This window comes from Pipistrellus hanaki (assembly GCF_964339955.1).
Source record: "Pipistrellus hanaki genome assembly, chromosome: 18".
Lineage (NCBI taxonomy): Eukaryota > Metazoa > Chordata > Mammalia > Chiroptera > Vespertilionidae > Pipistrellus > Pipistrellus hanaki.
In genome coordinates, this window is record NC_140520.1 from 16,516,129 (window position 1) to 16,588,217 (window position 72,089).

The 72,089-nt window shown below is 40.7% G+C and overlaps 1 protein-coding gene across 3 annotated transcripts; it reads right to left on the reverse strand.

Annotated features, from left to right (window-relative positions):
• Positions 1 to 17,053: 17,053 nt before the first annotated feature.
• On the reverse strand, positions 17,054 to 58,090 carry TNFSF4 (TNF superfamily member 4). 3 transcript variants are annotated; one of them, XM_084866033.1, is made up of 5 exons: positions 58,047 to 58,090; positions 56,962 to 57,065; positions 36,446 to 36,670; positions 21,776 to 21,824; positions 17,054 to 20,064 (listed from the first exon to the last, which is right to left on the reverse strand). In XM_084866033.1, exons 3-5 carry the CDS (start codon positions 36,596 to 36,598, stop codon positions 19,712 to 19,714), a joined length of 555 nt encoding a protein of 184 aa, XP_084722159.1. In that variant the 5' UTR covers positions 36,599 to 36,670; positions 56,962 to 57,065; positions 58,047 to 58,090; the 3' UTR covers positions 17,054 to 19,711. The 3 variants fall into 3 exon arrangements, with proteins under 3 accessions (XP_084722159.1, XP_084722160.1, XP_084722161.1); XM_084866034.1 differs by lacking the exon at positions 56,962 to 57,065 and having other exon boundaries at positions 58,047 to 58,071; XM_084866035.1 differs by lacking the exons at positions 56,962 to 57,065; positions 58,047 to 58,090 and adding an exon at positions 52,364 to 52,436.
• Positions 58,091 to 72,089: the final 13,999 nt, after the last annotated feature.

The following is a 72,089-nucleotide window of genomic DNA, read 5'->3' on the forward strand; positions in this document are numbered from 1 at the left end:
CCTGGACCAGCCCTGTGTCTGGATTCATAAGACTCTAACCATCAACCCTGTCAGCCTGCTTCCAGATGATGATGAGAGAACCCTTTCATGACTGCACGGAGGTAACAGATGACAAGGTACTGTTCACGGATGGGAGCAGTTACGTTCAGGATGGGACCTGATATGCAAGGGCAGTGGTAGTCACCTTGGACCACACCATTTGGGCACAGTTCCAGAACTTTTGGCCTTAATCCAGGCCCTTTGATGGAGACACTGTGCCATCCACAGAGGAAAAAGGGTTACCAACTGCAGCCAGAAGGAATTGGCTGAACAGAAGCAAGCCACTGAAGGACCAGATGGTTGATGGACCCTTCAGATGACAAGACTATTGGTCCCAGAGGCTCTAGGTCAGAGTTGCCCGGTGACACCAGATTAAGTGTCACCAACTTCTGAACTTCTGTGAGGCAGAGTTGCTAAAAGTACTGTCTGTGCACAGGTAAATGCTAAGCAAGGTAAGGGGATCCTCCCTGGGAATTCAGGTCCCAGGGAACCTCCCCAGGAGAGCATTGGTAGGTGGATTTCAGAGATTAAACCACCAGCATTAAGGTCTAGTTTTTATAGACACTTCAGATTAGGTTGAGGTGTACCCCACTATCAGATAACAGCCCCACCTTGTTAGCTAAGGTATCTCAGAGTATAGCCCTAGCCTTAGGACAGGTAGATGCGACTCGGGAGGAAAGGGGTTTAACTAAATGTGTCTTAGAATCGGTGAAAATTGGACCAACCCCCTGTCCTTTGCCCTCTTGAGGGCCAGGTGTACCCCTTACTGGGACAAGGTTCCCCTTTTTGGGAGGAGATCATGTATGGTAACCATTTCCTTGCTCAAGTCCTTACAGGCTCTGCAGTTTGCTTGTTCCAGATGCACTGCCAGTGCCCACCGCAGACCCTGTAGCCCCGGAACTCAATATGGGTAAAGAAATTTGCTGCCCAAGGACTCAAAGGAATGCTTCACTGTTATCCTAAGCACGCCCACTGCTGTTGAAGTAGATGGCACCCAGACCTGACTACATGACTCCCAGCTCCTGCATGGCCTGGATCCTGGCAACTACAGGCCAGGAGGAGAACTGATACCTGCAGGAGGGGAACTGGACTTCAGTGAGGACAATACTGATGGGAACTGTGGTACTAAGGGTCTTGATAACTATATTTGTTGTTTATGCTGAAAGGAAGTAGGCTGAGTCAATGATTTGACTAGACACATTAGACAAGGAGGGAATGAGAGGGCAGGGCGGGGCAAGGATGAGCTCCCGACTCCACCCCGCAGGGCGGAGTTATCCCTAGCCCTCAAAACCCCTGGACTGGGAGAAATTCGCTCTCTTCCGCCATGCTGCCGGCGTGGGTGGGAGGAGCACATGCTAGCATGGTGAAGGCTCTTTTGTTTATTGCATCGGACTTGGCTCCCTGGTGGTCCTTGGGGGATCACGAAGTCTGGGCATAACAAGTCAAGGTCAAAGCTAAAAATCAACAGGATGTCTTCGGGCTCACTAGAGATTGGAAACTCTTTTTCTTATTCTGTGCAGTGTCTCTCACACAACTCTGAGGATAAACAGGAATTAACCAGGTCAACAATGTATAAAACTCAATTGGAACTCTCTCTCTCTTCCCTTTCTCAAACTCAAAGTGTTTGGGCCCAGAATTTATTGATTGGGCTTGGGAGATCCAGTGAGTGGTCTGCTATGCCCAGAAATTGGGAACAATGAGTTTTGTTCATAGAAAAACAAATGTTTTGAATAGTTGGAGTGGGGAAATAGCCAGTGGCTAAGATCATGCCTGAACTTCTATAACAATGTTGGGTTTTATCTTAAAGGTAGTAAAAGAGTCATAAATAAACTGCAATGGGGAAGAGAGGCTTCAGTCTGTAACGGGGAGGGGAGGTGGATTGAGTCCGTGTAGCCTTGCATCTGTGCCCATGGACCACTATGTCTTCCTCCAGCACATCTGTGCCCCATGCAGGATACAGGACAGAGTGGCAATGACCTGGCCTTAGCCAGATCAGCCAGGGTACCTTGCCCTTTTCATTGGGAGGGCAGAATCTCTTGGAGCAAACTTACTCCTGATCTAGAGTAAAGGAAAGAATATTCCTGGGTTCTACTCCCATTGAGGCTTTTTTACCACACTCTCTGCCCCTGCCAACTGAGAGAGAATGCATGTTAGGGATTCAGTAATAGGGGCCAGCTTTCATTTCTTGCCCCAGAATCATTGTGGCCTTGGAGTAAGGGGAAAACAATTACTTTTAAATGCATGTTTGGGAACAGCTGCAGGAGTGTCTCTACTTAAGTGTTAGAGAAGGGGAAAGTTTTCCTTAACCGTCTTAGGGTCCATGGCTGGGCCTGAAAATTAAACTTACAAAGATAGATTAACAGAAGAAAAGCATAAAATCTACTGGAGACAATGAAGCCTTTATAAGGAAATGAAAAACCATAGAAATAGTTAAGCCTGAGTATTTCTATACTAGGTTTGATGAAGAGCAGAAAGTTAGGGCTAAACATGATGGAACAAAGGGTGTGAGCTCAGGATAGTGAACTGGGAAACTCAGCAAGACCTGTTTATCCAGATTCTTCTTAGAATCTCTCCCTCTTCAGAGATAAAAATGCTCCTTTCCTCCAGGTATAGGGAGGGCTGCTTCAGATGAGAAGAGAAGGTTATCTGCCAATACTTAATATGCTAAGGTGCCATTTTGGAGTTAACCTGTTCTGAACTCCAGCAAGTGACCACTATCAGAATTAGTCTTGCCTAATTTGGCCTCTGGAAGAATAAAGTCTTGTTGTTTGGTATTATTTCAGTGCCGCAGAGCAGTTTGCTTACTGCTCCCTTCTCCAATGTGTTACTTGTTATTTATGATTAATGGTTCGTGCCTACCAGCTTTAGGAAGAGGACTGAATGGTCACTGCCACTGTTGAACCACACTGATAGAGTAGAAACTGGTGAATGTGCATTCTTTTCTCTCCTATCACTGAGAACTGACATTCCATATCTGCTTGCTACTTTCCTCCTTCATTAGCAATAAACTTTGACATGTGTCCTAGATTAATTTGTCTAAGAATTTTTGTTTAAACGGAAGACTGTCCAAATGCAACCTTGCTGAACCCAATAGTTAACCACATACCAGCAAGTGTGTGTGAGACCACATTAGGTCTGTACCAAAATCATAAATTCAGTCACATAAACCCCATAGTTCCCAGGCTGCTGTTCTTTAGTAAATCCAAATCCTTAAGGGGGAGAAAATTAAGCATGCAGTAAAACCCAGCTTCAACTTTTCCTCAGGACAGTCTTTTTTATAGTGTTTTCTCTTTTTTTTTTCTTTCTTGATAAAAATCTGCAGTCTTTTAAGTGCAATTATAATGCACTAGAGACCTGATTCATGGATTCCTGCACATTGAAAGGAAATTAATTAGAAGGTGGCAGGGGGGTGGGAGGGTGGGACTGAGAGAGACAGGCTGGACATGCCCTGGAGCCAACCTCCCATGGGCCCTTCCTGGCCAGCTGCATGTGGGGCAGCGCTGGGGCTCAAAGGGCATCTTCAGCGTGAGTGAGGTCCCTCCGGCAGGTGGGGTCCCTCAGCCTGGCCTGCAGGGATCAGGCCAAAACTGGCTTCCAACATCCCCCAAGTGGTCCCAAATTGTGAGAGGGCAATTCTTAGGTGATCCACCCTGGAATCAGGCTCCCACCTCTCTGGTTCCAGGTGCACCATCTGGGAACCGCAGCTGCCAAGTCACCGCAACTCATCAGCTCCTGCATTGAGCATCTTCCCCTTGGTGGTCAGTGTGTGTCATAGCTACCAGTTGAAGCATCTGCCCCCCTAGTGGTCATTGCGCGTCATAGCTACCAGTCAGACAGTCAGATAGTCACTTAGGCTTTTATATATATATAGGTGGGTTTGTTAGTCCTGCTTTAACATTTTTGCTTACAAATTTTTGTCTTATTTCATTTGTGCCAATTTCCTTAGGACTTTTAATGTGTTGTTTTCCCTCCTACATAATTAAGTTCAATACTTTATTTGTTTATTTCTTCATTGTTATTTTTAACAGTAAAAGCATTGAAAACTATGAATTGACCTCTGAGTATTTCTGTGATTTCACCCCAGAGGTTTTCTGTGTTATGAAAAGTTCTAATTTTTCTTATTTTTTCCAAAGTCTGTTATTTAATCAATTGGCTTATATCTCATTTTTAAAACACTTTTTATATGATCTTTGTTGTAATGTATCTAAATTCTTGCATCAATAATAGTAATAACATAAAGTATAACAATTTCTCATTTCATTGCACTGTGACCAGAGGATATAACATGGAGAATTTCTTCTCTTGCTAATTTTTTAGATCCAAGGAAAATAATTCTATTCATTAAGTAATTCCTACTGCTTGTCTTTTATTTTCCCTGAGGAAATTTTAAAGAAGCAAAAGTCTTGGTGATATTCACTGATGTTCACATGCAACTTATATAGGTTCCTAAAACCAAACCAAGTCCCTAGATATTTGATGCCATGAGTCTCCCAAATGTCACTTGATGTGTATCCAGAAGACAAGGGAACCTCCCTCTCAGTGAGCCAAATTCTTAGCATCATCTTCTGTTGCAGTATAAAAATTTCCCATATTTTTATGTCCATCTCATACATTCAGACATTTTTCACTGAGTTTATGAGGTTTGCTCTCTTATAAAATTATCATTACTCATTGTTTAATTACCTATTCCTCTGGCAAAATCCTTCCAAAATGATTGATACCACCATTTCTCTTTGACATCCTATTCTGCAATTACTTGTTTACACTTACTCATCTGCTGAATAGAAGATAATTACCATGTTTTATTCATTTCTGCAATCCCAGGGCCTCAGTACTCATTGCAGAGATGTTAGTTGAATTCCACTTACTGAAATCTGAAAGGATTTTTTCTTCAACAAAACTCATACCTGCTTTCCATTTCTTTAACCAGATATTAAAAAGAGTTGCCTGCTCCCTCATCTCACTCATGGGAAAGGTATGGGCTTTCCTGGGGGCTACTTAGAAAGCTTAATATGTGACCACTATAGGCCAGAGGGGCTGAGGTCTGACATCCACTTAGAGAATCTCAACTCAGAATATGAACTAAGTGTTCTGGTGGCAAAAACAGGGAAACGGCTGTTATATTGAGACTGGCCACACTCCCACAGTTTGTTAGGGCAAGGGATGCTGATGGGAACCAGGTGTGTGAAGTCACCTTGGGGGTTTATCCTATGCATCCATCTATAGAGACAGCAGAACCCCAGTACCAAAAAGCTGGAGATGAATGCCATATTATCAGAAACTACGAAGGCACAAGTAATCATCTGACTTTAGGCCCTGTTCATTACTAAAAGTGACCATACCTCCTGGATAGAAAATCCTTGGGATCCACCAAAGTTTTCCTCCAGGAGTAAGAAGAGCTTATGTTGTCTGAATAAGCATTAAAGGGATGGGGGGAGACAATGAAACTGCCTGTCTCTATAGACTTTAGGTTTGGAGCCCCCACTCCTTGGTCAAGTTCTGCCTCGACCTCTCCTACCCCCACCACTATTTTCTCTTGTTTGCAATTTTGCAGGATTAATTACTCTGTGGATTAGCTCTAGTATGATTTTTACCCTTCCAATAGTCTTAAATTTTACCTCCACTATTATAATAACTATCTAGGTCTGTCTGGCCTAGCATTTATTACAAACCAGTAGTCCCTTAATCCTAGGTTTTCATAACACTTTATAATTTACAAACTCTTTGGGTTATCTCACCTACTTCTCACAACAACTTTGTCCTGAAATTGCACAAATGCAGATAGAGCAATTCAGAGAAGTTTGGTGGCCTGTGCAAAGTTGCATGGCCATTAGTGAAGGAGATAGAATGGCACTTCATGCCATTCAATAGGCAGGATACTCAGCCTTTCTGTACAGGCTCAAAATCCCTCTCTACATCTTCTCTCCCCATTGGAACAATTATCTCACCTAAAAGACCTACATCCCAACTCAAGTATGTTGATTTTCACTAAGTTTTAAGTACCTCCATTTTGTACCTCTTTAATACTTTAGTTACAAAAAACTTTTTATTCTTACTAATGCAATAAATTTAAGCGTCTACCTGGACACTGGGTAAACCAGCATCATAAAGCTAAATTGAGAATAGCATAAGAGAATGTCTAAATCGATTAGTAATGTCTGCTATGCAGGAAAGAAGACAGTGACAGCCTCAGACACTGAAACTGATCGTTTCTCCACACATTCTGCCTCCATCTCTCCTCTCCATTACCTCTTCTGCCAGCCAACTTTCCACTAGTGAGTGTACCACTCAAATGTATTAGTTATTTCTGATTTTTTAAAAGCCTTTTTTTTTCAGCATGGCATTTCAAGAGTATCTACCTTTTAGTTCACAATAACTTTTAAAAGATTTGGCTGACTGTGACCAAATTTGTTCCAGCTCCAAAAAGATCTCAGGTACACTGTGGATTTTATTTTTATTTCAGTCTATCCTAGCATTAGATTGATCAGGGAGGCAGGAGGAGGTGACAGGTGATTAAAAAGTTATCTCTATATATCTATATACCTATATATCTATATAGAGAGAGATATAGAGATATAGAGATATAGAGATATAGAGATATAGAGAGATCTTAAGTAATTTAAAACAAAAGTTGATCTATAAGTCTCAGAAATGCAGCTTCTTGGATCCTCCTTTTATACACCACCTTTTATAATTTCAGAATTCCATCTGCCTTCCAAGAAGGAAGTTTAGAAAGGACTCCTTGTTTCTATGACAGAACATAAAGGCAGGGATTAAAAGAACTGGTTTTTCAAACCGTTGAAATGTACCTACTTTATCTGTTCAGTTTTTAAAGGTGGACATTTCATCCCTTGGCCACACTGCAAGAATTATTGGCAATCCCAAACAAGTCCTCTATTTTAAGTAACAATTTTGTGTTAGGTATCTTAGACTCATAAAGTAAACCATATGCAGTAGAATTTACTCCTGGCCAACAAGTAAACCCAGCTAGGTTTTAGATCTCCATATACACAGAACCCAAGATGGGTCAGCAAATTCATCCAAATGGGAACAAAGGACACGGAAGTGTGAGTAACATTAAAAACTGGGAAAACAGAGTCAAACTTGCGCAAAGAGTTGATGGTATCAGTGCATCATCTGGCACATGGAGAACTCTCCAAACTCATTACTCAACCTCCAAAGAGCCAAACTGATCCTTTGGTTGGTGTGTGGTTTAAATTAGAGACAATGTTTTCTCTGAAGAAATGTCATACTCTTGATTTTCCCTCATCTAAGCCATGGTTTGTGGGAAGTGAGAGGAGAATTGACCTCCCTGGTCAATCTAATTGTGTACAGATAAAGACAGATCATAGACAAAAGTGGAAATGTTCCATCTTTTCTTGCTTCCTAGAAACAGAAGGTGTGATATCAGGAGAACCAAAGGACCTCTCTCATCTCTGGTCTCTTTTTATAGTGAAAATAGCCGTCAGAAGCAGTTCATTCAGATAAATGCATAATTTTCACCTTGTTATGTATTTAGTCACCCATTCATTCATTCATTCATTCATTTGTCAGCACACGTGCACTGACTCTAATCCTGGCTCTAAGGTACCAGGATTGTTATGAGATGTTAGAGATATAAATTGTAGACATGACCCAGCTCTTGTCTTCACTGAACCTAAGGCCTAGTGAAGGAAGCACTAGTCAATTACAATTGATACCAGACAAGATAAAAAGAAGAGATTTAATAAAAGTACACAGGAAGGATAATTATCCAGACTTAGAATAAAAGAGAAGCCTACTTGGAAGAAGTGACAATTAAGACTAGAAAGAAGAACAGACATTAAACTAGTCAAAGGAAGGGAAGAAATATAGTTAAGGCCAAGATATCAGAGAAACAAGTGTAGGGAACTAAAAGTAACACATTCTGCTGGAGGTGTCAATTTTTGAGGATTGAGGATCAAAGTGGGTAGACATGGTAGAAGATGAGGCTGAAGAGATAGTGACACACCAGGCCTCAAAGCTGCAGGTATTATTTAGACATTGTATACAGGTCTGAGGAATGAAAGTCATCCAAACAAGGGTTTAAATAAGATAGATGGATTATTTTTCTCTCGTGTGAAACGAGCCTAGGAGTAGGTCAGTCTGAACTATCTCCATGATGGAGGAACCATCAAAGATCTCAGCCCATTCTTGCTTTCAGTTCTGCCATCTTTAATGTCGAACCTTTCTCCATAAGACCATTTTTAAGGTCTCAAGGTGGCCACTTCTGCATCAGCTACTCTGTCTTCCAGTCAAGGAGATGGAAGGAGAAAAAAAGAGCAACAGGTTATATCCCCCTGAGTCAGTTCCCTTTTTGATTGAACTTTTCTGGATGCCACCCTTGAAACTTTGGCTTGTATTTCATTGGCCCAAACTTAGACATACAACTAACTATTCCTAGCTACAAGGAGTACTGGGAAATATAGTATCTTAGCTGAGTGCAAATGCTCTCCCTCACAAAATCATATTTCTGTTAGTAAGAAAAAAGGAAAAAGCATGGAGTGGATGAGTATCTTGCCCACGGTCATGCAGCTCATGAATGGTCAAATTGTATTCCAACAGGTCATCTGGCTGCAGAGTCTGTTCCTAGCCATTACACTAGACAATTACCTATAGAATCAAGATGATGGTGGTGGTAGTGGGGCTAGTTGTACCTTTTTCCCTTAAATACGGCTGCTTCTTTAGTGGAGTGTTACATTCAAGAGAAGTTTTAGAGATTAAATGTATCCATTCCATACATTTAAAACTTCTTGACACTAAAAATTAGGTTGAAAAATTACAGATCTAAGACCCCGTAGTTGTGAGAGGTGTGGCAGACTTGATACTGGGACCCATTCTAGCATGCAGACTGGCTAGGTTTTAAAGAACACCCTAATTGTTGACTTACAGCTAAAGCATATGCAAAGAATTATATATATATAGCACGCAAGTCAATGGCAAAGTTTTCATTTCTTTCTTTGAGCACTACCACATGGCTATTAGAGAGCCTTGTGTTTGTGAAAACTCCAATAAGTCATTTTAAAAATCTCTTTAGAATAGACATGTCAAGTGCCTGATCCATTTGAGGTCGTGGTGAATAAACACTCAAATTTAATAAAACTGTAGTGTAAATCTACATTCTTGAAGGACATTTAAATTGTTCCTTTCTTGGTTTCTTGTCTCCGAGGTTACTTTATTTTGACTCCTCCATGTCTTACAGTTCCCCATTCCTTTTCCTAAGACTCCCGAGGGCCATCTCAGCTCCCCAAGAGGGAAGATTTATTGATATTTAGGACGTGATGGGAGTCCTTCGACTGCCACTTTAACCACGTAAGAATTTTGGCCAGAAGTCTAATGAAGAGCATGACTTATTGAGAAAGGAGTTCCTGTCTTATTTATTTTTATGGGAAAAGTTACTTCCGACCAGACCTTCTTGTGAAATGTGGATCTAGAACTGACTTTTTGCATGTCTAGACTTAGTTTGGGATATTATTATTTCTCCAGTTCCCCTAGCCCATTGGTTCTCAACCTTTCTAATGTCTCAACCTTTTAATACAGTTCCTTCATGTTGTGGTGACCCCCAACCATAAAATTATTTTCGTTGCTACTTCATAACTGTAATTTTGCTACTGTTATGAATGTATATATCTGTGATTTCCGATGGTCTTAGGTGACCCTGCTAGTGACCCACAGGTTGAGAACCACTGCTGTGGAGCCTAAGACCATCGGAAAACACAGATAATTTACATTATGATTCATTAACATTAGCAAAATTACAGTTATGAAGTAGCAACGAAAATAATTTTATGGTTGGGGGTCACCACAACATGATGAACTGTATTAAAGGGTCGAGGCATTAGAAAGGCTGAGAACCACCTAAGCCAGATTTTATTCCTTTTTCCAGTAAGATTCCTGTTAGGTGGAATATAAGTTATGTTTTCAGTTAACACTGATTTAACAGGGCAGTCTGCCAAGCAAGAAGGAAGTCATGCCCCGCCCCCCTTTTATTTCTTTTTTTTCTTTTTCTTTTTTTTGTCTAAGACCAGCTGGCTGAAATCTCCTCTTACAAATGCCTCCTGCTTAGTAAGTACATAGCTGGGTTATAAGCTCAGAGTGACTGCTACAGCTTCCTTACATCCTGTACAAAGTAACTTGTTTTGTATACAAAGAAGTTGTGGGCAGGTAATTAGTAATGGTGTAATTGCTTTTTTTGAGGGTAGCTAGTTATGGTTTCTGAGGCTTGTTTAAAAATTATATTCATTGGCAACTGGCCAGCATGGCTTAGTGGTTGAGCATCAACCCATTAGCCAGGAGGTAAGGGTTCAATTCCCGATTGGAGCACATGCCCCACTTGGGGGCTCAACCCCCAGTAGGGGGCGTGCAGGAAGCAGCTGATCGATGATTCTCTCTTACCATTGATGTTTCTGTCTCTCCCTTTCCTTTTCTCTCTGAAAACAATAAAAAAAATATATTTTTTATAAAAGAAGATTAAAGAATATTATATTCTTAGGCATTAACTACCTTCAGAAAACAGTAGGTCCTTGGGGAGCTATTTCCATACTACTAATCTGGAACAAAAAAAAAAAATCTATCCTTTAGCTATTGCATCACTTAGGAGGGTGAGAAATATGGATCTAGTATGAGAATTTTATAAACAATATTAATGTTTTATCTCTGTACCTGTTATGTTTCTTCTAAATAAATCATTTATTCACCAAAAAAAATTTCTGGCCAACTTTATACACTTAGTTAGCACTGTGCCAAGTATAGAAACTCATCATCATGGTGCTTGAGAAAAATACTTACATATAATCACTATAATAAAAAATAGAAAAAAGTAAATGTCATGAAAGAATTATATAATGTATTAGTACTAGCATGGTAACTCCTGACACATATGTATGTATGTAGATTGTTCACACATACACACACACACACACACACACACACACATATTAGATGCCCTGTGCATGGATTCGTGAACTGGTGGGAGGCGTAACCTGTGGGGATTGGCCAGCTATGGGAACACAGCTCATCCCCATCAGCCAAGCAGCTGTGGAACCACCCACTGTCGGAGCACAGTGAGCACCACAAGGCAGCTCCAGCATTGAGCATCTGTCCCCTAGTGGTCAGTGCACATCATAGCAATTGGTTGACTGGTTGTTCTAATCATTCTGCCATTCGGTCGTTGGGCTTTTATTACGGTATATAGGATAATGGGAAGCCAAAGAAGGAAAAAATTCCTTCCTCTTAGTGAAATTAAAGAAGGGCTTATGGAGTTTTCTTTGAGCTGAGCCTTGAGTGATAATTAGACATTTTATTATACATGATATACAACACACTCAGAATAGTGTGTTATTAATATAACTATCATTAATACAGTTAGAAAGAACAGTGTACCGCCGAAACCGGTTTGGCTCAGTGGATAGAGTGTCGGGCTGCAGACTGAAAGGTCCTGGGTTCGATTCCAGTCAAGGGCATGTACCTTGATTGCGGGCACATCCCCAGTAGAGGGTGTGCAAGAGGCAGCTGATCGATGACTCTCTCTCATCGATGTTTCTAATTCTCTATCCCTCTCTCTCCCTCTCTGTAAAAAATCAATAAAAATATATCTTTAAAAAAAAAAAAAAAAAAAGAACAGTGTACCACACTTATGGGGGGATTATTTATACAAATTTACAATTTATATAAATGTCTAACTACACTATGCTGTACACCTGAAACTAATATAATATTGAATGTCAACTGTAATTGAAAAGATTTTAAAATTTAAAAACATATTTTTAACATACTTGTCCTTTCTCTTCTACCCCTGATCTGTTTGAGGTTAAGGTGAATAAACCCTCAAATTTAATAAACCTCTAGTAGTATATTTTCATTTAAAGCCTTATTTCATCACAAGTTCTTAGGTTGTCTTTATCTTTGTTATCTCATTTTCTAATAGAATCCTCAGGAAGGACTCATAGAAACAATATTTCCTCAGTTCCTAAAAGTTGAAAACAATTTATCTGTGCCCATTATACTTGAATGTCACGTTTGCTAGATATAAAACCCTTGCCTCATTTTTTTTCTTTTTCTTGAATATTTTAAATGTTTTCTATTTTCTTCTGGCTTAGTGGAAAGAAACTATTTGCTGTATATATTTATCTTTATATTTACAGTACCTAGCACAGTAGGCCAACAGTAACACACAGTAAGAGTGGATAAATGGATAAAATATCATTGGTTATATAAGAAATGTTAGATTAGAAATCTGCCAACTCTGTCCTAGCTGGTTTGGCGCAGTGGTTTAGTTTATAGGTTCAATTCCCCATCAAGGGCACATACCTGGGTTGAAAGTTCAATTTCTGGTCCCAAGCCTCAGCACATGCAGGAGGCAACTAATTTATCTTTCTCTCTCTTCCTGTCTTCCCCCCTTTTCCCTTTCTCTCTTTCACCACTCTCTGAAAATCAATAGAAAAAAATATCCTCAGATGAGGATTAAAAAAAAAAAAAAAGTCTGTCAAATCTGTCTCTGGTCTCCTTATCTTATGAATTCAATACTCTAAAAATTTTGGACTTTCAAATGTGGGCTTTATCCAAAACAAATGCCATGTATTTGACCAAGTAGCAAAATGAAATTTAACTGTAAAATGAATGAGAATTGTTTATTGCTCACCTAAAGAGTTTAAAATAGTCTGAATGTGATTAAAAGAAGAGAAATAGTATTTATGAGAAATATAAAAATGTGGTATAATTTACCAGTGCTTTTTATTGAATGACTAGGCTTTTGAAGTGCATCTGGGTAATGTATGCATCTACTTTTGGGGGCTTTGAATCCAAGAAGATCAAGAATAACAGCTCATTTTCATTTCTCACAAGGAAAAAAAATTATCACTAAGTTCCTAGCACAGTGCTTGGAATATAGTAAGAGCAGACCAAATTTATGTCAACTGTCTACTTGATTTACAATCATAAATGAAATTTTTTATAAGTTGAAAGGTATAGAGTGTTACATCTTGAAATTGATTATAAAGGGAGGACATAAATTGTCATATCCTAAAAGATTGTGCATCCTAAATAAAAGTAGAGGGCTGATCTGAAATGGCCTTTAGAGATTACTTTCTGGTTACTTGCTGCTTATGTTTCTACAATATCGAGTCTTCCTGTTGATCACTTTTATTTCATTATCATTCTCTTTTTAGTCTCAAACCTCAAAAACCAAGGAAATTCAAGAGGATGAAATTGGGAGGAAAATGAAAGATCTTTTCTATCCATCAGCAATAAAGAGAATGTATATGTAAGTAAAAGTGCTCAGCCTTGGCATGACTCCAACTAAACCCAAATGCCAAAAATCTATGTTTCAGCTCCTAGCATCCCTCAGTCCCTCCCACAGACAGGCCAGAGGAAGCCAAACAAAGTCATCCAGTTCCATTAACCAAAATGCTGGTCAAGGCCATGTTTGGCCATGCCCCAGACACAGTGGCTCCAGATTCCTCAAGGACAGGGGTAAAATGGTAGAATACCCTGCCTGGACACTTAGCAACCTCTTCCTAAGGCAACTCCCTGACTGCTTCTTAACGCTACCCTAGTTGTCCCCCAGGCATCAGTCAACACTGAAAGCCCTTATATCCCATTCTCTCAAGATTGGAATGAACCATCTGGCCAGCTGTTTTGGAGGGAAGGAGGGGGAGTCAGGAAAGGAGCAGGGAATGGTGGTGGTAAAGCATTAACAGGCTTTATGTGTCAGTTCTCCAAAGTAATATTTTTGTTGAAATTTTAATATATTTCCATGGCTTGAGCCCATGGATCATGCATTGAATGAGTGGCTATAACAACCACCATGGCTGATTAATACGGACATTATTGTGGAAGGTTCCAGGTTCCCCACATACTCTGAGATAAAGGTTACTGCAGGGAAAAGAAGATAATAGGTAGGTAGGTAGGTAGGTAGGTAGGCGATTCCAAAGCATTGACAAAAACTTAATTTTAGAAACAGGATATATTTAAATCCTAAACAAATTAATAAATGTGCAGAGTGATTGAAATTCTCAGGGATTATTTTTTAGTAGTCATAACATCTCAGGTTGATATTTTTAAATATTACTTTTTAAACATATTTAATATTTTAAAAACCACCCAGTACAATCTTTATTAAACATTCATTCTGAATTTAATAAAAAGCTCTCCGTATATCATTTCCCAAAAGCATTAAAAACTTGGCTCTTCTGACATTCCTTTTTTTAATTTTCTTTTTATAAAAGTATTTTTAAGCTTTAGTTCAACTAGCAATAGGTAGGTATTCACATGAATTGAGTCGAAATGAAAAGTATATTGAACTTAGGCTTTTTCCCCAATCATAATAAATTATCCTTTTTCTGAAACCTATATCTTCCTTTGCAGGACATGATCCAACATTCTTAGCCATGTCACTAATGCCCCCAATATTTTATCCTCAAACTACCCATTAATCCTTATCTCCAACCATGAACAAACATAAATTTCTATCTTAAGAAATAGAATGTGCTCAAATAAAGGAAAGAGTGGGAGCTGTAACAGCCGTGGTAGCTCTTTGTCCACAGAAAACACCATGAGAATTCTTACTCCTCAGCCTTTGCATATACTGTTCTTCCCCTGTTATGTTCTCCTTCCTTTTTGAGGTCCAGTCTAAGTCCTGCAAAGCTCTTCCATTATGCTTCAGTATCCTCTCCATCCCTGAACCCCCATAATTTTCGTATTCATTTGATACTTTCTGCCTTTTGGAGTAAATTACTTTTATAAATTAATATGTATTAGGTATTAAGACCAACTATGTTATAGGCAATGCACTAGGTACTCTTGTGTTCATAATAACCCAGAAAGTATACAGGGTGTCCCAAAAACTGTATACACAGTTACACAGTTAATAGCTGATAGCTCAATTGATGTTTCTTTCTTTTCATATTTAACCCATTGGAATTAAAAGTTATTCAATGTATATATTTTTGGGACATACTATATTGATATCTCTGTTTACAGATAAGGAAAGTAAGATTTAGCATTTAGAGTGGTTTGAAAAAAAAAAAAAGGCAAACTTGCCAGGGTCACCCAGCTCATGTATGACAGTCAGGATATAAAACCAGGCTTCACAAACCACAGTCTTTCCACCATGGCACCCAGTGTCATTTTGTTTGTCCATTTTCCTTATTCATTGATAAGGGTGCATCATCTTCTTAATCCAACCAGGACTCACTAAGGCATGTGGGCCTGGTGGGAAGTTACTATAATAGTCTAAAAAAAAGTTAATGGAGAGAAAGCAGAATCCACAAACTCATGGACAGAGATGATGGGAGAGAAGGATGACCCTGATACTTCTGGCTTCTGGAATTATTTTACTTACTCTAACCAACATTATGAAACAGGAGCAGAGATGAGGAAGAGAATAGTCAATGTGAGTATCCTGTGCAGAGATGTTTATTACAGCCACCTGGAGCTTCCCAGAGACTGGGTATCCCAGTTAAGAGCATGGTCTTTGGTGTCAATTATCCCTGGTCTTGAACCTAAGCTCAACCATTTGTCAGCTGCATGCCTTTAGGGATGTTACTTCATCTCAAATTCTCTCATGCAAAATAAGAATAATAATAATATCCACTTCAAAGAGTTTTAGGAAGATAATATTAAATAATACATATAAAATTCTAATATAATGCATGGCATGTCATAAGTACTCAATAAATGGCATGTTATTGCTAACTAGAAGCTCAGTGCAGGGATTCATGCATCAATGGGGTTCCTCAGCCTGGCCTTGGGGAATCCGTGGACCTCTGTGCTACTGCAACCCAGGCTTACTCACCAGCTCCTCAATCCTGCACAGCAGGAAGTAGTGTGCGAAGTGGCAGGTGACTGGGGAGGAGCCTGAGCCCAGGCTGGGTGCTGCACTGCTCCCACTCATCCGGGCCCCCACTCCACCTGCCAATGCTGTTACTTAGGTGCACAGTGGGGAGTGTCTGTGGGAGAGGCTCGCGCCTCCGCAGCCTGGGAGTCTGGTGCCCATCTCTTAGCTGAGCAGTGCTCCCATTGTGGGAGCACATTGACCACCTGGGCTCCTGTGTTGAGCATCTGCCCCCTGGTGGCCAGTGCACATTATAGCTACTGGCTGGTCATCCAGTCATCTGGTCACCCTGTTGTTTAGACTTTTTTTATATATATAGATAACACAGATGATTGCAATAGTGTGACACCAGAGCAGAAGGCATCTGAGCTGAAGATGGTTTTAGATATCATTGATATCACAATGGCTGTTATCCTAAGAGTCAGTGGAATACAGTTCCATTTGTTCCTAGCTCATCCTCAATGCCTCCTTCTTGCTTACAGAACAAAGTCTACTTTATCATAGGCTAACAGTTTCTGATTTCTGTGCTATTGTTCAGAAATTTATTTTTCTGAAAATTTCCCCCATTAGGCTGCTTTGTATATTACATACACTACATATATCTATCTACTTCATCTGCTAAAAATGAAACTATGCATTGTTTCTCTCTATATCTTTAACTTTCTAATCTCTATTTTTCTTTATGTCTTACCTAAGCCTAGAATACTCCTCCAAATGCTATTCCATCCTTCAGGGATGTCACCTCTTCCATGAAGTTCTTTAAAGTCCTCATAAGCACTTAATATTCTTTCTGAAAGTTTATAGAAAATTTTCACATCTCTTTTATAGAACTTATTTTATACCTAAAATACATTTAGGTCAGTGGTTATCCGGCTATTCTCCACAGCACCTTTGGGATTCCACATAGGTGGGAGTGGGAAATGGAGAGGCATTTTGGGGGAAAGAAAACAACCCGAACCCAAGCATTTACTCAAGCACAATAGAGCTCAGTTCACTGAGCCCATGTCCTCGCCTGGCTTGTCCCCGCTCCCCTGTTGGACTGACTGCAGCTGACAAGCCAAGAGAGAACTCCCGGGCTCCCCTCATCAGAAACTTGGTGGATCTAACAAGGAAAGGAAGAGCAGGATAAATAAAAACTCCAACGCTCTAACCAGTAGTGGATTCTGAAATCTTTTATTTGTTTCCACGTAAATATCAATAATATTATTTGGATATATTATTAATATCAATATTAATACTCTCTGAGAATCAGGAAAGCACTAAATACAAAATCAAAGCTTAAAATAGAGGACTTGCCTAGTATGCTTAAGAACAAAATATGACTTAGATCAAGGTTGGATCCCTTATGTCATTCCCTAAGTAGAAAGGCACTAGGTAACAGTTGATGAGGAAAGACTATTAGCATGTCCAAAATAAAATCCATATAGTAAAAGAAGTTACCTAACTCATACCAACCAGTATATGGACATTTAGCATGTACTTTCACAGTTTAGCACTATGGGCATAAGATTCTAAGGGGGTCATTTAACAATGATGGAAACAGGATTGAAAAATGGGTATTTGTCCAAAGTTATTTAGCTAGTTAGTGACTCAGACAAATTAGAATTCCAGTTTCCTGACTTCCATTCGGTTCTGTTTCCACAGAATTCTGTTGTGTCCAGAGAAAACTGAATTATCCTTTTGAAGGAGTGATTTAAAGGGGATATGCATGTGTTGACGGGTGAAAGGTGGGGGAGTGAGGCTGCTGCATGGCAGAAATATCCCCATGTGGCTGATGGAGGGACGCCAGCGTGGGCATTTGCCAAGACAGGCCATGGCACCAAAGACAAACAACCCACAGAACAGTTATGCTTAGGGCTAGAATGTGCACACCCAGGTGAGATATAGTCAGAAATTCCAAACTTAAAAAAGAAAACATACATTTTCTTAAATATTATCTGTAGTCATAAACATTTACTTATTAGATATCACTCATTGAGTAACATCAACTTGCAGACTGTAGTCAGCATACACACACACACACACACACACACACACACACACACACCCTCTGAGAGGTTGGGACAGATTTATAGAATATCTTGCTCAGAACAATTGGCATAGAGCATTTAGCCCCATGCCTAGTCCATAGTAGATCCTCCATAAATGTTCCCTATAGTTATGATTGGCCACCACTAGAGCTTGGTTACTCTTAACTTATATACAATTTCTCTTATTTAGCTTTTTATTATCACTTATTTATGTCTCCATAACAGATTAAAATAGAAGGGTGGGAATATAATTGGAGATAGACACTTAAGAGGAGATGGAAAACTATGTTTAAAAGACAGAAAAAAATTCAAATGTGATGAAAACCATCTAGTGCAGGACCATCTTTCTGGAGCCCAGCATGATTATTGTGATGACACAGAATCATCCAGAAAAGGTCTACATTTCTCATGCTCTACTTAAAATGTTAGGGAAACATTGGAAACTATTAAGACAAATTTTAGCCAAAATTTAAGAGCCTACAAATTATATATAAAATTTTGACTTATGAAAAATTGGATGTGTTCACAATGTTATGAGCCTGACACATCAGAGGAGCATTTAAACTAAACATAAGGGATCTCATTGAAAAGCCTTGGTGTTGCCAAAACCAGTTTGGCTCAGTGTATAGAGCGTCGGCCTGCAGACTGAAAGGTCCCAGGTTCAATTCCGGTCAAGGGCATGTACCTTGGTTGCGGGCACATCCCCAGTAGGGGTGTACAAGAGGCAGCTGATGGGTGACTTTCTCTCATCGATGTTTCTAACTCTATCCCTCTCTCTTCCTCTCTGTAATAAATCAATAAAATATATTTAAAAAAAAAAAAAGAAAAGAAAAGCCTTGGTGTTAGCTGATTCTAGTCTCAATAATTGATATAGGATCATATGTGATATTAGGATCTTTCTAGATAGAGATCATTGTTTTTCATAAAAGACAGTAGGCTCTTGGTGACTTTGACATAAAGTTGTATCTGATAATAGAATTACTTCATTTCTGAAACCAGCAATGTGGTGTGCTTGTACAAGGCATGGGGCTGAGTGTTACCAGCATAAGCTGAAGGGTGCATACATGTTCCACTGACTGTCAGTAACAAAAATGTTTCCCTCCCCAGACTGTTTAAATTCTTACTGAATTTTTGAAGGGAGAATTGCTTTTAAAAACATTTGGAAGGTGGAGAAAGCAATGTGGTAGAGGAAAAAAAGCCTGGACTATCTTAGCCAAATCCTGAAGCAGTTTACAAGCTGATTTTCCTTCTTAATTTCACGCAGTAAGAGGTATTTAGGCAACATGCAGACTGCAACACATTCCATCCTAGAGAGACAGCTGCAGCTGTCAATGGGTCCACGCCACTTCCAACTGATTCGTCGGCCCTCTTCTTGGTCTTCTTCATTTCAACAACACCAGATGCCAGATTTCCAGAAAATGCTCGTCCAGTGTCTTTTTCAATAAAGCAAGTTTATTATGACCATTTCCTGACCAATAGAAACAATGTATCATGAGGAAGAGGCACCTAGTTTCGTTTTGGGCAGAAGTACCTGACAGGCTTGAGGCAATTGTGAAGGATGAGGGCTAGGTGCTTTAGAATATACGAGAATAAATAAAATTAAATGATATGTAAAATAAGTCTTAAATATCCCTGAGTGGGAGTGGGGGAATCGTCTGGTCACATCCTGTGTGGCCAGAGGTGGGGGCTGATCTGGGACGACTCCTCCACTCCCAAGGAAGAACCAGTGTCCTGTCCACCTTGAGTATGGCATTCGAGCTTGGTGCCTGGCTTAGGTGTGGCCATCAGGTCCTCATTCATTAGCACAGTATCCACTAGGATTTTGACTAACGAGAATTAACTCCCCACCATTCACTTGGATGTCTGCACAAGAGGAATTGTGAGTAGTCACATTCAAGCAGACTTTGTCCTTGTAACGCAGAAAGGCCACAGTGATGGAATTGACAGACGTGACCTTGTCATGGGAGAAGAGGGGTTCCGAGTTATTCCTGTAATGAAGGCTGAGGCTGAGCTTCTGGGAGAAGTAGCCCTTCAGGGAGACGAGATAAAACCCATCGCATCTGATGGAGATTGAGTTGTCTTGTACCTTCATGGTTTTCTCTTCATTTGAGGGTTTGAGGATGAAACCTTTTTCATTGTCACACTCTAAGGAGGGTAGGAGAAGAAGAAATAAAGAAGATTCCTTAGTACAACTTTGGGCAACAACATTCTTCTAGAAACATATGAAAAGGCAGTGATAGGAAGAGATTTTGAGAAGAATGAGAGGAAGTGGGCATTGTGCTTTACCCATGGGATGGAAGAGGAGGTAGAGCTAGCACTGGTACCCAAGACAGTTTCTGATGGGGCTGGAATTTAAGAGCTGAGAGATTAAAGCCATTGGCAGTTGTCACAACAGACTTGCGGCAGGATATGGAGCTTGAGTTTGGAGGTTTCCGTGATTTTCAGAATAGGGAAGGACTGGCAACCTCAGGGCTTCCTTGTTCAATAGTTCAATAGACACAAAGGGTGCCTGGAGGGCCATTGCTTTGAGCTCTCCCTTATTCTCTCTCCACCTTACTGTGAAATGCACATTTCCATGCCCTGGGCACTGGACTCCCAGCAGCATTTACTACTGGCTTTTACCAGCAACTGCTGCAGCTTAATGATGCCGCTGTGCACAGAATGTCAGTGGGCTCAAGCTCTGCCCAGAAAGAGGCAGGTGAAAGAGCTCCAGAACACAGACCTGCCTCTCCCTCCTACTTTATCACTAGCTTTTCTGGGAAGGTGCCTTGGGAAGAGCTGCTCCACAGAAGAAGGAAGAGGAGGGGGACGAGGAGGAGAAGGAAGAGGAGAAAGAGAAAGACAGGAACATAGCGTGATGGCTTTGGTACCTTCATGGGGAGCCATTCCAAGTTTAAGCCAAAAAGCCTAAATTTCTTTTCAATCAGCCCCAATATGGCCAAGCAACTACATCTCAGACTCCCCATTCTCGCCCATGTCCCTTGGTAATAGGGAAGAGTAGGTCCCCACTGCTGGGCAAAATTCGGTAATTCTTGCTTTGAACCAGGCCCATGGGGCATGCTTGAACTGGAAATGAAGACCTCTTATGGAGAGCAAGATATACTTCCCTCAGGCTCAGGAGAACTTGATAGACAGTGAATAGTCTTAAACTGCTGGTGGGTTTTTTAGTGTTAGTCATGGATCCAAGTCATTCTATCCTTCTGAAGTATTACCTGGCCTTCACATCTGGGACCTCTCCCAACTCTCATTAAGGTAAAATCTTGACATATACCAGAATTACTGGCAAAACTTAGGAAGTAAAGCATTAGTTACCTTACCTTGAAAATAAGAATAATTCCACCCTACCTGCTTTTTTTCTGAGTGGTTAGAGCGTCAGCTTGCAGACTAAAGGATTACAGGTTTGATTCAGGTCAAGGGCACATAATTCGGTTGGAGGCTCAATCCTTGGCCCCAGTTGGGGGCAGTGAAGAAGGCAACCGATTGGTGTGTCTCTCACATGGATGTTTCTCTCTGCCTCTCCCCCTCCCTTCTATTCTCTCTAAAAATCAATTGGGGGGGGGGGGAGGGATAATCTTGGGATTAGGAGTAACAACAAAAAAAGAATAATTCCTACTCAGATTCCTGAAAGGGTTAGTAAGGCATCTAAAGGCATGTAAATTAAACACAGATTTGATAACTAATGACTCCCCTTTTCTTCTTTATATGCCTTCTTTGTCTCAAATATAAACATGCAGGGCTCAGCCATTCTAGGATTTGATGCTTCCCTAAGAAAGGGTGAGATCTTGTGTTCTGGAGGAAATGAAGAGATTCGGAGGGAAGGTGCTTTTTAAAAAATCAAACTTTTGACAACACTTACCAGTAAATTGTGCTTTGATACTTTGAATTGGAGGATACTGAAGTGGCACCTGAAGGAGGAAAAGAGATAGTTTTAGAAAAATATTGGGTTGGCAGCTAAGTAATTGCGGGTTTCACACACATATGGCTTCAGTTGAATTTTTAGGTTTGCAGACGTAGTACAAATGTAAAACACATTTTGTTATTTGATAGTTGGCTATTCAGCTGTTAATCAGTAAAAAAAAGTTTTTTGATCTGTTTTGTAGTTTTTGTTTGGCGTTCGTTGAAAAATGGAAAATCAAAAGGAACATTTTCGTCATATTTTGCTTTTTTATTTCCGCAAAGGGAAAAACGCATCGCAAGCTCATAAAAAGTTATGTGCTGTTTATGGTGACGAAGCCTTAAAAGAACGGCAGTGTCAAAATTGGTTTGCCAAATTTCGTTCTGGTGATTTTTCACTCAAAGATGAAAAATGCTCTGGTCGTCCAGTTGAAGATGATGACGCCCTAATCAAAGCAATAATCAATTCGGACTGTCACAGTACAACACGTGAGATTGCAGAGAAGCTTCATGTATCACATACATGCATTGAAAATCACTTAAAACAACTTGGCTATGTTCAAAAACTCGATACATGGGTTCCTCACGAACTGAAAGAATCACAGTTAACGCAACGTATTAGCAGCTACGATTTGCTAAAGAAACGTAATGAAAATGATCCATTTTTAAAACGACTGATAACTGGCGATGAAAAATGGGTTGATTACAACAATATCAAGCGGAAAAGATCGTGGAGCAGGCCAGGTGAACCAACTCAAACAACATCAAAAGCTGATATTCATCAAAAGAAGGTTTTGTTATCAGTTTGGTGGGATTACAAAGGAATTGTCTACTTTGAACTCTTACCACCCAACCGAACGATCAATTCTGATGTCTACATTGAACAACTAACGAAATTAAACAATGCAGTTGAAGAAAAGCGGCCCGAATTGACAAATCGAAAAGGTGTTGTATTCCATCATGACAATGCAAGGCCACACACATCTTTGGTCACTCGGCAAAAATTAATGGAGCTTGGTTGGGATGTTTTGCCACATCCACCATATAGTCCTGACCTTGCACCATCTGATTACTTTTTGTTTCGATCTTTACAAAACTCCTTGAATGGTAAAAATTTCAATAATGATGATGATGTCAAATCGTACCTGATTCAGTTTTTTGCTAATAAAAACCAGAAGTTTTTTGAACGTGGGATTATGATGCTGCCTGAAAGATGGCAAAAGGTCATTGATCAAAATGGGCAATACATTACAGAATAAAGTTATTTAGTTCCATGAAAAAATTGTCTTTGATTTTCTTTAAAAAATCCGCAATTACTTAGTTGCCGACCCAATAAAATAGTGAAAAAAATGGAATTGACTGTTAACTACTCTTCTGTTTCATATTCTATAGGAGTAGCCTAGAGAGGGAGTGACTTGCCAAAGATGGGTTTTTCCATGGAGATCAGACCCAGACTGCCAACCTGCCCACTGGCCTTTCTGTAACACCTCTTAAGATAAGTTAAGAGTGTTCTGCCCTTTCATGTAGGCACTAAGGTATGTGCTCAGCTCTGCCAAACTCTCCTTTGGTGTGTTGTTTTGGCTCACTGAGTCCCAATTTCACATTTTGAATAACAGAGCATTTAATAGTCATCTTGTCAAGAAACCTATTCGTTCACAGAGATCCATTCCCTCCTGAAGAAGGCTGTGCCTGATCCAACTGCCATGGCCACAGACTCCCAGAATGCACTGGGAGTGAATTCTGGAAGCTTCCTAGCTCTAACGCAAGAGTAAAAGTGTTTTATTTTCAGGGCACACCAGCAACAAAAACTAGTGTAATCCCTCAGAGATGTGTAGATGTGAGTATAGCATATTTTTTACATTGGTTTTCTCCCTTCTTCAAAGCTTGAAAACCTAATTTGAACCCAGAGAGTATTTAACAGCAAGAAAGAAGAGAGGAAGCCCAAGGGATAAAATGTCTGCTATAATTTGACGGGAAGAGAACAAAGAAGTTTAATAAGGAGTAAACTCTAAAATATATGAAGAGGAAAAAAAGCAAAAGGTGAAATCATGTATAAAGTATATGACTGTGTATTTTAAAAAATAAAAAATAATGCTTGCATGGGCATTGACTCTATCTGAAACGACACACAAAATACTGTTTGCAACTGTTGCCTCTGGAGAAAGGAACTGGAAGCCTAAAATCAAGAATGGGAGCAACCCTCACTTTTCATGGTCAACTTTTTTTAAATTTTGTACCATCTGCTTACATCACCTACTAAAAAGGGAAAGCAAAAAAAAAAAAAAAAAAAAAGAGAGAGCGCACTGTCTCTTGTGCCTGCCAAGAACAACAGCTCTTTCCGCAGGATGCTTTTTGGCTGATGAGAGTTGTGGGGAGGAATTTGTTTTCATGCCCTGGGGTGTGGAATCCCTGCCTCCCACTCCCTGGCATACAAGTAGCCGCAGTCAAGTGGATTCCTCTGGTGACTGCCCACACCAGAAGAGGAATCCCCTATTTCCTGCAGAAGTCCAAGCACAAGCCTAGTGCAGCCGAAACCAACAGGCCAGGAAGGTAGAAGGGAGAGACTTTCCCAGCCCTGCCAATTCGTAATCGCCAAGGGTGAATAAATGCCCCACTGCTCTCTAAGCCAGCAAGTCCGTCCCAGCATGAACCTGGTTAAATTTAGAGAGTGCAGGGCTCAGCCAGCAGCACACTGAGTTCTAATGTCAGCCAGGCAGGGATGGTATCATCATGGGCAACTTTCACAACTTCTCTAGACCTCAGTTTTCTCATCTTTAAAATTACTAGATGAATTAATTAATCAAAAGATCCCTTTCAGCACTAACCGTCCATGATCCAGGTTTCTGAAGTTGCAACCCTAAGTCAACTTTCATAGAAGCGGAAAAGACAAAGTTTCCTTATCCCCAAACTTACATCAAGCCATCGGATCTGAAAGCCCTCATGATTGGATTATTTGAGTGGCTATGCAAAAATCTCCACATGGTTTCTGCGGTTCAAAGAAATCTGCCACGGTTTTGAAGTGCCCTGATGACGTAAGAGTAGCAGTGTCCCAGAGAACATTCTCTGAGACCAAGAGGCTGAGAGGCAGCAAGGAAAGCTCACATGACTTCCTCTTGGTTAGAGCTACTGGAACTCCTGACTGAGGCTTTCTGTTCCTTGTCCTGATGGTTACCCAGTGTTAGTAATAGACATATTCTCAGAAGTCTCTAGCATCAGTACCATTAAGTTTAGACAATGTTGTGAAATAAAATAAATGGTCCTTCCTCTTGCTCCCTGTCCTGCCTTAACTCTTCCCCTCACCCTCCTGAATAATTCATGCTGACAACCCCGCTGCCCAGAAATACCCCCACAGGACCCCATTCAAAGTTCTGTATGGCCCAGCTCCAACCTCCTGGTCAAATTTTATTTCCACACATATTCTTTCTGTGTCTTATGTTCTAGCCAACCATTTTCTCTCTAATCTTTTTGCCCTTGAATAGAGAGTGGTAAGATGAGAGAGAGCATAGCCTTGAAGGTCAGATTCAGTTCAAATTGTGACTTCTCTAATTTTGCAAATTTGGAAACATTATATAGCATTTCTGAGCTTCAGCTCTCATGCCTGTGAAAATAAGGCATATTGTTATTGGAATATTCCTAGGAGATGACTGTGAAGTATAAATAAGATAGCATATGTGAAAGCACCCAGCAGTTTGCCAGGTGCATGGTAAGCTTTAGAAAATACTTGCTTTCTTTGTTCTATCCAACAAGAATATCCCTCCATCTCTGGCAACTCTGTCATTCCTGTTTTCTTGGCTTCAGTTATGACAGCCCTCACACCCAGGAGGGAAGGAAGCCTGAACTCAGTTCTCCCTTTGTGCTCTTGTGATGAGGTCATGGTGAGACTATCACCCTGCCAATCTGCTGTGTGTGCCAGCTTCTCTCTCCTCTGAGCTTAACACTGAAGTGGACACAAGAATGGGATGTTAATAACATCTACCTAAGAGTTCCTCCTCGCTCCAAATTTGAATTGCCGGGGGGAGGGGAGGTCTACTTGGTAGTATGATGGAAATCATACGGGAATAGAGGGGTGGAGTTGAAATTTTCCCTTTCTTGGCCTCAATTTCCTTATCTATAAAATACAAGTTCAACTAGAACAGTGGTCAGCAAACTCATTAGTCAACAGAGCCAAATATCAACAGTACAATGATTGAAATTTCTTTTGAGAGCCAAATTTTTTAAACTTAAACTTCTTCTAACGCCACTTCTTCAAAATAGATTCGCCTGGGCTGTAGTATTTTGTGAAAGAGCCACACTTAAGGGGCCAAAAAGCCGCATGTGGTTCCAGTATATAGCAGTTTGCCGACTACAGAACTAGAAGATGACTTCTTGTGCACTCATGCTTCTGAGATTGTCTCGTTCAAACATCAGGGCTGTACTTTGTGGTGTGTAGACTGTACTACACAGACAACCATGTAGAGTTGGCTAAGGATATCTTCTCTGGAGAACTTCTGTCAGTGTAAACTAACAGGAGTTTGGGGACAGTGTAGAGTCTTCAGACTTTTCCAGATTGAAGCAGCTTTATTGTGTAGCTTGTCCTTAGATGGAACTCCTCTGGCAACTTTGATATTTTCCATTTTATTAGTATCTGGAGAAGATCGAGGATTTTTCATATATATATATATATATATATATATATATATATATATATATAATTTTATTTTTAATGTTTGTGCATGAGTAAAAAAAAAATCTTCTGATATTTAACCTAATGAAAGTATTTGTCTGAGGGTCTAAAATTAATTTGAAGTATTTTCATCATCTGAGCAAGATTAAAATATTGGGTTTTAGATAGTTGTCAAAATATTCAGATGTACTTCAAAATTCTCCAGAAGTTCTCCAGAGAAGATTTCCTCAGCCAAGGCTACTTAGTTGTCTGTGTAGTACAATTTGGCTTAGCCTTTAGCCAGGCTCTGAAGAGGTGCAATTGACCTGACCGTGGGCAGCGGCCCATGGACAAGTACAAAGTAGACAGGTGCTGCAAGAAGAGGCAGAAGTAGGTTCTTTTCTGACCTCTCATAGTACCTTGAGCACTGAACTGTTGGAAAACAAAACTGGCAAATGTCTGATGTCCAGCCTTTACCCAGCAGCCTGTGCCATGTTCCCAAGAGCTCATCTTTGAAGAGAGTTTCTAATTCTAACTTCCTGGGATGTTGGCAAATCTTTTACTCACTTGGCATTTGTGTTGGAGGAGGGTATCTTAGACAGGAAGGAATAAGCCTCAGGAAGGTATGAAACCAGAGCTCTACCTTCACTCTGTGGGCCTTGCCTTTTCTCATTTGATACCCAGCCACAATGTCAAGATGTTAGGTGGGAGAGGGGTTAGTGTGGGAATCAGTGGAGCATGGTGAGGAAACAGATCTGTGATGGGGATGCCCCAGTTCACTATGCCACCACCAATGGGGTGTGAACATCTCCTTCCCATGCCTTGGGCTTCATGTCAGAGGAGACCTGAGAGATCATGAAAGCACACCCTCACCACCTCTCAGGGTGCATCTCAAGGAGCCTCGCAGGAGAAGCTGGAATTTTCCATACTGAGCATATAGTAGGGTGGGAAGCTAGACTCTCATCCTGAGGCATTCGGTGGTACTCAGCAGAAACAGCCTCCTTACCAAGGGCAAGGCCTTACCTTCTGATCAGGGAAGTTCAGAACCCCATGCAATGAGAGGACTAGGAAGAATGGGCAAAACTGGTTGCCCATATTTAGAAAAACTTTATCCTGAAAGTTACATTTCTTAGAGATGAAGATGTGTGGCTCTGAAAACCTTGTTGAATAAAGAGTCTAGGGTTCTAATAACACAAAGAACAGCCATTTTAATTGTTATCCCAAACTTACTTTCTCCTTCACCATGGCTGTCAGCACCTTTCTGCTATAAGCTCTCTTGATTTTCATTCTCTTCTCTACTATGCAATCCATGTGATATCCTAACATAGCCCCCTCTCTAAACACTTCCCTTTTTCTTGTCTAAATCACTTAGTAATGGCTACCCCACAGAGAGAACCCTGTCCTCTCTATCTCAGAGAACAAGAATTATGGTTTTGTTGTCCCAGAAGCTTAGCAATTAATAGATTCCTAAGAGGGATCTCAAGAATGAACCAAAAGCATCCATGTGACATGAACATGCCTTAAAATTATGTGATTGACCAAATGCAACCAACTTTTGCTACCCTCAAGGGGAAGATTTTCTCATATCTGGGTTTCCCTTTCCACATGAACTGGGGAAGTCCTCCAAGTATACCGACGGAGGCGTCAGCCAAAACATTTCTAAGAACTCTCTTCTACATTCTGTAGCAGCCTTGTTTCTAAGCAATTGGAAGGGTCGGTTACAGTGTACCCACTGTACTATCATAAATCTTACCCTGCCTCAATCATAATGGAGCTCAGTTAAGTAAATGTTTGCTGAGCTAAGAGAAAACTTATCCCCTAAGACTATGCCTGGACCTTAGCTAGGGACTTCATTATCACATAATATTTGCTATTGGCTCTAACCAATACTTTGCTTCTTTAAGTGTCTGCTTTAAACTCAGGGTTGGAAACTCTGGGAAGGCAAGGAAGGCCATGTCTTGCTCACCATTGTTTCCTCTGTGTCTGACAGGTAAATGACACTCTACAAATACTATTGGGATAAGTAAATGAATCAATGGTTTATAGTGAGCTGAATAGTGTCTCCCACAAAATTAAGATCCACCTGAATCCTGTCTGTGGCTTTATTTGGGAATAGGGCCTTTGAAGATGTAACATGAGGTCCACTAAATTAGGGCTGACCCTAAATCCGAAATGACTTATATTCTTAAAGAAAGAAGAGAAGGCAGCATGCACTGTGGGCCAAGGACAGTGCAGGACACAGGGAGGTCAGCGTCAGTGCTCACAGTAGCCGCAGATTTCCAATTACTTGCTAGGAGTGTCACCTTCCTGCTGCCCAGGCCATCATGGCAGCTCACTTGGTGAAGCGATGCCAGTGGCTCCTGAGAGAGGCCACTCACCTAGCCCCTGCTGGGCCTCCAGCTGGCTGACTGAGACTGACCAGAGTAGCCTTACTCCGGCTGAATAAGACTAACTTCCTCAGCTACCTCACCCAGTTCCCTTCCCACATTCCTTGTCACAGCACCTGGAGAAGGAACAGGTATTTACCCCACTCACCCACCCACAGTTCCAGGAGGTGGACAAGCTCATCGAGAAGGCCACTTGGCCAGAGGGCCCCTGGAACTGCTTGGTGGTAGCCACTGCCTGCACCAGAACCACTCAGCCCTCATGTTCGTCAAGCTCTCTTGCCTGCTGCCTGAGAAGCCAGGAGACAAAGCCTTGCTAGTACAGAAGTTGCCCACAGAAGTTGCCCACTTTCAGCAACTTCTCCATCTTGTCAACATTCGGGAGGGTTCTAGACTACCCAGCAGCTGGAAAACAGCAGGGCCACTGGAGTCCAGAGCAGCCAGGCTAAAGTACTTTCATGAACTTTCTGTTAATCCTCACAGCAGCCCTGTTGGGTGGAGATTGTCATCCTCGAGTAAACAGCTCAGGACACCAGCCTGGTTCTGGTTCTGGTTCTGGTTCTGGTTCTTCTGTTCATCAGTGTGCCATTCCTCCTCCCCAGGTCTGGCTGATGGCAGTACACTCTTAAAGCTTGAAGTGGTGGGGGGCCACTGATAGGGGAGCTTAGAAACTTGAGAAGGGCATGGGCGTTTTTCAGTCAACCAGATCCTCAAAGGGAATAAGATGAGTTAGGTTCCCTTTCTCTTCTCTGAACATATCCCACATGCTGTGCTCTGTTTTATAAAAATAACTCTATAAGGCTTTATGTGACTGTTAGATCATAGATCATGTTATCTACATTTATGTAAGTAGATTTTAAATTCCTTTTTTTTTTAAAGAATCTTCCCTCTATATCAGGTCATAAATCTTTTCCTCAACTTTCTTCAAATATAGTGACCATCTGAAAAGAAAACCAATTTTATAATAGCCAACCGAAATTCTTAGAGCTTAGAGTCAGAAAGTCATGGCCAAAAGGAATGGAAGGTATACATGACTAGAATATAGACCTGGTCTTTTTTTTTTTTTTTTAGAAATGGGCTTTGTGGTTTTTTAAAATATATTTTTATTGATTTCAGAGAGGGAGGGAGAGGGAGAGAGAAATTGAAACATCAACAGTGAGAGAGAGAATCATTGATCGGCTGCCTCCTGTTCACCCCGTACTGGGGATGTGCCTGCAACCAAGGTATATGCCCTTGACCAGAATTGAACCCAGGATCCTTCAGTCCATAGGCTGACATTCTAACCACTGAGCAAAACTGGCTAGGGCTAGACCTAATCTTAATGTCTTAACTCTGCATGACCTTTTTTTTTTTTTTTTTTTTTGTAAGTTTTTTATTGATTTCAGAGAGGAATATAGAAGATAGAGAGAGAAACATCAATGATGACAGAGAATCACTGATTGGCTGCCTCCTGCATGGTCCCACTAGAGACCCAGCCCACAATCCAGACATGCGCCCTTGTCCAGAAATGAACCTGGGACCCTTCAGTCCACAAGCCAACACTCCAATCACTGAGCCAAACCAGCTAGGGCCCTGCATGACCTTTTAATTCATATAAACCCATTCAAGTCTGTAGTGCCTCCCATTTCCTCATTGTAAAACTGCACATAAATATCTACCTTCCTCCAAAGTCATGGTGAAGAAGTAGAAACAAAAGTGTGGAAAAGGTCTGTAAAAATGAAGACTGTTATTATAGGTGACACCCCGAAAAAAGGCTTTAAGTTCATAGTCTTCCTCGTACCATGTACAGGATCAAATTAAGATCTTTAGGGGTCTTGGAAGCTAAAAACATTAAGCAGTTAAGACAAATAATTCAAAATATATTTTATATTACTGACCTATAAAGTAGGTATTTTACAACTTATTTTATAACCCCAAAGGGCTTTTGTGTTTTCCCTTAATGACTATTTGGATGCTTGTTTATCATTTTTTGTCTTATTTATTGTCATTTTCCTCCTGATCTTTATTGGAGAGTTTCTCTGGTTCTCTAGGCTTATGCCCTGGCTACCTACAGGGAAGCCCACCCCTGAGGGTCCATCATTGAAACTCACTGGACTCCTCCATTCCCCATATACGCAATGCGGCACTTAGGGAATGAGATTTTCTAAACACAAGCTCTTACTAAATTAATATTAGAACTAAAGTGTGGATCTCTTTGTCAATTTTTCTATCAGAATATGTTCTTAAATAGCAGTTACATATTCTCAAAGTAGAAAAATCTATATAAGTTAAAAACCCATCTACATTGTATTTCAGAATAAAAGTCCACTGAAAAGAAAATAATTACATTCCCCCTTTACCCATTGGGGATATGTTCCAAACCGCCAGGGAATGTCTGAAACCACGGATAGTACCAAACCCCATATATACTATGTTTATCCTATACAAACAAATCTTTTCATTTAAAGGAAGCACTTTTTGACTTCTCTTAGGCATAGCCAAAGTGCCAGCATCACTACTCTTGCACTTTGGGGCCATAATTAAGTAAAATAAGGGTGACTTGAACATAAGCACTGCAATATTGCAACAGTAGATCCGAAATCCAAGGTAGCAATAGGCCAGAAGTGTCTGCAGCTGTGGAGATACTGGACAAAGGGATGATTCACATACCAGCTGGTTTTTGTAATCCTAAAAACTATAGTAAGGAAGCAAAGTCCATAAAGTTAAGGTTAACCCTATGATACGCTTTCTGAGATTTGAGTTATAGGATGTGTGTGTAAGAGTGTGTGTGTGTGTGTGTGTGTGTGTGTACATACAAAGAAAACACTTCAGTGGTGCAGTGCTTAGGAAGCATGTCCTTGAATAATAATCATCATTTCCAAAGCTCTGTAACACAATTGCTCTTCACAACTATCAAATTCCAATTGTGAAAATGATTAAACTAATGCTCAGGGAATTTCAGGAAATTTATTCAGGGTCACAACATTAAAGACTGAATTGAACCAGAGCCTTCTAATTTCTGGTCCAACATGCTCTCCTCTATACCTCAATGACTTGCTCAAACTTAGAGATGTTTTTTATTTTTTGGAAGGAAGTGTGTCGATTCCTTCATTTAAAAAGATATGGATATTGAAAGTATGAGTGGCTACAAACAAAATACACAAGCCATAGGATGACATGGAATTCTATTTCATCTTAATGCCACCATATGTTCTACCTGTGAACGTATGTGAAATTACCTTTTGAAAGTCAGTTATTTTCACTCTTAACAACACTGTATATGGCTCTTCTCACCTACATTATTCCAGAAGGTTAATGTTAATTTTCTATGATTGCAGAATCCCTGAGAGGTGGAGTACAGGTTCTCTGAGAGTAGACACAGAAGTAATTTCTATTAAAAGAAATAGGACTGGAAGGGCAGGTGATTAGCCCGAGGCAGGACTGGGTCTACTCTGTGCCTATAACGAGGGGTTGAAGTCAGAGAAGTGGAATATCCCTAAATCATCTATATCCCCGAGTGTGTGTGTGTGTGTGTGTGTGTGTGTGTGTGTGTGTGTGTGTTTCCATACTCAGACACATGTGACATTTCCAGTATGATCCCAGTACAAATTTTTCTGTCCTATTTTCAACTTGTACTAAATCAAAATTTTTCGTTTATGAAATATCAGATGAGGCTTCTCTTGTTCTTCCTCTTACACCTGTTGAGTACTTGGCCTCCCTCCCAAAAAAGGTTTTCTTATCTTGACTCCTTAAGAAAAGAGAGTAGGCTTTAAGCCATCTGAGAATGGTTAGTTTTACTGTAGCGCCCCCTAGTGCTGCATGAGATCAGATTCACTTTCTATCTGTAGAAATATGTAAACCACAGAACAACGTAATTTAGAGACGCAGCAATTTGGGTAATTTTTCCTATATTTTCTTTTGCATGGAATGGAAGGAAGTGTGTTTCCTAGCATGAGTCACAAGACCTTTCAAGCTTTACCTTCCACGATTTTGGCCTAAAAACAGTCTACTTCAACCATTTTGAACAATCAATTGAACAATTACCTAGAAAATCTTCTACCCCTTCCCCACCACAACCATCCTTTTTGTCTACTTAAAGACGTTTTACTCTTCCTTCTAATATTAGCTGTAGCATTACCTCTTTCCCAGCTCTTATCCTCTCTGGTTTTCTTATCTGTAAGTAGACTATGTGTAATGCCCACTCAATGCAGTGATTCTATACATTATTATTAGTACCCCCTTTAGAGCCTCCAAATACTTAATGACAAATTAGCTCAATACTTCAGATGTTTCTTTGTTATTACCATAGAATCGCTTGTGAAATGTAAATTCATTTGCATTGAAAATCATTTGCGTGTCTGGCTCCCCTCCCCCGCCCCCCCCCCCAAAAAAAATTAATTTCTGCAACTCTTGATAGGTTACATGGGGATACATTTAAACTGAACTAATCTGAAACAAGATTTTTCAGGCAAAAAAGCTTATTTTTCTCTCTAAACCAGTGATTCTCAACCTTTCTAATGCCACCAAAATACAGTTCCTCGTGTTGTGGTGACCCCAACCATAAAATTATTTTCGTTGCTACTTTATAACTATAATTTTGCTACTGTTATTAATCATAATATAAATATCTGTGTTTTCCAATGGTCTTAGGCGACCCTACTAGCGGTTAAGAACCACAGGTTGAGATAAAAGTAAATTGAGCTACTTTTCTCCCATTGTTCCAAGCTAAATAACAGGTAAAACTAAAAGCCTACTATTTTAAATAAATATCCAAATAGCATTTATTGTTTTTGGTGACAGAAGCACTCAGTTTTATAATTTGTACCATAGATATTCTTCTAGCATCCATTTCTTTCCTCCTTCTCAATAGGGCATTTTGCTAACACATAACATGTTATTTAGATATGTACAACTATAGGTGCAAATTTTATTTTCTCCCATCCCTTCTTAAGGACCAGGAAATTCATCTCGGGCACAAAAATCTACTAACTTATATTTTGTATTTCTCAAAACCTCATTCCATTCTCTGAATATATGTATAAAGTGCATATTCATAGAATATTGAGCTGGAAGAGATCTTTCTGATCATTTGATCCAATTGCTTAAACATGAGGAAATCAAAGCCCAAAGAGGGTAGTGACTTATATGAGAGGGAAAGGTCTATCTTTTATTTTTCTGACATTCTAAAATGAGAACGTCTGCTTTGCAAGAAATCAACCTAATGTCATGGAGTGATTAGGGGAAAGTTAGTTGCTCAATGAGTTTAATAGTTACATCTGTGTTTTACAGAGCCTTTCATATAATCAATTATTTTATAAAGCTAAAAATTAGATCTAAAATATGAGGGAAATTATTCTCCAAATATATTTTTCCTACAATAAAAAAATCCAACTTAACTGGGTGAGTGATGAGTAGTTTAGCTCACTTGGGATAACACCCAAAAGGAAATTCATTGCAACATTACATCCCATTCCTTGGGATAACACCCAAAAGGAAAATCATTGTAACATTACAACATTACAATACATTGTAGTATTATTTTCTAAAAATAGAGGGGTTTTTTTTTGCATCATCATCTAACCAATACTTCAACCAAAATTACGCATGTGTATGTGTGTGCGCGCGCGCGCGCACACACACACACACACACACACACACACACACACACACTGCCATCACTACCATTTCATCAAGTTCCAGGGAGAATATGCATGATCTATTTGTGCTATTTCTCTCCTCCTCCCCCCCCCCCATTTAAAAAATATATGAGATTAAATGTAAGGACCCATTGTGCTGCATCCTAAAACAGTATGAGATATTTATGTTAGCTAAAACAGTCTAGCTAGAAATAAGAAAAATTAAAATTCATGTCAAGTCTGTGCCAAAAATGTACCTCCTATGTCCTTGCTTCTATTTCTGCACCAGGATCAAAGAATACTCCCCATGAATTCTAGTGTCCTGGAAACCAGCACTCAGCTTTCCTTCCAGGCTCAATCAAGAGCTGCTGGGTGACTTAGCAGAAAGGGCCCCTCTCCTTCTCAGCATCCCCTGGGTATTTCTAGTCCAGTGCCACTCTGCCACCAGCGGGCTATATACATCTATTTCACCTTTGGCTCTCTCCTACTCACAGCCCTAGTTGAGTGTTGACTGGAGCCATCTGTCTTGTCTTTTCATCGTCGCAGCGTAAGGATGTCTGTGACACTGTGGTTATTTGAAAAAGCACTCTCAGGGCTCCCAGATCTGGTGCATGCACTCAGCTGTTCTATTTTTGGTTACACTCTTTGTTTTCTTCTCGGAAGAGCCTAATTCCGGTCTGTGTTTTAGGCACCCTGCCATGGATACATTGCACCGCCCCTGCACTCGCGACCCAAATTGCCTATTCTAATTGCACCCAAAGGGTTCGGCAGTGAGAAAGAAACGCATGCACGATGAGGAGAGGGTGAGTGTGGTAATGCGCTTGCCAGTCTGCAGACTTGAGCATAACACCTGCTACACTTCTGGAATTGGGGAATATAAGCCCTTTTTGCAGTACAGTGATCACAACCACACTCCCACCAGCCTCTCTGCACTGAAAACCCCTGTTTCCGGTGGGCAGAGGCAAGCCCAGGCATCTGCCAGGCGTCTTAATCTGGTTTTCTTTGAGATACCCAGACTCTGACCTGTCCATCAGAAATAAAAGTTTTTATTGTCTAATCTTAACCAGGGACAGACTTTTCTAACCCCAAGCAACCCACAAGGGAAACAAGTATGATCAGACTGGCCTCAACAAGGGAACACGGGCAGACTGTACATTTATTTTCAGTGGAGTTGTCAGCAGTCAAGAACATCCTTAAAGACCAAATAATGTTTGCAGGTCTGAACAAATACATAAGAAAAAAATATATAAAGGGAATCAGAAGAAAGAGAAGGGGGATTGCAAGGAATATCTTCATTCGGTGGGGGAAATACTAGGAAGGTGCAGCCCCCTCATAATATAGTGGATAAAGTATAAAATAGACTAAGTGATGTCTGTACGTTGTGATTGGTAGAGAAAAGCTGTGAGAATCAACATCGGGGTAAGTTGTTGGAGTAAATGTTTGGCCATGTGCGCGAACGCACGGAACACATACATCTCTACCTTTAAAAGAACTATTAGCTATTTAAAAGAACTTACTATTGATACCTTCAGAATTTTGCAAGCAGTAGCAAATGTTCACAAGTGTCAGTGGATTTTATGAATACAATGGCAAAGTGGAACTGAGCTCATACTTATTTCCTTTTTGTATTAATTCCCTGGTCAAACACTAAAGAAAATGGGTAAGCCAGGTATTATCAATGACTCGAAGCTTCAAAGTGACGGCTCATAAAAGAATACCAGGATTCCTGCATTACAAAGAAAAAGAGAATAACCCAGCAGCAGCGCCCCTGTCCTACCTCCACTGTGCCCCACCATGCCACTACTGAGAAAAGGGAAGGAAAGGGAGATCAGAGGGTCTTTAACCACACTTTAAAATTGCTAAAGGGGGAAGAAGAACAACCAACACCTGGACAATTTGGTTATCAGATTCTTTCCAAATGACCCTTTGCAGCTCTTGGAGCTGCCATCAGTGTGAGCTGGTAGCAACAGGATGCCAGATGTGCATCTTACCTGAGGAGCATAGAAGTGCAAGCAGATGTAGGTGAGACACAGGAGCAGCCCCAGCCCCTGGACCACAGAGGCCACCAGCATGAGCTTGTGCGTCTGGAATCTCAGACCTGGCGCGTTTCTCACATTCTCATCCAGGGATTGGACCCCTTCCATCTTCACAATCTGGATGCAGCAAAGATGAAAACTGAGCCAAAGGGGGAGTCTGAGAGAGAACGGATGTCTCTCCTGCCAAGAAGGAGATGAAGACAAAACCAAGCGTATCAATCAGCAAATCCACAGAGGTACCAGGACCAGAGATAAGAGGCAATTGAAAGAGCAGAGCGGACTCTCTCAGTTTTAACACTGCCGCTTTGCAGCAGGCGGGGAACTTCTTTGTGACTAATCTGAATTTCCCCTTTACTTTCTTTCTTTCTTTTTTTTTTTTTTTTTTTTTTTTTTTTCTTCTCTGGGCTAACAGGGAGTTGTTTTTGTGGCATTCCAGTTCTGATTTGAGTATTGTGAAATGGCAGTCATTGAAATGTGCACTTTTCTTAATTTCTCATTGCACCAGTAACCAAATTGTGGGTCACTTACAAAGATAAAAATCATCATCCGTTGGTGTGGAAGCTCATCTATCCCTCCTCCCAGGTGCCTTAAATCACAGAAGATACTTAAGGAAAATGCTGGAAACTAAGCATTGAAACCCTTCTACAGATTTTAGGGAGAAGCACGCGTGAATCATTCTCAAAGAGGAAAGAAAATAGGATGGTGGATCACATAGAAATAAAGGAGTGAGGTCCTCTAATTGTATTCCATTGCAGTGTAATAAATAAACTAGCATGTAGTAAGCTTCTACGGTCTTGTTCTCATTTGATCCTTTCGGGTGAAGTTAGCAAACACTTAGATGGTTAATGTTAAGCAAGGCAGAAAAGAAGCAGAGAGTATCCTGACTTTTCCCCCTTCTGTCCACTTTACTTTCTCCCCAAATGTGCACAAATGAATGAATGGACTCCAAAAAAAACCTGAATTTTGCTCCTTTCTTTGAAGTCAAGGTTGGACTAGGAACTTGGAAAATAAGAGTATTCTATCATTAAGGACAAATATGTGATACCTTAATCAATAAAGAAATTTTTAAAAAGAGTATTCTATCAATTGACAGATACTGCTTACTTACCCTATACCACTGAAATAAATGACAAAATCCTTTATAATGGCAAGTTCAAACTGACAAATATTTACTAAGTACATAGTAATAAGCCCAGTGCTGTTCTGGGTGAAAAAGGATGATGGGGAGGGCTGTTTAAACAGAATCCTATATCTTCTGGGAAAAGTATGTCCCTCTGAGCTCCCCATTAGTCACTCAACATCCTGTTTAAAGAAAGGAGGGAGGGAGAAATATTTTTATATCAACAATAGGAGATGTTATATGCATTTATTCTTACAGAAAATGGATAGGAGACATATTCCAAAGAGAGCTTGTGCATTTTTATTATTTACCATTATAGTACTAGAAGCCCAATGCATGAAATTCATGCAAGGGGCTTGGCCCTCGCAGCTTCAGCTGGCCCTCGCAGCCCTGGCTTCGTCCAGAAGGTCATCCGGACAGTTGTTCAACTAATGGGTCTAATTAGCATATTAGCTCTTTATTATATAGGATGAATTAAAATATTAATACCATGATACTCCCATGATAATCATTATGCCTTGCAATTGGAGGACGCTGGTTTTAAAAATTCAAGTTTTTGCCTGAAAGATAAAGGAACTGAGACACTGAATCATAGATGCCAAGCCAAAACTAAAAATCAAACTTACCTCAAAAATGATCATTCCCATGAGCAAAGTATGTATAATACGCAGGGTGTGGAGGGGGGAAATGAGATAAAAATCAGTGTGTAGAGCTCAATTCTTGTGTAATTATTAATAGTGATAGTTGATAAGTACTTATGAATTTATTGTAAAAACTAAGAGTCACAGCAATAAAAATTTTTCTATAAAGCTTACGATGCTATTGGAAACTGATGAAAATAGCTGAAAAAGGAAGAATGAAAACTATTAGTGCTGAAAGTCAAAGAAAATATTTTTGAATGATAGTCAAAGGATGAAAAAAATAAATAAAAACACATTTAAAAAGTACAGACTCATGCCTTGAGCTGCATCTCTTCTCACTGTTAACATAGCTTCTATGAAGAAAATTTGGTTAACTACCACATCTCCTTACAGACAATGAGAATCGTGCTACAGAATGAATTTCCATTGGGTGTTATCCTAAGGAAGCACAACGTCAACTATATCAACATTTGGACACGTCTAAGACACAGCTCTTGTCTCCCATGTCTCAGTCTCCGACTGTCATATTTTGCCTCCTTGCAATTTTTTGTTGAAGCTTAAATGATACTTTACATTTAATTATTTCTTTCTTCATTGAACACATTCTCTCAGCCTCTTCACATTCTTTGTGGTAAGATAGGGAATGCACACAGAAAAATAAATTGGCTTGAAAGTTCCTGGAACCTTTGGCTAGACTAGGGAAGTGTTTCAAAATTCATCATTGGGCTGGTCTAGCAGCTGGAACATCATCAGAATCATAAACTGATAACATTTCCATCTTAGAGCGACGGCAGAGTCCTCCATCTGCAAAGCTGACATGTTTTGAAAGAGATCGAGTATGTTCCCTGAATCTATGGGCAATATTTTAAAGCATCTCACAAAGGTCAAATGCACAGACACACCTGAGCAAACCAGCCTTGGAATGGAAGCCTCAGGCTTCATTCAAGCAATTACCTTTCCAAAGATCATTATCCTCTAAATGTACACCCCTTTCAAAACTACAGAAAAGTAGGGAAAATAAAATAGCTTCAACAACTGACAGAATATCTTATGTTTAGAAAGAAGCAAAAACTTTTTTTGATTTTTTTGGTTTTGGGTTTTTTGTTTTATTTTGTTTGTTTGGGTTAGGGTGGTATTAAAATCTGTACTTTTCATTTGTTTCTAAATCATTTGTCCATTTCAACAAGGATGAGCCAGGTGCCTACATAACGGTGCTGAGGGAAAAGACAGGAGCACACCATATTCTCAGCCTTCCAGGAGGTTAGAGCCAGGGAAGTGTTGGCTCCAGGTGGCTGTGCAGGAAGAAGGACACCCGGGGGCGGATCCCATACAGACTGGTATTAGGACTAGGGCGGCTTCTTTGAGATTAGTCAAGTAAACCTCAGAAAAGCCAGAAGCCATCTGACCTTCACATGAGTGGGAGGGACAGCACTTTCCCAGCAGGGAGTGAGAAAACGTAGCCTGGGCCAGCAAGCATTTCTCATTCAGATGGCTATGAGTGGAAACGAGAAAGGTGAGGAGAGTGACCCAGTAAAAGGTTGGGAAGCTGTCAAGAATGGACTTAAGCCAGGGCAGCCATCTGTCTTTTTAACCTGTTCTTGATCCTGCAGTTCCCATTCTTCTTCATGTCTTCAGCACTCTAGGACCTCAGAATCCCAAAATCAGCTTTGACCATTCCTTGTACCCAATCAGTCAAGCTTTGTAGGGCTGAACTGCAGTACAGCTTAGACTTCCCTCCACATTGCTGTTCCTGCTGCTTCTGACCTAAAGTCCTTATTTGGGTCACTTGAACTCCTGGATTAAACTTCCATTCTCTTTGTACTCCAATCTGATCTGCTTTAACATGCCTTTAAACCCAGTGATGACCAAGATCCTATCAAGGGCCCCCATCTCAGAGAGGATAAAGTTGAAATTCTTTAGTGTGATATTCATCTTCATCATGAAACCTCAAGTCCCCTCTCCAAACCTACCTCCCTCTATTTCCTAATTATTTCTGAAATATCCTTACCCTTCATTTCTGATTATCAAAACCCTACACACTCACACTTCCTAGGAAGAGCTGGATGCTTTGAAAGGTCGTGAGCTTGCATTGTTCCCTGAAGAAACACTGTTCAGGGGATTCTAGCATTGGGTAGGGAATTTGTAGAATCAGTAGTTCCCAAAGCCTAGCTGATCATCATAATCACTGGGAGTTTTGAAAGATCCAGGTTTCCAAACCCTTTACTCTAGAAATTCTGATTCAATTGTAAGGTTGGAATAATGCCTTATGAATCTGTATTTCTACAAATTTTCATAAAAGCCAGGTGTGAATCTCCCTCACCCACACATGACCACTTAAGTTCTTTTTCACTGTTACATTCCTATGATAAGAAGCCTTCCCTGGCCTCCAGCAAGAATGCAACTGTTTCCACCCATTTTGAGTGTACTGATCATGCTATAATACATCTTGTCTTAGAACTATTTGAAATTATTTTGGTCTTCCCCATTATGTTGCATGGTCCTGAGGTCAGAAGTCCAATACCGCGCTCACTCACATGGCTGGGATAGTTTTTCTATAAAGATTATTTGTCAAATTAAATTGAATTTGCTTGCTGCCAATCTGCAGCATGCTACTTTCAGGACTAGAACAGAATGAGAGTCTTAACAAAAGACTCTATTAAACACAGAAATCTCCTGGTAGCTGGACTTTGATCTTAGACGTGAAGAATGAGCAAACCTGAAATGTGTACTTTTCATTGAAACCGGATGTACAGCATTGGTTCAAATGCAAATGTGAGCCCACATGATGACATTCCTTTTGGGTTTCAGACTATTGAGACCCTCCCTTGTAAACCCCTTTTCTCCCAGAGCTGACTTTCCCTTTCATTCTTCATGTTTACTGCTTTTCTTTATCTTGAATTTACCACTGGCAGTTATTTTAGGGCATGATGATAGATTCTAAAACTTAGTGGCACAAAACAGCAACAGAAATGTTCCTGTCTGTGGAGACATGACCATGAAGTAGCACAACATTGCGGAAAGCAAAAATCTGGACAGATTATTGGCACTCACAAAATTACACTTTAAATTGTACACTTAAAACACATGTGCAATGCCAAGAACGTGGAAATTTGTAAGTATATATTTTAATTCATAATAGAATATAGTCAATTTTCTCTTTAAAAGATCAACTTGATTAAAATATAATTACAGACAATAAGCTGTGTCTACTTAAAGTGAACAATTAGGTGTGTTTTGACCGTTGTATATACTCATGAAGCCACAATCACATACAGAACCTTTATTCATCCCAAAAGCCCATTTTCTTTAAATGGTAATCATTCTAAAAACAAATCTAAATTGAATACATAAAACATTCCCTCTTCCTTCCAAAATACATTTATTGGGTATAAATTGGAATCAATGTAAATCAATGATTCTCAACGGAGTGCAATTTTGTCCCCCAGGAATCATTTAGCAATGTCTGGAGACATTTTTGGTTGTCTGGATTTGGGGTGGGTGTTGCTGCTACCTAGCAGGTAGAGTCTGGGGACACTGCTAAACATCCTATAGGGCACAGGACAGCCTCCACTACAACAAAGGATTATTTGCCTAAAATGTCAATAATGCTGATGTTGGAAACTCTGGTGTAGATGTCCATGTCCTTCACTGACCATGAAAGAGGCAATACAGTCTTTGCCTTTGCTTATTGTCCTGTCTGAAATGCCTCTCCACCTCCCAACAACAAATCTATGTGGAGGCTTTTCTCCCCATTGTATCATTGAGAGAAGCTGAGGCTTAGCAAGATGAAGAAAGTTGGCCATATTTAGTTTGTGGAAAAGCTGGGAGCTCAATGCAGGTCCTTTGACTGTGGAGCCTGTTCTTAAAACCCGTGTGATAAATACTGATTTTTAAATGAAAATGTAATCCCTATGTCTTGGCTGGGTTCTTAGGAAATAATACATCTGAGTAGATATTAACATGCCAAATGCACAGAGCTACAAGTTTAATAAGAAAAAGTTTCCTATTGATTAGACCTTTTCCCCCCTCAAGTTATTGGTGAATGGGAATACATGTTTCTTGGATGCCTTCAGTATCCCAGACACGAAATCCTTCCTTCATTTAAACCTGCAGGCATATCCTGGTTGGTTATTAGTAACCACATCTTTAACAAGAGGAACCAGACTCTCAGAGTAACTTAACCACAACAGTGTTGGGATTTGAGCCAAGATCATCTGGGTTTGTCTGTTTGTTTAACTGTACCAAACTCTCAGTGGATGGTGTTATAAACTGAACGTTTATGTCCTTCCAAGATTCATATGGTGATCCCCCAATATGATGGTATTTGGAGGTGGGACCTTCAGGAGGTAATTAGGTCATAAGGGTGAGGCCCTGCTCTGATGGAATAAGTGCTCATAAAAGAAGCACCAGAGAGCTAGCACGTGCGCGCATGCTCTTTCTCTCTCTCTGTCTCTGTCTCTGTCTTTCTTTCTCTCTCTCTCACCTCCCCCATCCCCCAAGTGAAGGTAGCTAAGAAGGCAGCTCCCTGCAAGCCAGGAAGTGAGCCCTCATTAGCATCTGACCATGCTGGCTCCTTGCTCCATTCAGGTCTGTCCACATATTTTATCCTGTCATCATCAAGTTCTTCCAAGGAACTCTTTTCTGAATGTACTTCCAGCCTCCAAACTGTGAAAAAGTACATTTTTGTTGTTTAAGCCATCCTACAGTGTTTTGTTATAGCAGCCTGAGCAGACTAAAACAGCTGGAAATAACAAATACTGTACCAAAAGAGCATTGTTTTTTGAACTCCGTTCAGGTCTGTCCACATATTTCATCCTGTCATCATCAAGTTCTAAGGAACTCTTTTCTGAATGTACTTCCTATTTTGGAGCTACAGTGAAATAAGCTATATAGCACATAAAAGGATACATCCAGACAGAGAAGACCTTAACCAGATGTTATTGTGTTGTGTTTTCTTAAACCTATAAGTGCATTTCAGTGTTTATCCTTTCACTGACATATGTTACATTAGCCACCTCTCACAGTTTTATGCAAATCCAATTAGCAGTCTCTCTCTTTTTAAAGATAGAATTCCCTAATCTCCCAACCCCCAGTTCCATTGTATATGGTTTCTTCACTCATTTCCACCTCTTTAGGCTCTACTGATAAGTCAGTGGAGTATGTCTTTTCTTCAGAAAATCATATACAAAAAAAAACAACCTTCAGCTTTACACAAATTGGCTTAGGGGATTCTTTCAAGCCTCTCCTTTCTAGTTTATGCTGTGTTACTTGGGTAACGTTGCCCAATCACACCCCACAGTGTGGTCCATATATTTCTGAGCATCCTAGGGAGAGTTCAGCTGCTCCTCACATCAGTTCTGGTTGATGTTTGTCACCTTTGTGAGCAGTTCTCTCTTGGGACCATTATTCTTCCTGAGTCTTCTGGCCCCTTGCATAGTCTTATCACCTTGACATCCCAGACAGATGTCTCTATAGCCCTGTTCCTATTTTCTGTGGATTAGGTCCCCTTTACAGCTACTAGAAATATCTATTCCAGCACTCAAGAGCCCAATGTCTCTACCACAAGGGTCCCTATCCACTTCATCACAAGTTTCCAGATGGCAAGGGAAGGGCCACCTTAATATCCTCCAATGAAAGAATCCTAAGACTCCTTATATGCGGAGCCCCTTGTTTTATGGTCTCTAATTACTAACCCAGGGATAGAAGGGCAAAATTTATGAGAGACAGAATTCCTCTAACATACAAAGAAAACCACATTACCTGTTTCCTATTTGCCCCCAACTCTAACTTTTACCTGATAGTAAAGCTCCTTCATAATTCATTATATGTGTGATTCCATTGTTACAAGGTCTTTTCCTTACTGCTTAGAAAAATAAAAGGGATGAAATTTTGTTGATTTGTTTATTTGTTTGCTTGATTCATGCTAACAATTTACATAAGCAGTTAGATACAGGAATCCAGACAAAATGGGAAATTCCTGGACTATTAGACTTGTATGAATAAAGAAGATAATTGATCAGATTTGGACTGTGCTTTGCAGATAGAACGATGAGACTTACTGGATTACATATGGTAACTGAAGGAAATCAGGGAATCAAAGATGACTTCAGGATTATCTGACTGAATAAACTGTGCAGTGGTGTCATCAACTGAGTTAATAGAAAGACTGAGGAGGAACCCATGCGGGGAGGCAGTTTGCCAATCAAGAGCTCTGTTTTGAACAGCTCATTATTTAAGCACCATAAAGGTGCTTAAAATGACTTCAAGGGTCATTTCCTTTTCCTCATTTTACAGATGAGGAAACTAAAACACAGAGATGTTATGTAATTTGACCAAGATCCTTTGGCTAACTCACTAGTGATATTTCTCTTTACACAGCTGTGGAAATTCAAATCCCAGGACCACTGTTTACTAGTTGTACAACCTTTTGACAGGTTAATTTTTCTAAGCCTTAACTTTTCTCCTCTTGAAAATGAAAATTTCTCTGTTCAGAGTTTGTGTGTCAGGCGAGACAATATAGGCCATGGGCATGACCTAACATATAATAAATGGGTAGTAAATGTTAGCTAATGATATAATCAGTTACTTCCAAAGCCAGGAATATAGTAGTATTATCATCCTGGATTTACTTCAACTAAAAGGACCCATCTTGGAGGTATATCTTGTCCTTCCAAATGACCTTCAGCCTTGGTCTTAGTTTTATTTCTCCTTGTTAAGACTGCAGAGCAGAATGAGAACCTGGTAGCCTGTGGTAAATACTCTCTGATACCTACATCTAAAAATTAGGGTGGCCCGGGCTTGGTTTGGTTCAGTGGGTAGACCTGCAGACTGAAGGGTCTTGGGTTTGATTCCAGTCAAGGGCACATACCTGAGTTACGGGCTTGATCCCCAGTGGGAGTGTGCAGTATGCAGCCAATCAATGATTCTCTCTCAACATTGATATTTCTATCTCTCCCTGTCCCTTCCTCTCTGAAATTAATAAAAATATATTAAAAAACAAAAATTAGGGTGGAGCAGGGGCAGGGGGATTACTAAGTGAAACCTGAAATAAAGTCTAAGTAAAGAAAACATCAGAGGGAAAGACAAGATGTGAAAACTCCACCAAAAGGGTCTAAGATGACCTTAGAGAAAAAATCCCAATCTTGATCAGGGAAAGTTAGTTGCATCAGTGAAAAAAACACACACAAAACCACACATGATACAATCAGACAATAGAGATCTTGACACTGGGAAGCCAAAGGTGAGCATTCAGAAGCATTTCCCCCTTTGGCTGACCTCACAGGAAAAACTGATCCAAAGTGAGCAAGTCTATGCAGTTTGCACTTCAATACCTAGAAAATTCCTTCCCTAAGCCCACCCCCTCATCCCCCTGTACATCCAACATCAGAATTCCTTTGGGGATTCTATTCTTTCTCTATCATGATATGCCCTAGTACACAGCAGTGAAAAATCAATACCAACAGGAGTGGGGGTGACAATTCTGAAGACACCAAAATAGTACCTTTTAAACAGCTTTGAAAGCTGTAGTGAGGATGTGACCTTAAGTCTAAAATGAAAAACTATCAGAGTAAGCAAGGCAAATGCAAAACCATGGAGAGACAAGTAGAAATGTAATGGCTTTTCTCAGAAGCATGGATGCACACCCCACCACAAATTCAGCCCCATCCCAGGCAAGCATTCTCCAGGTTCCATCCTGGCTACACCTCTGAGGTGGGGGTCTCTGAAGTCTGAGGACCCTAATAAAATTATTAGGAGCAAGAGTTCGGGAGACTGGCTGTCCCAGTCTGGTCCCCAACTTGGCCTCAGCTTTTCAGTCAAAATGGAGGAATTATTGGAGTAATTGGACAAGTTGCTTAGCCTTTCTACGACCTTGGTTGCCTCATTAACAAGTGTGGGAAAGAGTATGGTGATTGTATCTCATAGCCAACTTCCCAGAGTAGCTGTGAGATAATACTTGGAAAGGATCTGGCACATAGCTCTAAGCTTATTGTATCATTTTGTGAAGTTTCATTCTGTTTAGACCAGGATTCCTCATGGGAATGTGTCCTATGAAAGTGAGGATCTGGTCTGAGTAGGGCTATGATTTCCTCCTGTACACTATTTTGATCCTCCTTCTTTCTTCTGCCAAACATATCAGAAAAACTGTGTTAACAGGAAGCAAATAGAAAGGGAAGGGGAGAAACTCTGTGGGATCCATGTCTTGTTTCAGCAAAAGCTCCATAAGGAGAGAAACCCCAGGGGAAGGAATATGTGTAGAAAGCATAGAGCCAGCTAGATCATGCTGGGGTCCCCCAGACAGTGACAAAAATAAAAATTAGGGGGTTCTCTGGGGGGATGCCTGTCAACTCCACAGCCACTTTGGAGAGATATACTCCAGCCCAAAGTTCCCTGGTGATTTCCTCCTCAGAGAAGGCAACCTGGGATCATGGCTAGAACGCTAGACTGGAGGGCAGAGAGCCAAAGGTCATACTAGGATGATTTATTCTCAAACCAGGACATTTTGTGAGTGAAAAGGAAGACTATTCAAAAGGTTGAGTCAAAGCACTGTCTGGGAAGCCAAGACATGACCACCCTGGTCAGTATTCACTACTGTTCCACATTACACACAAACACAGAAGTAGAAAATTAGAAGATACATGCTGGGGTGGGGGGGAATAAAAAGGGCAGGTAAGTGATGGAGGAGGAAACAAACGTTTTTTAAAAGCACTACTGGTCTACCAGGACTATGTAAAGCCCATTGTATTCATCATCTCATTTAACCCCTGCAGAGTGGGAATCACAGGGGAAGTAACGTAGGAACGTGAACTCAGGATTGTATGAAGCTAAAGCACTTCATCCTGTGCTTCCCCATGCTATCACCTTGGTCCCAGCACTCATGACCCCACTGGTAGGCCACAATGGTAGGCTGAGCTGGTCAGCATGAGCAGATGGATAGAGCACATGGTCATGGAAACAAGCCTTCCCACCCAAAAATTGGCTCCAGCTGGGCCTGTCCTGCCTGTCACCTGGACCCTCTTGCTCACCTTGTTCCTTGCCACTACTTTACAATTCATGACGCCACTGCTCTCTAATCTTCTTCTCATCACTCGCCTGTCTACAAACCAGCCTGGTTCATGATTCTGCTTTATTGCCACCACAAGTTCAGTTCTGTTTCCTGCCTGTCCTGGCTGCCAATTTTCTATACGTAAAGACTCTAAGCAACTTTTAGAACTGTGGCTCTTTCTCTCTTTGTTATCCCAACTAGAAAGTTCCATTCATTGTGGCAAGAGGTGGGTTCAACACTACTATATTAGGTTGAGTGTTCATAAAGATCTTCCTTCCTGAACCCAACACCAAAAGAGGAATTCCCGGGAGAAGCATATGCATTCATATACACATCTTCTCTAAGCTTTTTCTGACTTCCAGCTCTCAGTTTTAATAGACCATGGTGGAATGAAAAATTCACTGAAAATGGAAACTCATAAGTAATCCCCAGATTTCCATCTGATATTAATTTTCTTCCTCCTCACTTAAAGAAAAAGAGGCAATCTTTTTTTAATAATATGTTTTTATTGACTTGAGAGGGGACTGAGTGGGAAAGAAAAACATTGATCACCTGCCTCCTGCATACTTCCTTCTGGGGATGGAACCTGCACCCCAGGCATGTGCCCTGACCATAATCAAATCAACAACCTTTTTGGTGCAAGGGATGATGCTCAACCAAATGTGCCACACCGGTCAGGGCTTGAGGCAGTCTTTTAAATCCACTTCTCTAACATGTGTTGGACCTTGTTCTTAGGCCAGGATTTTTATCAATGCACCAAAATTTACTAAACAATCTATAATAAAAGTGTAATATGCTAATTAGACCAGACGTCCTTCCTTCTGGACAAAACTAAGCAGGCGGGGGCTGCGGCACAAGGGGCAGAACCCCCAACCCCCTATGGCTGCAGCAGTGGGGGAATCCAAGGCTTTGCATGAATTTCATGCATTGGGCCTCTAGCATGTTTCATAAAAAAGAGGAACCAAAGTATTTCTCATTACCTGGCACATTTAGGTGTTTTAAGTAATATTATTTTTTAATCAATGAGGCCCAGATGGGTATGACTTCCCAGCAAATGCCAGGTTAGACAGCCCACATAATTTATGGCGCCATGTAAGCCCTGAAAACTTTGGTGCTATTTGAGTTTACAGAGGAACCATGAATTGAAATTAAATTGCCATTTCTTGGAACAAAATATTTGGAGATTAAAAATATAAAAATTAAAATTAGATTGGTTACAATTCTTGAAAACAGAAATTATGGATGGAGAATCATACCAAACACAGATGTAGAAGAGAAATAAGAATTTCCTAGTCATTTTACTAGAAAACCTAAAAACAGAACAAAGACAAGTAAGCATCTAGTAATCCATAAGCCCTCATTTGCTTATTTTTTAAAATAAATTGATTTTATCCAGTTGACAAATTGCTTTTGCATTTAAGTTCAGGGAGTGGTGCTAATTAAAGTTAAAAGATTCTAAGACCCATGTCATGTTTAAGAAGAAGGCAGAAATATAAAATTTAGTTTGTTAAATATGCATGTTAAAAAACCTAGATTAATCACTAAAAGAATAGACATCATAAGCTCTCCCTTTCCTGAACATGCTTTGAAATTCTTCTCAAGGAAGGAGATTTGGTCCTTATGTAGCATTATCCAAGTCCTTGTAATTAAGTTAGAAGGAAAAGCAGATTCATTTTGAGTTTAACCTTAAACTGAGGTCATAGCCAGCTTTATGTCTGAGTCTCCTATGAGATCTCTACCTTAGGCCTCCCTTGTCTTCCAAGTCCTGTACATCCATCAAAACACAACTTCAAGATCACCAAGTGTGTCATGTAATCTCAAATGAAATCTGCTTTGATGTTCACTTTTCTCCAAGGTTCCCACTTTCACTTTTTAACCTCTATGGATGCTTTCCTTTCTTGATGGCTCAAAAATGATTTTTAAAAAACATTCTTTAAAAAATAAAATATTCTTTATATTCTATCCATTTCTTTTAGTTGTTTTCAACTCACGGGTAATTCAGGATATCTAGGCCCCTTGCTGCTGCAGCTGGAAGTCTGCAACTCCTCATCTCAAACAATATTTTCCCAAATAAGGGCTCAGCCATAGTGTAACAATAATAATAATAGCTAATATTCACTGAGCATTACTATAAGCTGGGTACTGTTAAATGTGTTTTACTTATATTAAGTCATCTAATCCTCACAAAACCACCAAAAGGTCAAACCCAGATAATCTGACTCCAGAGCCTGTTATTAACTACTATACATTCTATGTCTATGAGGCCTGGATGACAAAAGAGTGTTCAGTCTTTCCTAATTAATGCAGCCAGTGAACACTACACAGGCATGCTAGGAGTTGCTTTTCCAATACTGGGAATGAGTCATCCACAGCTTCTTGATGGGCTCCGGGTTTGAGAGAGTCATACCTGAAACCTCAGATGGGTTACAGGTACAACACAAAGCAAGGATGGTAGTAAGGTTTCAACATCCTTATGCCACATCCTTAATGTGGAATGACTCAATGGGACCAGCCTTGAGAAAGAGACTGAGGCTGTCTCTTAGCTCAGTGGAAAAGAGGGTTTTGTCAATTCACCATGGGCCAGGATATGGAAGTGCCATCCCTAGGATATTCCTGAACAAAGGACATGGAACAGGGAAAATTCCAGTCCTGGATAGGATCTTCCTGCCACATACCCTGGCCAACTGAGGCACCCTTCCCCAGACTCTCTTACATTTGGCCTTCTCTCTATTTCCTGCTTCGCAGTAAGAGAAAAGCCTTACCCAGATGGGTTCAAAGTCATCCTCTCGCAGCACTTCCTTTTTCTAGGCTGTGTTTTACCTAACTTTATTCAATACATTTGCAGATAAACTGGTCCATGTCTTCAGAACTTAGAAGAAACTAGGGTAAATACAATTTAAAAAGAGCACTAAAAATTCTGTTCTAATTGGGGAGATAGAGAAGTTGAGTTTTCTGAGCTTTCTGCATTTTTAGTGGTGACAAGTGTAAGTTCTGGAGTCATTCTGCTGGAGTTTGAATCTTAGTTCCATAATCCACAGCTATTTGACTTTAGACAGTTACTTTATATCTCTAAGCCTCAGTTTCATCATCTAAAAGTGGGGATAATAATTATACCTATGTCAGACTAAATGTAGCCCACCAATTTTCAAACTTTATTCTAATCTCAGGACTGCTTCATACTTTTATAAATTATTGAGAATGCTTAAGAGCTTTTATTTATATGCCTTGTATCTATTGATTTTACCACAGCAAAAATTAAAACATAATTTTAAAACTATTTATTCATTTAAAATTAATCCTAGTACCATAGATAACAAATTTTATGAGAAAAACTATATTTTTGAAACAATTAGTGAGAAGAGTTTTACATTTTTTATAACTATTTAAATGTCTGGCTTGATGTAAGGTAACTGGAATCATATATCTGCTGTTTTGATTGAAGTAGATGAAGATAATCTAACCAATCACAAAATGTGTAATTGGAAAAGAGGGTGGTTCAATAGTCTTTTCAGATATTGTGAATATTTGGATACACAACAAAACTCAACAAGTGGTAGTTTCTTAAAGGTTAGTTGACACAAGGACTCAAAAACCATACCAATGAACTTTTTATACTATTACTTTAAGATTTATTGGAATGTGTTGCTTTTTTAAAGACCCATGAGTGAATTTGCAACATAATCCATTGGTCATTTAAAAATATTGGTTCACACAAATGTCAACACAGTGAAAAAGGCAAGAATATTTTATTATTGCCATGAAAATAATTTTGATCTCACCAATCTCTTAAGGAACCCCAGATCCCACAGACCACACTTGAAAACTACTGTTGTAAGATGAGATATTAGCAAGCTTTTTTGGTAAAGGGACAGATAGTAAATATTTTTTTTTACTTTGCAGACCATACAGACTTTGCCACAAGTACTCAACTTCGCCATTGTATCACAAAAGTAGCACAGACTGTACATAAACAAATGATCATGACTGTGTTACATAAAACTTTATTTAAAAAAACAGGCAGCAGATAGGAGTTGGCCCCAGGCTATGTTAATTCTGGTATAAACCATATGATATAATGAATAAAAAGTACTTATCAGAATACTTGGCATATAATTTAATTACAATAATTAGTGGATAAGATTTCTTAGCTCTCCACCACACACACACACACACACACACACACACACACACACACACACACCGATACACACACGCACATCACAGCAGGACTGACAAGCCCTAATGATACAATACTGCTTTCTATTTCCTGCTTTTCATTGTAAGTTGAATAATCAAGTTAACCCAACTGATTGCTGAAGTGATAGATTCAAATTAAAGAAATCCTATCTAATAAAGACAGAATATGCAAATTGACCATCACACTATCACTAAAAATGGCGGTGCCGATAGCCACAAGATGGCAGCGCTTAGTCCCCTCAGCCCCGCCAGAGTCTCCTTTCAGCCCCACGGGCAGGGGTGTGAGGAGAGTGGCCAAAGTCCCCCAGTTCTTTTAGCCCAAACTGATTACTATGGCAAGTGGACCGAGAAGGTTTTCAGAAAGTGTGAGAAGCAATCCTTGGTGGGATCGAGGGAGAGCCAGCAGGCTCAGGGCCACTGCCGCCCAGGGAAGCTCTCAGAATTCGGTTCTGAAACCACAGGGACCCACTCCAGTGGGGGCTGGGGAGGAAGCGACACTGCCGCCCGCCCAGCGCCAGGTCCCGGGTTAGGAAAGCGGGTCCAAGTTGCAGCCACGGTGTCTGGTGGGGCTGTCCCACCCTGGACCATCGTGGCTGAGCTCTGGCGGGGGCAGCAAGCGCCTCTGGGATCACTGTCTGTCCCTGGCCACCTGCGGACACCGGTGGAGCAGGCAGTGAACATTTTAATGAAAATGGGATGCCTGTGCCCCGTGCCGTTGCACCCTGGTCCCCGATGAGGAGAGGGCAGCGGGGGCACAGCCTGGGGACCCTATTAGGAGGCACCAGGGCTCAAGAGGGGCTGGGAGCAGAGGGCCCCAGTTGCCGGGCTGACAGCAGAATAGACCTGAAGTGCCTCCAGCCACTGTCACTCACCAAGCGCTGGGCTGCAGGCCACACTCCAGAGCTCAGCTATAGGAAGCGCCGGTCTGGGATGTTTTTCCTGTTATCTGGCTGGAAGTATAATTAGAGTCATGATTGTAATTTAATTTCTCCAAACTCAGAGCTATTTTCTTTCCAAATACATCAGGGGCCAGAAAATGTTCAAAGAACTGGGGAACCATTCCCAAATCAGGAAGTAAAGTCACAGGGTGTATACTATTGCTACGAATACAGTATTTCCTGCTACTTACAACACATACAGTGTAATGTATTACTTGCCTTCCTATCGCATGAAGTATATATTCTCATAGAGTAATATTGGTAGATATGTTATAATTATGGTGGTATGTCACATCCTATCTATACTAATAAAAGGGTAATATGCTATTTAGACCAGAAGACCTTCCAGATGTCCTTCTGGACAAAGCCATGGTGGCAGGGCCAAGGCAGAGGCGGTTCAGGGTGATCAGGCCAGGATGGGAGGGCAGTTGGGGGCAAGCAGGCCGGTGGGGTCGGGGGGGGGGGGGAGAAGCAGACAGAAGTTGAGGGCAATCACGGGGGGGCAATTGGGGACGAGCAGGCTGGCAGGGGGAGCAGTTGGGGTGAGCAGGTTGGCGAGAGGGCACTTGGGGGTTTAGGCCCCACAGGGATCAGGCCTAAACTGGCAGTCAAACCCAAGAGATCCCAGATTGGAGATGGTGCAGGCTAGGCTAAGGGACACCCCCCCAAATGCACGAATTTAATGCACCAGGCCACTAGTAAATTATAAGAAGGTATTAATAGAAGTTAAGCAAAAATATATTGAGTTTTAGGAGTTTGCAAATTCACTTGACATTGGACAAAGATAGGGCCAGCTATCTGGAGCTCTTATTAAGTAATTTGTAACCTACAATTCTCTGGGCCTCATTCTTCATATGTTCCAAGTGGAAGACATTGTATTATCAGCTTCCTATTGCTACAATAGCATTGTGTAACACCAACTATAAATGATACATAACAATCACATACATTTAGCTCATGAATTCATGTATCAGCCGGGGCTCAACTGACAGAGGCTTGACTAGGTTGAGTGGTTTTGGCTCCATGTGTCTCTCATTTTCTTTCTGGGATCAGCACAGGAGTCTGGGCATTTTCTTCTGATGGCAACAGAGACAGGTGCAAGATGGCAAAACAGAAAGACTTGAGGCCTCTTGGGCCCCAGGCTTGGAATTGTCATCCCATCACCTCAGCCTCATTCTATTGGCCAAAGCAAGTCACATGTCCAAAACAAAATCAAAGCGTGGGAAAATATGTCCCCTTTTTAGGAAGTAGAAAGTCACAGTAACGAGGCAAAGACTGTCGTTCTAGAGAAGAACTGGGGCCATTATGGCATATATTACAATTTGTATCTAAGATCACTTTCATCTCTAATAAAAACTATGCTTTCAATTAAAAGGCTATGTGGTTTGTTTAAGACATTAAGACCCTAGTTTATTTATATAGTTTCTTCAAATTCACTTGTACCAGTAAAAGGAAAGAAAAGACAGGGATGGGCAATGAAAAAAATATGGAAATGGGGAAGAAGAATGGTATAGGTGTGGGATGTGAAGAAAGAGAGAGGAGGAGGAGGGAGAAAAGGAGAGAGGGACAAGGAAAGAAGAGAGATGTGATAGAGAAGGGAGAAAGTAAGAGGATGAGGAAGCAATGTAAAAGGGAAAAAAATAATGACTAAATTTGTTCTTGGAGAATTCCATCAAAATATAAACGGAACTCGCAAAATTATTAAAAGCTTATTTAGTAAAACAATTAGCTTATTCTTAGGAACTGGGTTTTAAAAATATCTCTATTATGATTCTACCCAGAATGAGTTGCATGGAAAATGTGGCTAATATACACTTTATTTTTAATCATTATGTAAAACTGGTTTAGCATAAAACCAATCTAATTACTTTAAACTTGCAAAGCTTTTATTATAAAACAAATCAAATTTCATAGAAAATTATCTATATTTAAAAACTGAAAGTGACATTTCAAATCATACTTCTTTTAATTAAGCTAATTTGCTACCAGTTTCAGATCATATTCATAGCTTTACCCCATCTTTTCACAACATTTACTGATTGGTGTTGGCAGTTTCAGACTTGACGTCTCTGATTTAAAATCTGAGTTTAATTTTAAAGAGTTTCCAGCATATGTTCTGTTATTTTCATCTTGCATGTAATTCCATTTTTATATGTCTTCTTTATTAACTACTTTCTACCATAGAATTTTAGTCCCATAAGCAAAAATAAAATTTTTGAAGAGAGAAAAAAGTCTCAAAATTTTTGTGTTACAGTGCTATCGTGACAAAAGGTTAACATGTTTATAACTAATGACTTAGAAAGCTGGATTCAGCCAAGAATCTGAAACTGTGATGATTAACATTTTCCACCCGTGCAGCCTCTAAACTCTGAAACTGGTTTGAACCAATTCATATTCGGAAGCAAGTGATATGTAGGAGGCAAGAGCACAAACCAAAACTGAAGCATATAAATTCCAGCCCCAGCTATCCGACTAATTGAGGACAAATGGCCAGCATAGGTCTTGTTAGAGGGCCTCTATAATCTAAATTGCTTTTAATGAGCTACTTTTAGAATCAGAGAATCACATCAGTTGAGGTTTAGAAAGAATTTCTTGCCATTGGAACCCATCCACCATCCACCAACCATACCACTGCCCCTCACAAAGGGCCATTCCAATTCACCATTTCATTCAGTCATTTCAGAATCAGTCTACTCAACTTTCCTACATATTACAGATTTAACAGTGGTAGGGGCTGCAGCCTACTAGCCAGCTCCCAGATGCAGAGGCATAACACTGGTCACCTCCTCTCTTTCTGTAAGTCGCCCTTCCTGAAGGTATATGGCTGCCTCTGTGGTAGGCAGTTAGACATAAGCAGAGCAAAGACAATGGGCTAGGGACATAAGGTCAGCGGAGTGGAAACCCCAGGGGTCAGGCAAAGGACAATTGTAGGATGGTTGACCTTTCCTTCCCTAGCAAATCTCTGGTCCCCCTGACCTTTCCTCCCTAGAGATAACCTCTAGGACTCAGTTGTATTTCAATATCCCAAAAAAAGCAGCAAAGCAAACAAGTGACAACAAGGCTGTCCTCAGGACCAACTACACTGAATAATGACACTCCTGCCCTGGAACTGACCAATCAATCAATGGAGACCTAAATCCTGAAAGGACACATCCTTAAAGCTGTTGGTTATTCTATTGAGATCTTCCCCCTGGGGCCTCCCCTAAAATCTCCAGCCTTAAAATCCTTTGGATGGGGGAGAGGGGGTGAGGGACATTGACCCAGTGAGCTCTCCCTCCTGGGAGCATCTTGGAGCCTTTCCATTCCCCACCCCTTCTCCTTTCCCCTCCTCCAGACACTTACCATTATTTTCCTCACTCCCAAGCACCAAGAGCCCTGCCTTTATCTCTATAACTTGTTTTCTAAACCCATTTCTTCTACAAATTACTTACGCTCCTGTATCTACCTCCACCCCTTGCCCTCCCCCCTCATAGCAAGTGTCCTGCCCCACCCAGCCGCTCAACACCTGTACGTGTAAATTAACTTGCCATCTTTGTTAGGATAATTTGCATACTCCTGATTGGTTGGTGGGCATTGCAGAGATATGGTCAATTTGCATATTTCTCTTTTATTAGTGTAGTTGTTATCTTATAGTTTGGGTCTTGGCTCTGAATTCTTTCCCAGCCAGAACTCAAGTACTGAGGTTGCTAAACCCAGGTCCTATCTAACCCCACCAGGCTAACACTCAGTGCTGTTCCCACCACACCCATCCCAGGTCCACTACAATACCCCCATCCCAGGTCCACACCCCCCGTACACTCCCCCTCAGGGCCTAGTGATGGAACTTTTTTAAAATATATATTTTATTGATATTTCACAGAGAGGAAGGGAGAGGGATAGAGTCAGAAACATCAATGAGAGAAAAACAATCAGCTGCTTCCTGCATGCCCCCCACTGGGAATGTGCCTGCAACCAAGGTAAATACCCTTGACCAGAATCGAACCTGGAACCCCTAAGTCCGCAGGCCGACGCTCTATCCAGAGCCTAACTGGTGAAGGAATTATGGAACTTTTTATATTGATCCAGTTTACCTTGTTCTGCGATGACCTGTCTCACACCTTCTTTCCCAGCCCATCCTCACAGTCCTCTCTGTCCAAGAGCAACTTCCTCTGGCCAGGAACTTGGCCTGATTCTGATCTGCAGAACTGTAACTGATTTGTGATTGCATAGTAACCAGATTTTTACATAGTAACTAGGATATATAGTGTCCTGGAATAAGAGCTTGGATTGGGAGGAAAGGACCTGGAGTCTAAGCCTTGGAGCAAGAGGCATAGAACAATAGTTCGCAGCCTGATGGCTCTTTCAACCCCTTTAAAGGAAACAGGGTTTACATAAAATGAAGGGTGGCTTGTAAGGACTTCATTTTTTCTATGGAGAGCCATTCAAGGTTAGATTAGAATGAATTATAGTCATGCACAATTTAACAATAGGATACATGCAGTAAATTCATGGTTAGGCAATTGTCTCCTGCAAACATCACAGAGTGCACTTGCCCAAATCTAGAAGGTATAGTCTACTGCGCCACTCAGCTATGGCTTAGCCTATTGCTCCTGGGCTATGGCTTAGCCTATTGCAGCAGGTCACTGTACAAAACCACCTGGGATGGAGATTTTTTTTAATATATATTTATTGGTTTCAGAGAGGAAAGGAGATGGGGAGAAAGATAAAAACATCAATGATAGAGTGGTAAGAACATTCATTCTCTTTTTGGAATAATCTGTTTATGCTCCTCCAAACACCAAGAAACTCAGCCAGTCCTGGGTTCCTGGACCATTCAGACATTTAGACCCCCATCTTTAGACAGGGCAGAAGAAACAGATGTTGCTTAACAGTGAATTTTCTGGGAAATAGAGGATAGAATTATTTTGCCTACTATTAGTTTCCTCGTTTCATTTTGATTGGAGCAACTAGAGTAGCCCAGAGAAGGAATTTTCCTGGGTAGGAAGAAAAAATAGCCTGTGAGAATGTTAACTTACATGGGAAAAGATTTTGCCAGTGTGATGGAAGTTAAGGATTTGGGGGAGATTATAATGGGTTATCCGGGTAGGCCCAATTTAATCACAAGTGTCTTTGAGAGCAGAGGACCTTCCCAAGAGGAGATGTGACCATGGAAAAAAGATCCAAGAGAGATGCAGTATTGCCAGCTTTAAGATGGAAGAAGGGGTCAAGAGCCTAGGAATGTGGGCAGCCAAGAGAAGCTGGAAAAGACAAGGAAACAGAAGGACCACTGTCCTGATGACACCTCGATTTTAGCCTAGTGAGACATATGGCAGACGTTTGACCTACAGAACTGCCACCAATCTGTGTGGCTTTAAGCCACTAAGTTTGTGGCTTACTTTGTCACAGCAGCAGTAGAAGCTAATATTCATTTCTAATTTTGGCAAGTCTGAAAATAAAAGGCATTCCCAGAACAGAATATGAAAAGTCAAAGATAAAAATCTTTCCATTTCCTATGACTTCCCCTTTGATATCACCAACCTCCCTCTGTCTACCACTGCCTTCTCACACCTCACTTAGCAGCTCATGTGAGGTGGTGGCTTCTCCGCCCCTCTCCTTTGATCCCAGGCCCCAGACCTACCAGCCCTTGCTTTCTGTATCCCTGTCTTCACTCCTTGCCCGGTGTTTGGTAATACTACAGTATTTCACAGTCCCCTCTTTTATATCTCTGCCCTCATATTGGTCCCCTGCCATACCACAACAATTTTAATCACCGCTCTCTCCTTAGTAGACTGGGTAAAGTTTGTCCTGATTAGTCATTGGGAGAACTTTTCCAGAACTGGGAGTGGTCACTTGCAATTTCAAAATTATATCAATGCACTAACTTTGGGCCTGCCTGTCAAAGCCTTTTCTTCTTGCCCTGATCTTATAAATATTTCATTTATTACGAAATAAATATTAAACATTCAAATTATAAGCCCAAACTATAAAAAGAATTACATTCGGCAGAATAAAATGAAGTCTGTCGTTTCAGGAGTTATAATACTAGAATCAAATAAGTACATTCCAAAACGTGGATTATTTGTATTGTCTTGACTGAGTCCCATATTTATTATGACATTGTAGATGAGGGGACAGATCAGCTAGACAGCAGCTCAGAAGCCCAGCTAATCTCACTGAAGCAACAGCTTTGAGCCAGAGGTCACTGTGAAAACATAAGCCCTGAAATTGGTGAAAATTTTGAGAAGCAAATGAAACTGTCCATAAGGGTCACAATGACCTCAGTGGCCCAGGTGACACTCCGGTACACTCGCTGTGGGAGCGCACTGAGCTTCTGCCCCCTGGTGGTCAGAGTGTGTCATAGTTACTGGTCCAATGGTCGAACAGTTGCTTGGGCATATATATGAAATTCATGCACAGGGGTGTGTCTCTCAGCCCAGCCTGCACCCTCTCCAAACTGGGACCCCCTCAAGGGATGTCCGACTGCCCTCTCACAGTCCAGGACTGCTGGCTCCCAACTGCTCACCTGCCTGCCTTCCTGATTATACCTAACCGCTTCTGCCTGCCAGCCTCATCACCCCCTAACCACTCCCCTGCCAGCCTGTTTACCCCTAACTGCCTTCCCCTGTAGGCCTGGTCACACCTAACTGCCATCCCCTACAGGCCTGGTCACCCCTAACTTCCCTCCCCTACAAGCCTGGATGGATCCCACAACTGCCCTCCCCTGCTGGCTTGATCACCCACAACTGCCCTCCCTTGCAGACCTGGTCCCTCCCAACTGCCCTCCCCTGCTAGTCATCTTGTGGCAGCCATCTTGTGTCCACATGGGAGCAGTCATCTTTGACCACATGGGGGCAACCATCTTGTATGTTGGAGTGATGATCAATTTGCATATTGCTCTTTTATTACATAGAATAGAGGCCTGGTACACAGGTGGGGGCCAGCTGGTTTGCCCAGAGGGTGTCCCAGATCAGGGTGGGGGTTCCCTTGGGGCATGGGGTGGCCTGGGCAAGGGGCCTGTGGTGGTTTGCAGGCTGGCCACGCCCCCAGGAGACCCAAGTGGAGGCCCTGGTATCTGGGATTTATTTATCTTCTATAATTGAAACTTTGTAGCCTTGAGTGGAGGCCTGGGACTGCCAGGGTATATGGAAAGCTTGGCTTCCTCCATTGCTGGGGAAACCCAAGGCTCCTGCTCACTCTGTGGCCGCAGCCGTATTAGTTGGGTTAATTTGCATGCTTGCTCCTAATTACCTGGTGGGTGTGGCTTTGTGGGTGTAGTGGAGTAGTGGTTAATTTGCATATTACATATATATATTCTCTAGAGGCCTGGTGCACAAAATTTGTAGGGGGGGTCAGGGGAAAAGGGTGTGTCCCTCAGCCCAGCATGCAACCTCTCCAATCTGGGATCCCTCTCACAATTCAGGTCTGCTGGCTCCCAACTGCTCACCTGCCTGCCAGCCTGGATCACCCCCTAACCACTCCGCTGCCAGCCTGATTGATGCCTAACTGCTCCCCTAGGGGAACCCAGGCCTGTTTGCCCCTAATTGTCCTCCCGTGCAGGCCTGGGTTCCCCACAACTGCCCTTCCCTGCAGGCTTGGTTGCCCCCAACTTCTCTCCTCTGCCGGCTTGGTCACCCCTAACTGCTCTCCCCTGCTGGCCATCTTGTGAAAGCCATCTTGTATGTTGGAGTGGTCAATTTGCATATTACTCTTTTATTAGTTGGGCTGTTTATAGTATTTAATTTCTCATGAAGAGAATTTGTTTTTACAGGGACTATTCTGGGTTCCCTGGATTTCCTTATTATTTAGAATGTTCAAATTATTACAAACCAAATAGCATGTTAACAAGAATTTCTTAAGAAGAAACAAATGTAAGTGCTGATATAGTTAGCAATTATGTGAACATGAAATATTTTAATCCATTCACAAATACATAAGTATAAGTATTAGTTGAGAAAGTCTTTTATCCCCCTTAAAACATAATTGCCAGTTGTGATAACAGATGTGCAAATAGTAATAATAATACAACTTTGCAACCTGTATTCCGTCCTGCTTCCTCCACCCACTAACTACACACACCACCACCAGTACCACCTATCAGTGTTAGTCTCTCTGGGTATTCTCTTGTCCAAGCATCCTCTCTCTTCTCAAACATTCCCAAGCTTAAGACAAGAATGTGGTGTACTTGGAGGTAGCTCCACTTTCCTAAAAGTGACTCATCTCCATTTCTCCACCCTTTTTTCAGTTTCAATAGGGTCTCCTTCTCCCAGGGAACCCAATACCTTAAATGTTACCTGTTATTATCCACTACCAAATCTCATCTCAGAATAAGATGGATAAACCCTCAATTTATATTGGCAACGAGGCCCACTGTCTCCTTCCTCCCAGGGTTGGGTGCCCTTTCCACAGGGGCTTCAAACAAATGAGTTCCATCTGTATAAACTTTCCTGGCCACTGAGTGTCCTGGATACCACTTGGCGTGAAAACGAAAAGGAGGAATTAAACATACGATGGTGAGGTAGATTAGATATCCTCTGAGGTTTCTTCCAAACCTGTGATTCAATGTCTCCATGATGAAGCAGAACATATGGTATGTTCTGGAGGAGAAGGGAGAGAAAGGATACAGCGGATGTAAATTTTAATGAGATTTTTATTTTTTAATATATTTTTATTGATTTCAGAGAGGAAGGGAGAGGAAAAGAGAGATAGAAATATCAATAATGAGAGAGAATCATTAATTGGCTGCCTCCAATACACACCCTCACTGGGAATCGAGCTCGAACCAGGGCATGTGCCCTGACCTGGAATCAAACCATGACCTTCTGGTTCATGGGTCAATGCTCAACTACTAAACTACACCGACCTTGCTAATGAAATTTTTAAAAGCTTTCCAGGAAAATTTGCAAATTCTAGGGGGGAAATGGGCCTACCAAGATTCTCAGTTCTCCATTCATGATATATGGTATTATTCATGAATGAGAGTACAAGACAGAAAAATCTGAACCTCAGCCACCTGAAATTAGGGACCATTAAATTCTTTCTCCATTTCAGTTTTACCTAGAGATAAACCAAGATTTCAGGCACCTCTAACACCATATAGGATTTCTTTTTTAACCAATAAGAAAAGCAGAGGATAGTAGAGGTAAAAATGCTGTGTACATGTTTTCAGTGACTTAGGAAGGAACAAGATTATACAATTATTCAATGAACTACTTGCCCCAATTTAAGTTGTTCATTGAATTCATTATTTAAATCACTATTTTGCCCTCCTCCTGCCATGTGCCAAGCCCTGTGATATTTATGAACAACCAGATGTGGTCTCACCCAACTCTGAGCTTTCAGGCCAACAGAAAAGATAAACTATTAAACAAGAATTTATAATAACATGAACTAGTGTTGTATTAGAGGAGTTTGAGACATGTATAACAACCTACCTTCCTTGACACAGAATATTAGAAAGTTTCCTGGAGAAAAGAATATGTAAGCCAATGTCAGAAGTATGAATTGGAATTGAACGGATAGTGGTTCAGATAGAACAACATAAAACAGGCTCAGATGGGCTAGAGCGTGTGACCCTTCAAGGTGCAAAAACAAATTCATCTTGATGAGCATTAAGTAGTTAGAGACAGACAGGAGAGGCAGGTAGTCTTATAAAATTTGGAGCTTATGCTAATGGCAATAAAAACCTGTTAGAGGATGTTAAGTGAGAATGTGATTTAATAAGTGATAGAAGGATCACTTTAGGACAATAATAAAAGATGAAAGACTGGCAAACAAGAAGGAAAGAAGGCAAGAAAGGTAACTGCAGTGGGTGAGTTGGAGGAAGAGTTGATGATCTTTTGAGAAGCAGAGCTAACAGGACTTGATTAATTAGATGGCTGAGGAATAGGGAGGGAGTCAAAGAGAAGGTTGAGCCTGACTCGGACAACTGTGCATGGCAGGGCCACTCTTCAAGGTAGGGGACATGAGAGGGTTTGGCACATGTTTGTTTAGGGCTGGAAGATAATAAATTCAGTTTTGGACCCATCAAAATTGAGATACATTTTGAAATATCAAAAGGACTTATGAGTGCTGAAGAGTTGATCTAGATATCAAGGAAAAGGTCTTCGTTTCTGAGGGCGTCCCTTAGATTATCAAAATGCAAAGTTGAGGTTAAATAGCCAAAAGATAAAATTGTCTATTCAATTTTTCCAAAATGACCCACCAAGGGAAAGCTATAAAGCTTGGTGTCTTTAGATGGACTACATGTCCCGTTCCTTGTGATGTCACTCTTATAGCAATGCCACATCCTGCACATCACGGGTGGGAGGACACAAGAAAAGGGCAAAACTCAGCTGGGTTCTAAAGTCAGTGGGAGGACTTGGGCAGAGCACTTGTGACTGCTGGGAAGTAGCCTGAATCCACCCACTCATTTCACAATACACCCCTTCCCCCCAAGACAAAGCTTATGCACCTGGACACCAAAGCTTCCTGCCCGTAGCAATAACACCAACACTCAGAGCTAACGCTTAGGGCTAGATATTTCTAGGCCTTAGTAAAATGGAGATAATAACAGTCCATGCTTCACAGATTTTTGTGAGGAGTAAGAGAAAATGCATACTGAGCACTAAAGCACAGTACGTGACACATAGTAAGTACTCCATAAACTTGGGTGGTTGTGGCAGTAATAGCGAGTGGTCATACTGATGACACATAGGCATTATATGATCCTGAAACTTCTAAATTATTAAATCATCTCATTGTCATGTTGTTGTTTTTCATGCCAAGTTTACTTAATTGTATTCTGAGCATTTAAAAATTGATAATCCATATATGGCAATTCCCTGTTCATCAATACAGCTGGTAAGCCATTCAATATCTAACTATTCCATGTATATAGCCTCTAAAAACTTAACTGAGATCTTTATTTCAATTTTCCTAATTAGTATTTTTTATTTCTTTGTTTTATGAAAAACTTAAAAAGGATTTAACTAATTTTGATTATTTTAGCACATTAATTAAACAGATGAATTTTAAGTTTAATTTTTTTATTTAGTTTGGTCCATTTTGAAACAAATTTTCAACATTAGAGAAACATTTTAAAATTTTAATGAATACACTGAAATTTAATAGGAGATAAAGGTTAAGAGGAAGTTTTGTCTTATATATACACAAAACTTTCAGCCATAGGGTTTTCAGTAGCTCCAGTTCCTTAACACAAATCTCAATAAATATTTTTTGCAGGATGGAAGGGAAAGATGTAGAATGAGAGCAGAGCTTTTACTAGTAAGATCAAATGTCTGTTAAGAGACTAAACTCATTAGGGATTCCACCAGAAAGAATTAATTATTCCATAACATTACCAGGAAGGCCAAAGTTATGCATAAATGATCTAACAAGAATTTTCCGTGTGTAATCCCTATGCCAGCATCATGCACATCATGAGGGAACTTTTTAGGAATGCAAATTCTGATGCTCTACTGAGAATCAGACTCACTGAGTCAGAAACTCTGGGGTTGGGGGCCAAGCAATCTATTTTCACAAACTCTCCCGGCGATCCCCAGACACTCTCAGGTTTGGAAGCCCTTGAGGAGGAAGGCACAAAGTGGGTACATAGACTTTTTAGAGCCGCTGGGTGTTTCAAATGGCAAATACTAGCTCTTTGTCAAAATACAAGCAACTTTGCTCCCAGAATTCTGCATTCACCAGGCACACGTCACACCATTTAAGTGTGGATTCCATATAGGCATCTGAGTCTCCATTTCCTGATATTTGCCCAACCAAGAGATTGGAAGAGGAAATGTGTTATAGAATGAAGTGGAAAGAGATGGAATTAATCTGTGCACTCACTAAGTGCAGACAGAAATGTTTATTATTGGCACTGCATTTTTGGTGATAGCACCTGACAAGTAGAAGGAATTCAATACCTGTTTGTCGAATGAAAGGAGAAGTTACACATGTGGGAAGGGCTGAGCCAGGTGGTCCCACAAGATGGTCTAATTGGGAAGTTGGTGAAAAAGACCTAGGCTTGAGTCCCAGTTCCAGGCCTTACAGGTGTGTGACCTTGCACTAATCACTTAATCTAAGCTTTATTTTTCTTTTCTTTTCTTTTTTTTTTTTTTAATGTATTTTATTGACTTTTTGTACAGAGAGGAAGAGAGAGGGATAGAGAGTTAGAAACATCGATGAGAGAGAATCATCGATCAGCTGCCTCTTGTACAGCCCCTATTGGGAATGTGCACACAACCAAGGTACATGCCCTTGACCAGAATCGAACCTGGGACCTTTCAGTCTTCAGGCCGACACTCTATCCACTGAGCCAAACCAGTTTCGGCAGCTTTATTTTTCTTATATGTACAATGGAGATGATAACCAACTCTATCCCATACATTTATTCTGAGGCTAAAAGAGAAAAAGGATACAGCAAAGTGTGTGAGACATAGGGAATTGTCGATTGATATTAGCTCTTATGGTTATTTTTTATCATTTTTGTTATTACAGTTGGATTACTTTGAAGAAGTCAACGCTTAGGAGTAAGGCCCTATCCTGTTCAATTGACATTATAAGGAATGAAGCCTACCCCATAGGGCAACCTATTTTTCCTGAAAAGAATCATAGGAACCTGTCCTTTATTGAAGTCCTTTCTAGAAGGCAGAGAATAAGGTAAGTGCCCTATTATTGTGTGGCTCTTGAATTTTCAGGCAGGTTTCAGTTGGCTAAGAAGATCAAATATTTTGTTTATAGAGGTATCTTTGCCAAAGTACAGACTCGTTCACTTTTTGTGATATTGCCAATCCTGGGCTCTCATGACAGAAAAGTAAACTGGGGAGTAAGGGAAGGACAGGGGAAGAGAAGAAAGAGATAAAACTTTTCCTGAAATTATATTTTAAAAAATGAAAAGTCCAAATGTAATACTGATGGGATGCTGGCCCAAGATACTAACAGTGTAATTATGGATCTCTTGATATATTTTATACAAATCTAATCAGATATTTGAAGCTCTAATTGTGTGGTGTATTTTTTAAATACTGATGCCTAAGTCTCATCTCCAGAGATTCAGATTAGTTGAGCTGAGGAGCAGTTTGGGAAAGATGGTAAGACTAGTTTTTCTCTTTTTCAAGAAATCCATGTGTTCATGTCTGACTAAAATTGCTAATCAAGATCCATTAAGGAGGAGGATGGGAGAGGGCATTATGGTATAAGAGGATATGTGTGATATTTTCATCAATAAAGAGTTAAAAGAAAAAAGATCCCTTGGACCTGGACACTCATGTCCATACCAGAATGCTTGCAACAAGGCTCAGAAAGTATGGCTGTACCTGAAAGCATGTCTTCATACACTTTTTAGCTCATGTGCTTTATTTATGATTTCCTTTCAGTTTATTGATTACGTTAATGCTCCTCAAAGTTGTGAATTATCTTCTAAGAAATTATCTAATTATGTAAGAAAGCAAAAGTCAGTTTATAATATAAAACCTAATTTATGAGAATGTCCTTGCTAACCTCTAGGGGGAGCTCAAGGCTCCTTCTCCTCACCTCTCTTCTTTCCAGTGCCCAAAAAGTTTTGTTTAGGTTTAAGTATCACTGTGTTTACTTGTGTGTTGTTTCAAGGAAAGCAAGGAGGGGGGGGAGGGAGAAAAGGAGGGAAACAGAGATGAGAATTTGAGATTAGAGGATAGTTCTAGAAAAGATAAAGGATTAAATCAAAAATGCCAAGGTTGAACTTATTAGTATAAATAGTAGAAAGATAGCAGGGCCTGACTTTGCCTCAGTTGTCCATCAATGTATCTATGAAGACTAACGAAGCATACAAGCTGAAAAGTACTAGCAAAATAGACTGACTTATAACATCAATTCCATGGAATTGGGCTAAATTTCTTAAGTGAAGAGCACAGTCCTTCACAAAACTGTCCTCATTTCAGACACCAACTCAAAGTGCAAAGGTCCTAGGCTGCCCTCACTTCTAACCACTGTCTACAAATTTTGGGATTCCTACTATTCCCTTGGATTTCATAATTCACCAGAACAGTTCACAGAACTCACATGGTGGTCCATTAAGCATGGCCAGCCTTCCATCCTTAATAATCTCATCAGCTAAACTATCTAAGAGCCCACCATGAACCTATTGAACTATCAGGGCTAGCCAAGTATAACAAAAAACTCTCCTGTGACTCAGAAATTTCAAAAACAGAGCAGGAGTGGGGAACATCTGGCCCAAGGACTATACAAGGCCCATAAAATCACTTGGTCTGGCCTTGCCAAGCATTACATGTGAGTTAATTAAATGTTTGACCAAATATAGTAGGCTAATTTTTACCTTGATAGTTCTGTATGGCCCATGAATGATGTTATAAATATTCAGATAGCCCTTGGCAGAAAAAAAGGTTCCTCACCCCTGGTTTAGAGACTACCTCCTAGGAACCAGGATCAAAAATTCTTTATCATACAGGTCACCCCCTGGCCTTTGGCCGTGGTTCTTTTTATATGCCTAATATTTGGATTAGACAGTATGGGGTAGATTTAGGAAGCTTTTGACTCAGTGTCAAAAGCTTAAGACATCCAACCACCAATATCAGTATTATAAGCTTATCTACAATGCAAGTGTTACACAATAATATGGTAGATATAACCTGATATGGTAGATATAACTCGAAAAGTAAGAGTGAAAAAATACTGACACATTGCTGGAGTCTCGCTCAGTAATTAGCAACCTGGCCAGTTATTATCGTATCCTTTGACGAAAAGTCTCTCCAGGCAAGGCCAGTCAGGTTTCCAGGCTTCCATTCAGTGACACAGTACTGTATGCATGCCAAACTTTTTAGCTTGGATGGTCAGATAACAGTTCATGATGGGCAGCTAAAGCCACATGGTAACTTAATGGCCCACGGTTAAATATTCACTCTCTACTAAGACCCAGTGGCAGGACAAGAGTTATTTCTCAAAAGGAGAGTAGTTATTCACAGAGAATGACAGAACTTTGTTCCAGAACCCTAAAGGCCTAGTCTGAAAGAAAATCAGAGTGGGCAGTTCAAACATTGGAGATATAAGCATGAAGGCTTACACACCTTCACGAGTGTATGTGTATACACCCAGTACGAGGGGGGCACCAAGAGGGGGTTCCCACCAAAGAGACGTTTTGCTTTTGTGGTATATTTGGGGAAAGAGGAGGTGGAGGAGCATGCTACTATGACATGGCTATATTTTATCTTTCTCCCCCGCATTATCTCAACTTTCCTTTTAGTTACTGATAAAAGGGAACTGCCAAAGGCTCAAAACAGGATTCCTATCTGCACTGAGACCACGAGTGGTTGGGTCTGCTTGGTCATGTGGTTAAATGGTGGACACTGCAGGCTGGATCTGTTGCAGAACCTCCTCTTGTTCTGGGCTGCCCTCAAAAATAGAAGCCTTGCCGAAACCGGTTTGGCTCAGTAGATAGAGCATCATCCTATGTGTTGAAAGGTCCCAGGTTCGATTCTGGTCAAGGGCATGTACCTTGGTTGCGGGCACATCCCCAGTAGGGGGTGTGCAAGAGGCAGCTGATTGATGCTTCTCTCTCGTCGATGTTTCTAGCTTTCTATCCCTCTCTCTTCCTCTCTATAAAAACTCAAGAAAATATATTTTTTTTAAAGATTTTTAAAAAATTTTTTAATAAAATAAAAAAACATAGCTGTAGCCTTGGCCAGTGTGGCTCAGTTCACTAGATTATCAGCCTGTGCACCAAAAGGTTGTGGATTCAATTCAGGACAGATACCCAGGTTGTGAGCTCAATCCCCAGATTGGATGTGTATGGGAAGCAACTGATTGATATTTCTCTCTCATGTCAATAATTATATATATCTTTCTCCCTTCTTCTCTCTAAAATCAATGAAAAACTTATCTCCTGATAAAGATTATTTTTAAAAATAATAATAAATTAAAAAACATAGCTTGTTTATCCTTGGGCAAATACTTTATGATAAAATGAGACAAGATCCAGCATGATCTTTATTTCTATTTTAGTTTGCATACATTAAACTGAGAAATTATGTGTGTGTGTATATATATATATATATATATATATATATATATATATATATATCTGGGAATTGGAGGACAATGACTGTAGCAATTTAGTCAATTCTTTAGTCTTTTTCTGAGATACATCTAAAATCAGATAATAAACTATCATCAGAAATTATATGTAATATGCATCATCTTACAACTCCCTTTGATCTTATTGTAATTTTGTTTAAAGCAAAGAATTGGAAACCACCTAACTCACTAAAGAATGTGTTGCCCAGCAATTACTGTTACTCACTTTCTCAATTTCTGGGAAGTAAACAAAAAAAAAGGGCTTTTACCAATGCTTAACTAATGATCATTAGTGGTAGCTGTTACTCTTTCCTTTTGTTTGAAACTGGAGCTGGGATGGCCCTTCCATGGGCCCTTCCCATGGAGGCCAGTGGTGCTGCCTTTAGATGTCGCCGTGGACCTCCCAGAGAAGCGTGAGACGTTGCCACCCTGGGAACAGGCTATGAGCAGCCGCCATTCCCCAAAGCCAGGGAAGTCAGTGCCTTAGTCCTGAAGGGAGAATCCAGGCCGCCCAGCAACCACCATGTGACAGCTGATTGTAGGGATGAATTCAACTGGCCACAGGTTGCCCAGATGGAAAATTATTTCTGGTTGTACCTATGATGTGTCAGATAAGATTAGCATTTGAATCCAGGGACTTTGCAAAGCTTATTGCTCCTCCACCCCCAGGTGGATGGGCATAATCTAGTGCCTGGGGAGCTGGAATCCAGCAAAGGCCCTCTCTCCCTTCCTCCCTGTTTGAACAAGGACATCTCATCTCATCTTCTGTCAGAAGATGGGGATTTACAGCGGCCTTCAGACTTTCCTACGAACACCAGCTGTCCTGGGTCTCCAGCTTGCACGTGGCAGGTCATGGGACTTCTCAACATCCAGAATTTCATGAGCCAGTTCCTCACTATAAATCTCCTTTCATTCACATTATATCGGTTCTGTTTCTCTGGAGAACCTTAGTTAATACACACTATAAAAATGGTGTGTCACATTTAAATATAAACATTTCATGTTATATAAATATTAAGTTAATTCTACATATAAATATACTTTCTACCAAACCATAAAGCTGCAGGTTTAACAGTGGTTATTTATGCAAAAACTCTGCCATATAAACTAATGCCCAAAGCAGATCTTCATTGCCAAACCCATCAGTCAAATCTGACCAACTTTCTGACATTATTTTTAATTTAAAAAAGCATATTAATATTCACCCCTATAACACCTAGCTCCCTAATGAGTGAGTGTTTGTTGGGTCTAAACCCAACAAAGTAAAAAAAAAAGTATTTTACTTACTAGACATATAATTCTGAGAAAGAGAAAGAAAAAGGAGGTACTGAAACTTGCTCTAGGTTTTGCTGAATGAAGTAAGGTTGACCTCCCTAGTTCTTTCTAAAATTCTGTTGTTCACACATGACCCTCCCTCAGGGTCCCTCAGGACTGCATTCAGTGACATTAGCTGGGGGAGGAAAGAAGAACAAGTCATTGAGTGAAAATTGTCAATTTTCTACTGCCCCATTCTACCATGAATTTAAATTTCTTAACATCACAATACAAGGAGAAATATCTCATCTCTATGATATGCTTTGCCCTTAATGGGAATATATGTAAAGAGAAGTATAAATAAGTAAGTAAACAAACAAACCTTATGGTGCCTTAGCCAAAAGAGACTTCTCTGATACTGATATTTTAAATGATCCCTTCGTTTAGAACTCCCAGAGGTTTTACACACACACACACACACACACACACACACACACACACATGGCTGAGAGGTGGGATTTTTTTTTCTTTTTTTTTCTTTAAGTTGTAAAAAAAAAAGCCTGAGAAATAAGTCCAGAATATTCCTGTACCAGGTAGTGGAATCTTAGGTTAATTTTTAAAGAAGAATATACTTGGAAGTGGAGGGTCCTTAAAACTACCTATGACCGTATTCCTTCAAATAAGGCTTTACTTCTCCTCGTGCCCAGTTTCTATACTGCTGATCCATCAAGAAGGAAATTAGCAGAGACCTATAAAATCAATAGGAGCTAACCCGTTAGGAACATGGGGAAAGTTTGGCAGGCTACCTCTTAGGGTCAGAAACAGCAGATGAGGTGTCTGTGTGAACTGTGCTGTATCAGAGGCTATATAAGTGGACAGGAACGTTTAGGTAGAAGTTACTTTTTTAGTCCCATCAGCCATCATTCCCACACACAAGCATGTGCTCATATTCCTGCTTCCTACCTGAATGATTGCCCATTCTGTCTCTTCAAATCCTTTCCACTCCCCAAGGGACAACTCATATCTAACTACATAACTTCCTTCTTCATATAATGGTTCTGGGACCAATTCCAATGTGTGGGTGAAGTGTTTCCTCACACCAAGACTAAGCAATTCTTGAACACCAGCTGGGTGTCCTATAATTCAACTCAGTTCTTACACCATATAACGGCAGATAGCTTCAGATTCCACAAGTTAAGGACTCAGTCCTTCAGGACTGCCCGCTCCCTCTTCTGACTTCAGGCACTGGTCAAAAGTGCTTCTAACTGATCAACTAAGATAGGAAGTTCCAACTAACCCTGCCTTGGTTTGATTAATTTGCTAGAGCAGCTCACAAAACTCAGAAAAGTATTTTACTTACTAGACTATCAGTTTATTATGAAAGGATATTACACAGGAACAGACAGATGGAAGACATACATGGGGTAAGGGGCTCAAAGTTTCCATGCCCTCTCCATACTCACCACTCCTAACTCAGAAGTTCTCCAAACCCTGTCCTTTAGGTTTACATGGATGCTTCATTACAGAGACGTGACTGATTAAATCATTGGCTATTGGCAACTGACTCACCCTCCAGCCCCTTCCCCTCCTCAGGGGTGGGGATGGGGAGTTCGGACTGAAAGTTCTGCAGCCAAACAGCCCATCTTTAGGTGTATGTCAAAAGTCACCTCTTTACTGAAACCGGTTTGGCTCAGTGGATAGAGCGTTGACCTGCAGACTGAAAGGACCCAGGTTCGATTCTGATCAAGGGCATGTACCTTGGTTGCAGGCACATCCCCAGTGGGATTGTGCAGGAGGCAGCTGATCAGTGTTTCTAACTCTCTATCGTTCTCCCTTCCTCTCTGTAAAAAATCAATAAAATATTTTTTTAAAGTCATCTCTTTAACATAACAAAAGACACTTTTATCACTCTCTGCCACTTAGGAAATTGCAAGGGTTTTAGGAGCTCTGTGCCAGAAACAGGGACAAAGATAAAAAATACATTTCTTATTTGAATCACAATGTCCCAGTCTCCATCTTCTCAAACTCCTTGACTGCCATTTGTGTCACAGAACTGAGCACTGGTTCTGACCTACAGTCATAGCTGCTATACACTCCTGGTTTCTGTAGCTGGATTCTGAGCAACTGAGACAAAGCACCATTCCATATCATTCTTCTGTATTGTGCTGTCTGACTATGCATTTGTCTGCCTCACTCCCAATCCATAAACTCCTACTAGTAAAAAGGAAAGAATTAGCCCCTAACATTCTTATTCTCAGCACAAGAGCTGGGCACTCAGAAAATATGTGTTGAATGAGTGAGACTTCCACCTGGCTAAGGTGAACAGTAATCAGACCCAGGTAAATAACAGCTACTGTAAGTGAATATTGTGTTTTATTCT

Bases quoted from the DNA above. Each gene is read 5' to 3' on its own strand.
- TNFSF4 (XM_084866033.1), bottom strand. From the start codon at position 36,598: ATGGAAGGGGTCCAATCCCTGGATGAGAATGTGAGAAACGCGCCAGGT. The intron at 21,825-36,445 runs GTAAGATGCACA...TTCCTCCTTCAG, and splicing joins TGCACTTCTATGCTCCTCAG to GTGCCACTTCAGTATCCTCC. The intron at 20,065-21,775 runs GTAAGTGTTGTC...TACCCTCCTTAG, and splicing joins TATCAAAGCACAATTTACTG to AGTGTGACAATGAAAAAGGT.